At 40.3% G+C, this 72,089-nt stretch overlaps 3 protein-coding genes across 3 annotated transcripts; all 3 read left to right on the forward strand.

Moving 5' to 3' along the window:
* Positions 1-23,320: 23,320 nt before the first annotated feature.
* Positions 23,321-24,283, forward strand: LOC149266923 (uncharacterized). Its single transcript, XM_089409599.1, has one exon. The coding sequence runs from the start codon at positions 23,321-23,323 to the stop codon at positions 24,281-24,283; it is 963 nt and encodes a 320-aa protein (XP_089265725.1).
* A 17,824-nt stretch (positions 24,284-42,107) lies between these two features.
* Positions 42,108-42,578, forward strand: LOC149266924 (uncharacterized). Its single transcript, XM_089409601.1, has one exon. The coding sequence runs from the start codon at positions 42,108-42,110 to the stop codon at positions 42,576-42,578; it is 471 nt and encodes a 156-aa protein (XP_089265727.1).
* Positions 42,579-43,318: 740 nt separating this feature from the next.
* On the forward strand, positions 43,319-44,032 carry LOC149266925 (uncharacterized). Its single transcript, XM_089409603.1, has one exon. The coding sequence runs from the start codon at positions 43,319-43,321 to the stop codon at positions 44,030-44,032; it is 714 nt and encodes a 237-aa protein (XP_089265729.1).
* The last annotated feature ends 28,057 nt before the right edge of the window (positions 44,033-72,089 follow it).

Consider the following 72,089-nt stretch of genomic DNA (forward strand, 5'->3'; position numbering starts at 1 on the left):
AGCTAGTAAATCTAAAAGATGCCTAACCTAATCAAGTGCAAATAAAATGAGGTAATTTTTTTATGAGCTATAATTTTTTTTTGATCTAATGCAAGTGGAATCAATTCGATTGAAGCTCATTAGCATGCTCTAAAAAATAGCATAAATTTACTATTCTTTGCTAAAAATGAGGTCCAACAATCTAGATTTAGGAATAAGAAGACTAATCCAAGAAGCTCAATGATTACAATGAAATTAAAAAGCTTTTCCATGGATGAAATAATTCTTGTGATCTTGCAAAATAACTTACATCAACCATTTATCTCAATCCTACAACAATAAAGCATTAATAATAAATGAAGAAATAGAAAGAAATAAAAACAAGAGATGCATGTGAATAAGCAGTGAAAAGAAGGAAACAAATTGATGCAAAAGGGCTCTGAGGTTCCTGGGATGGCCAAGCCCAAGGAAACTCATAGACCTATGGAGGAGAACAATATTTAGAAGTTGAACATGACACCAATACTCATTGTTCCATCAATATGATTACATCCCTGCAAGAAAATACAATGGAGCTGCAGATATACGAGTTCTCTCCACAAGAACACTAATGCAAATCTATCTCTAGAGGCAAATTTAACTTGGTACTTATACAAAATGATTAATAATCATTCCCCATGAATGGAGGAAGCTTTCCCCACCAAAATCCCTTGATTGGTGGATCTGGTCCCTTGATTAGTGGAACACATTCCTAGATTTTCTCAATCATTGGAGTTCCACAATTTGTGCCATAATTCTATAATATCTTGTTGATTTAGAAACGGAACGGCAAAAATCAACATTTTGAAAAAAACAAGAAAAAAACATTGAGTTCAAACATATATACAAGAAGAGCTTAAAAAAAGAACTTATGTACAGACTGTAAAAAGAAAGGAGTGAATTCCTTAATGAATTACAGGTGAGGAAGATTTCTCTTCCTCCCCTAAAATCTCCATATCAGTGTCTCGACGTAGCTACTGGCAGAAGGACTCCCGAGTAAGTGGTTTGTGATAGAGATGAACTCGGTGGCCATTCACTTTGAAGGCGTATCCAGAACTGTCAATGGTGATTAACGTAATGGTCCCATTGTCATGCACCTTCTGGATTTGATATGGTCCCAACCAACGAGTCTGGAGTTTCCCAGGGAAGTCCTGAAATCGAGAGTCATATAATAGAGCCCAGTCTCCTTCATGAAGGACTTTATTCTTGATGAGCGCATCATGCCATTTAGCCCGCTGTTGTTGAATCAGTGTTGTATTTTGTAGTGCAGAGAGCCTAATTTTGTCCAATTCATTGATCTGCTGTAGTCGATTGATTTGTACCTCGCTTAGATCTAGGCCAACTTCCTGTGCGATTAGTAAGGTTTGGATTTCAAATTCTATGGGGAAAATAGGTTGTTCTCCAAACACTAATTGATAAGGTGAGTTACCAGTGGTGCTTCTCCATGTTGTTCTGTAAGCCCAAAGCGCTTCAGGTAGTCTAGCAGCCCAATCACGCCTATGTGATGCAACGGTTTTCGTTAGGATTGATTCTATTATCTTATTGCTGCTTTCTACCTGCCCATTCGCTTGTGGATGATATGGAGTAGTAGTTTTATGCTGGACGTGATAATTGTTGAGTGTTGCGGCTAATTTATTTCCAATAAATTGTGGTCCTCCATCTGTAATTACTTCCCTTGGAAGGCCATAACGTACAAATAGATGGAATAGGAAGTGTATTACAGAGTCCTTTGTGGCTCTTGGCAATGCTTCTGCTTCAACCCATTTGGTGACATATTCTGTTGCCACCAAGATATATGTTTTCTGATTTGATGATGGGTTGATGGGGCCAACGAAATCAAGAGCCCATCGCTCGAATGGTTCAATGACTAATTGTGGCTTCAGAGGCATCTCATCAGCTTGACAAAGTCGTCCTGCTCGCTTGCAGCTATCACAAGCTTGGACAAATTTCTTTGCATCTTTGAAAATCGTGGGCCAGTAGTATCCTGTCTGCAATACTTTATGTCCAGTTCTATGCTCAGCGAAGTGTCTGCCACACGGTCCATCATGACAGGCTTTTAGGATGTCAAAGATTTCATCTTCTCGAACATATCTCCTGATATGCATGTCTGCCCCTATATGAAACAAATAGCCCCCAATCCACGAAAATCGAGTACTCTTTTGAACAATCCGCTTACGCTCATTAGGGGTTAAGTGTTTTGGTAGCTTACCTACTGCAAGGTAATTGGCGACATCAACATACCGGGGTGTTTGAACAGCAACGGCAAACAGGTGCTCATCTGGAAATTGATCTTCAACTGTTATTGCATCGATTGGTTTTGGTATTATTGAGAGGAAATCGGCTACAGGGTTTTCTTTGCCAGGGCGATCCTTGATTGTGATATCGAATTCTTGCAATAAAATAAACCACCTAGTTACTCTGTGTTGTTGGGAAAAGTATCCAATACGGAATGACCCTATCCCACTCTAAGGGTGATAGTACCTCAGCAACAATCAAAGCAAAGCTATTCGAGATTACTTCTTTATGAGATGTAAGAGAGAGGAGGAAGAGATCCACTAACCGATGTCTTCCGTTAATGATTGATCCAATCTTCTCTCTTTGTTGCTTACTCCTAGCTCCTTGCTCTTTCACTGGCCCAGCTACACCAAGATCCTGCAAAATAACAAGAGAGGGAAACTACAAGAAGCATACATTCATAATCGATTCAAGGATTAGAATAAATCAAATACACAAGTATAACAACACATCATTGAGACACATGCATATAGAAGAACCTCAAATGCTTTATTAATGGAAGAAGTAAAGTTCAGGAAGTGATACAACCATAAAAGGCCCAATCCAGCATCACCTCCCAGTAGAAAGAAATCTCCTCTTCACCTCCTTCAAAGCAAATCACCCAATAGTTCTATACTCAAACCAACAGCACTTCCTTACATTCACAAGATTCCAGCCCCCATAGACCTCATGAGAGAGCTCTATATATAGGAGATTTGGAGAAAAGATGAGTCATCTTGTAGCTGGCATGAAGCTGACTAGTGTCCTCTCCCACTTCAGTTATTCTTCAGTTCTTGAGTCCACTTGGAGGTTCTTGCTTCCACTTGGAGATCTAGACCCTCTTACTCATCACTAGTCGAATTCTCTGATCCAAGTGTCATTTTGGAAGCTTCCTGGGCATTGACACCTTGAGGAATGACTGTGCCACATGTCCCAACTCGCCCAGCGCAGGTAGCCTTCTTTGCAATTGACATTCAGCGTAGGTAGACAGTGGAGCTCTTGACATTCAGCGCAAATGCTCAGTGGAGCAGTTGACATGATCCAGAATTAGCTTGTTTTTGAGTGTTTTCAGGTGGAGAACTGATATTCAGTGCTGTGGTTTGCTGACCTTGTTCCTCTAGGGGTAGGAACAACATGTTTAGGGACTTTGGATCCCTCAGATTATGGACATTTCATGCTTCATGCTGTAAGGCACAAAAATGTCTATAACAGTTGCCCCCTAAAGTATGAGGTCGTTTATCGGGTGAAATGCTTTATCAGGAGGATCCGAAGTTCATTCAATCGTTGAGAGGTGACCTGTAATAAAATACAATACAATACATTATTTTTCATTCTGCTTTCATGATCTAGCTGAGGCGGGCATTCCCATGCTCAGCTTTATAAATTCATTTTGGTACATAGAACAGATGATCGTCTGATGGTAGACTGATAATTCTCTGCTGAAATTATCATCCTTTGAGTAGGATGATCATCTGCTGCAATGATGTACATGTCAAATGTCTTTATATTTCCTGAATATATATCGCAGCCCGGATGGATGAAACTAGATCCGGGGTCTTCAAACTCGTTCGATCTTCACTCTAAGTACAAGTCGATCCATGTGAGAATTGCGCTGAAGTCGAACATGGAAAGACATCGCTTGATTACCGGTCAATAATGTAAACCGTTAACAAGCGCGAGAGGAATCACCAATAATGATAATGACCCTCAAGGTACTGCAGTACAATTCACGTGGTGTGAATAGAGGATTTGGCGTCGAACACCACGTAAAATCTTTTGGTCGAAGGTCATTGATGTATACCTGTCGCCGGAAGTGAGAAACTTGCCATTGAGGCATGCAAGCTTCAAAGTACTGAGGGGGGTGTTCCTAGATCAACTTCTTGGATAATGAGCTGAAGTCGACAAGAAGCGATCCGTCAAAGGAGGGCCTTAATGAATCCCACATCAGTGACACGGAACGGAGCTAATGATTTTAGTGGAGGTGAAAACAATCTGTGAAATATGATTCAGGGTGGCGATCATGGGTGGATGAAGGATAATGTATGGCAGTGGATGGGACACGGTTGACTCTTTCTGAACAACATCTCTTGAACATATAACGACACTGATGCGATGGATCGGTAGCATTACCCCAAATGTGGATGGTTTGGCAAGACCATGGTGATGAGACCGATGAATGAAACAACCCAACCCGATGTGATACGGAGGAAAAGTGTCATGTTCAAGAGCGACTTGCTACCATTAAAGCTTTGAGGTTCTCCCAATTTTTCCCCAGTCATTTCTGACCAGTACCTCTTTATTTTTGTCAAGCTTGAGGAGGATAACATATGCTTGTTCTATAACCTGCCCTTCGGGCAAGCCTATCGCTATGTTTTAACGAGCCTAGTGATAGGGAAACTCGTTCTCGTCTAAAGACAAGTTTGTCGCTATTTAATCATTTTAACGAGTCTAACGACAAGGAAAACTCGGTCCTTTTCATTTTTAGAGAGTCTGAAAAGGTACAGAAAGTTAACTCCAAAATTCCTTTTTCGTCATCTAATCCCTTAAGTCCGAAACAGTATAAAAAAATACAAAAGGGATGAGTTTTCGATAACTTTAACGAGCCGAATAAAACAAGCGCTCGACCTTTTTGTGCAATAATCCCTCAGGTCCAAAAAGATTAAAATTTAGAGGAGGGATAGCTCTTCCGGTCACTTTAACGAGCTGGAAGGCCAAAACTCGGCAAACTTTTCATATTTTACGAGTCAATTGAAAAGAGCTCAAAGAAGTCTCGTCTTTTGAGGAACGAGTGATAAACATGGATAGCAGCAGATTCCAGGTACAGGTTGGAATTTTCCAATCACGGCAGTGTCACAAGGATGGCTAGGTGAAATCACTCTTCGCAGCTGTTCCTCAAAATGGGTAAACAATCATATGGAGGTGAACGATTGGCCAAATGGAATGGAGGTGGCAGGTGCAAACACGACCAAGGCTTTTTATGGCTAATAAATTTACGATCACAGTGGTTATTTACCGGGATAGGTTCATTTTTTATTTAACGAGCTTGAATGCGCCCAAAACACTGCTCAATCTTATGTTTATTTTTTAACGAGCATGAACTAAGTGCTAAAACTGCTCGGATCTCGCTTTTCTATTTTTTAACGAGCATAAATTCCGCGGTAAAACTGCTCGATCATACCAGTCATAAGATAAGAATGTCTCCTGTAAGATCCCATTTTTTATAGAGCTCGCGCCTTACCAAAGCTATGCTCACTCATCCTTTCTTTATGCAAGTTCGGAAACGGCTAATCCCAAAAACAGATAAATAACCGCTCTTAGCTTGCACTCCAAAAGGTTTGCATGCCCCAAGTTATAAAGTATAATTTCAAGGCTGCCCCTACTTATCCGTTAAAACATTTGTTTTAAAGCGTGAGGCTTGCCTCTTTCTGGTTACCCAAAGATTGTTTCGTTAACACCTTCAAACTAAAACATTTCCTCGGCACTGTCTACCGAAGTAGACAATGGTGAATGACCTTTGTCAAACAAGTAACCTTGACAAAAGAATCCTATTCTAGAACAACCCCTCTTCCATCCACGGACGGGGTACGGACTAGTCATATTCTCTCGCGGAAATTCTACCTTATACCCAGGGTTTCCTCTGCCCGAAGCAGACCAGGATGCATGCCCCCTGGGTTCTAGTCCCATCCTTCTGAATCACTCGCACTCATCGGGAAGGAGGACTGGGGGTGGAGACATTTCTTGATTGAATAGACCATTCAGGGTTGGTATATGACTATTTTCGATGCGTGATCCCGGAAATGAAAGTTGGTCTACGAGCTTGACCATTCTTCCTTCGTGTGGAAAACACATTACTCTAACGAGTGAGGAGACTATAGCTCCCATGCAATATATATAGTCTCGTCCAAGGAGTAGGTAATCCAAGGGTCCTTGAACGACCATCACGTTCATTTGAACGGTCTTCCCTTTCAATGTAACAGGTACATTGGGGAGGATCCCTAATCGTCGACTGGTTCCTTTATCAAAACCTGAGAGATTTCTTATCTCAGGCAAAAGCGTCGGGGAACCCAGTGCTTTCCAAGAAACAGAGGAAAGGATACTCACAGACGCCCCTTCATCAATGATAGTGCCAGCCATTACCATTCTGTAAATTTGGACTATGATTCTGAATGGTATACTGGCTGGCAACCGGGGTCTGCCTAGTTGATTCCAATCAAAGGATACAACCAGGTTGCTTGGTGGTGGGACCGAATACACGGCCGGATATGACCCTGACGATGTTACTTCCTGCGATAAAGGAATGGGCGCATTGCCCTGATGCTCATCAGAGTCAATGTTGATGAAAAGAATTTGGATGGTGTCATCCTTATTCTCTTCAGTGAGGGTGTCATTTGAAGATGAATCTTCAGTGACGGTGTCATTTGAGGATGAAACCTCTGAAGGAAGAACCGGGTCAACTGTTGTTTCGACCTTTGGACTTTCGTCCGGTCTGGATTCAGTAGGTTCATTCTCAATGACTGACGCTTCATCTGACCACTTGAGCGGGCCAGCTGTATTTTCAACCAACGAAGGACTTGGCACGAGTTTTTTGTATCCAGGAGGAAGTCTCAACGGTGACACCGGACGATCTTCCAAAACTCTCTTCACTTTGTCTAAGAAGGGACAACGGTGGACAGCGTGATCGCCTTCACACAGTCTGCAGGGGGATCTTGCTCCCCCTCTTTGTCTTGAACCTTCACTTTCGCTGGTTAACGGTAAGCATTCAACATGACTATCAGAGGTTGATGCTCCCGAATTGTGCAACCGAGGGGACCAGTCCCTTAGTATCCGGGGAATACAGGGACAATCTCTATGGAAGTGGTCTCCTCTACATATGACACATGGCGATTTAGGCCCGGTCTGTGCTGTGTGTGGATTTTTGTCAGATGTCTTTTGCTTGCCCCCAGTCGCTTTAGGCTCCTTCTTCTTCTTCTCTCTCTTCTTCTTCTCCTTCTTCTCCATGGGAGCTTGGCTTTTGCCGGCTCTACCTTGCGAAGATGAAGGATTGGAGGAAGGGTTATAGGAAGTAGAAGGTTGGTTGGCAGCTCTAGACTCATCTAACTGTTGACTCGACTGTTCAGGAATCATGGTGTTCTGAACTACATTGGTTGAGAATAGCCAAATTGGTAGGCCAATTGTCAGTCCTGGAAGCGACAATGTGGCCATGTGGGGCGCACCAACTTCTCCCCAAGAGGAGAAAGGACTAGGATTTCCATCATGTGGAATTCCTTGGTTGGGGCGTTCCATGTTCTCAACCTACAGATCAATGCAGGAATAGGAGGTGATTATGTTCCGTTTAAAATAAATTTTATAACGACGCTTTAGACACAACTTGCTTTTTCACTTTTTAAGAGTCGAGAAAAAGCTAAAGATGACTCTAGTCTCCTTCGATGTTTTAACGAGCCCGAAGTGACAAATGCTCGGATGGAATTTTTCAGTTATAGAGTTTGAAAAAGGCCAAAAGAAACTGCTCTGGAGTTCTAGGCAGAGGGTGTGCCAAACTTTTCGCAAAACCACAGAATACGTTTTACGGTACGAGTGGTCGATCTTCGTGAATGTTGTGTTCACTGCATTGCGATCAGTAGGGCGGTCGACACGGCTTCCTATGGATAAAGGCTTTGTTCCTATAGGGGTCTCCCAATATATACGCGACGGTATGTGGGAGCACAAGTCCGTATTGATACTTATCGCTTCACTGTGGAGGAATCACCCAACCACTCAACGCTAAGATATCACGTTTAACGATGCCGGAACACGTCTCTAGCTTAAACCTCTATGTGTTTGCGTTATGTTTCAAAGCGTTGTTATGTAAATTCAATTTATTTTAAGGTTGATCTTGTTTAGCAGTTTGCCTTTATGGATCACTACGAGATGTATAGTAACACTCATAAATGCAGTCTAAGATGATAAGCAAGCTTTTCAATCTTTCAACTTTGAAAATCTTATCTACTGAGGGAAAAGAAAGACATCATCTTTTCACACAGATCATAGAGCACACACTAATGCACTTTTCCCTAAATCAACATACAAACTGTCATAATGCACATGCACAATGCAGGTATTTCTTTTCTCTTTCTTAATGTTGATGTAATACAAAAAGAAAGCTGTTGTATAACTTTGAATTCAATTTCAAGTGAAAGCAAACAAGCTTGTCCAAAATCAAAAGACACCTTAAGATTTACTTGTTTTGACACTAGAAATATATAAATTCAAACCATATGACGAAAGCAAAAGCTCAATCAGCTATGAACAGCAAACAAACTAACTCTTAAGATCAAAACGACACTTATCACAGGTCTAGATCTAAGAGGCCACAGCAAAACTAGTTCACTTTTCGTTATGGGAAACTGTAAATGATATAATAAATACACAAAGAACAAATACAGTTTCTTTATACAACCGAGGCGGAATAGTGGCAAGGAAAGTTGGTTTCAGATAGGTACATTGACTGATAACAGGCTGCAAAAACAAGGGTGAAAACAGGGCAATAAACAGCAGGTAACCCCAGTAGCACTAGGAAAAACTGGTTCAGCGCAGGTAGTACACTGGCAGTTTGACCTTCAGCGCAGGTAGCCCCTTCGGGAACTGCACTGAAATGCAGACTGCCTTCACAGTGCCTGCACTGAAGAGATAAACTTTCGTTTTTCTCAGTTTCCGGGTCACAGATTGCTCAAACATTCACAGTTTTTGGCCAAATCAGAAGCTATCAATCAAGTACACACTAAGGGATGAAAAGGAGGATGAAAAGCTATCACTAAGAGCTATTTAGAGTCCTTGTGGATCAGCTCTTCAAATCATAAACATGCCCAGAAACTGAGCTAGAGTAGCTGCCCTCTACTTTTCATTTGAAAGATTCAAATGCAGTTCAATTCGGTACTCCCTGTGTTTATGAAATGAATAGAAAAAACACAAACAACCAACAAGATACGATCCCCAGTGGAGTCGCCAATTTGTTGTTGGGAAAAGTATCCAATACGGAATGACCCTATCCCACTCTAAGGGTGATAGTACCTCAGCAACAATCAAAGCAAAGCTATTCGAGATTACTTCTTTATGAGATGTAAGAGAGAGGAGGAAGAGATCCACTAACCGATGTATTCCGTTAATGATTGATCCAATCTTCTCTCTTTGCTGCTTGCTCCCAACTCCTTGCTCTTTCACTGGCCCAGCTACACCAAGATCCTGCACAATAACAAGAGAGGGAAACTACAAGAAGCATACATTCATAATTGATTCAAGGATTATAATAAATCAAATACACAAGTATAACAACACATCATTGAGACACATGCATATAGAAGAACCTCAAATGCTTTATTAATGGAAGAAGTAAAGTTCAGGAAGTGATACAACCATAAAAGGCCCAATCCAGCATCACCTCCCAGCAGAAAGAAATCTCCTCTTCACCTCCTTCGAAGCAAATCACCCAATAGTTCTATACTCAAACCAACAGCACTTCCTTACATTCACAAGATTCCAGCCCCCATAGACCTCATGATAGAGCTCTATATATAGGAGATTTGGAGAAAAGATGAGTCAGCTTGTAGCTGGCATGAAGCTTACTAGTGTCCTCTCCCACTTCAGTTATTCTTCAGTTCTTGAGTCCACTTGGAGGTTCTTGCTTCCACTTGGAGATCTAGACCCTCTTACTCATCACTAGTCGAATTCTCTGATCCAAGTGTCATTTTGGAAGCTTCCTGGGCATTGACACCTTGAGGAATGACTGTGCCACATGTCCCAACTCGCCCAGTGCAGGTAGCCTTCTTTGCAGTTGACATTCAGCGCAGGTAGACAGTGGAGCTCTTGACATTCAGCGCAGATGCTCAGTGGAGCAGTTGACATGATCCAGAATTAGCTTGTTTTTGAGTGTTTTCAGGTGGAAAACTGATATTCAGTGCTGTGGTTTGCTGACCTTGTTCCTCTAGGGGTAGGAACAACATGTTTAGGGACTTTGGATCCCTCAGATTATGGACATTTCATGCTTCATGCTGTAAGGCACAAAAATGTCTATAACACTCTGGCATTTGTGATAGGATTATTTGCTAGATATTTAATGGCAAAATGATCTGTATATAAAATAACAGGATAGCCTGTAATATAATGTCTAAACTTATTGATGGCATTTATCACAGCTAGGAATTCTTTTTTAGTAACAGTGTAATTTAATTCAGCAGGGGATCAATTTTTGCTGATGTAATAGATAGCATATGGTTTTTTATCCTCTTCCTGCCCAAGGACTGCACCAATCGCTGTATCTGAGGCATCATATGATATCTGGAATGGTAAATCCCAGTTTGGACCTCGAAGGACTGGGGCTGTAGATAAGAGCTTCTTTAGATTCTCGAAAGCACGGTCACATTTTTTTGTCCAAAGAAAATCAACATTACCAGTTAGTGCGTATAAAGGTGCAGCAATGTGCGAATAATGTTCTATAAATCGTCTATAATAACCAGAAAATCCAAGAAAGCTACGTACCTCTGTTTGAGTAGTAGGGGTGGGAATAAGCAAAAGTATCTGAATTTTGGCTGGGTCTACCTGAATGTCGGCTGCTAAAACATAGTGTCCTAGGATAAGTCCTTCAGTCATCATCATGTAGCATTTTTCGTGGCTTAAGCAAAGCCTGGTAGCAATGCAGCACTGTAGGACTTTTTCTAGGGTGTCTAGTGCTGGATCAAAATCATCTCCATATGGTGTAAAATCATCCATACATACTTCTAGTCCATCATTTATTAAATCTGCAAAAATGCTAAGGATAGCCCGTTGGAATGTGGCAGGAGCATTACAGAGGCCAAAGGGTAGAACCCGATAGGCAAATGTTCCCCAAGGACAAGTAAAAGTAGTTTTGTCCTGGTCTTTAGGGGCAATCTAAATCTGATTTTATCCACTGAAGCCATCCAGGAAAGAAAAGAATTTCTTTCCTACTAAAGTATCTAATAATTGGTCTATGAATGGGAGAGGAAAATGAACTTTTTGTGTTGCTTTATTTAGTTCCCTGTAATCCACACAAATTCTCCATTTTCCATTCCTTTTTGGTACCACCACAAGCGAAGAGACCCATTTACTATCAGACATAGAATAGATAAAATTGACATCTAAAAGTTTCTAAAGTTCAGCTTTTACCACATCCTTTAGATGAGGATTAAGTCTTCTCTGCGGCTGACGAACAGGTCTGGCATCTTTTTCTATATAAATGTGATGTGTACATAATTGGGGATCAATTCCTTTCATATCAGGATAATCCCATGCAAATTCTTCTTGATATTTTGTTAACAGATGGATGAGCTTCGTTTCTTGTTCAGGTGTGAGATTGGCTTTGATGTTTAGAGTTTTTCCCGGTTCGATTTCCACAATTTTACTATTTGTAACAGAAGTAATGGGTATCGTTTGGTCATGTGTATCCTTCAGAGGATCTTCTTCTAATTCATTATCAAATGTTGCTTCTATCATGTGACATTGTGGGCGGGATCTAAACTCGATTTGACTAATGAAATTATTAATGGCATCATCTTCTGTTTGGTCTTTAAAATCAAGTGCCTCTTGTATAGTTAACGGAGATCTAATGTTATTAGTGAGGTATGATACAGGGTGTTTATTAGTTTTGATTATTGTGACGCTTGGCTATGCTGGAGGATATAAAACTAAATTTTTGATATTTGGTCCTCTGGTTATAGTCATATTTCCTTGCTAGCAGCCAATGTAAGCATCGGCAGTGGCGAGCCAAGGTCTGCCTAGAATTAGCGGGTGTCCATCAAGTCGGGTTTTTGGATTGATTATCAGGAAATCGGTTGGATATTCCCAGGAGTCTACAGAGACCATGACATCATGTAGAGTACCCTCTAGTCTCACCACAGATCGGTCAGCTAGTTCTAACAGGGTAGAAGTGGGTTCTACAGATGTAATGCCAAGATTTTGGCAAGTAGCCATTGTTAAAATATTAATTGCGGCTCCTAGATCAACTGAGGCATTAGACAGAGTCTGACCATAAATTTGAACAGTTACAATTGGATTTCTTGGGTCTTCATATTTGATGGGTGTTTCTTTCCCAGACAGTAAATCAGATAAAGTACCGACTACTTGGACCCTTGGATTAGTTGTTGTATTCCTCCTTGGTTTCTTGATGCACAATTCTTTGATAGTTTTTGCATATATAGGGATGTCTTGAATGGCTTGGAGGAATGGGATTTTTATGTACAGATTTTGTAATTCTCCTAGAATGTCAAAGTCGGGATATTGTATGGGTCGAGGAATGACCAATCGTTCTGGGAATGGAGGAGAGGATGTGGTTGCTTGGTTATAAGTTTGATGCTTGTTTACATCCTCTTGTTGTGACTGTTGTTCTCTAGGTAACTGATCTCCAATATGAACTGTCTTATCTCCCTCAGTTCCAATTATACGTCCAGATCTTAACTGAAGATCATTGCACTCCCTCAGATCGGATCCTATTTCTGGTGATTCGATGATTTGGAGAGATTGGACCGGTCTGTTATTTGGATTGGGATTGGGTTGAGCTGGAAGTTGCGGTCTCAAATTAGACTGGGGATTTTGTTGTAAGGCTGGCAGAGTAGGTTGAGGAAGCGGAATAGTTCCTGCTGGCTGGTGCATTGGTCTTTGCCAGTTTGTCTGCCAGGGTGAACTTTGTGAAGTAGGGGGAGTCCATTGCGGAGGATATGGGCCATTTTGCCAATATGGTGGAGTGTAAGGAAAATTTGGCCAACCAGATTGGCTTGTCTGATTCATCCATGGGTTTGAAGAAGGAAATGATTGTGGTGACCAGTTTGAAAATGGGGGTTGAGATTGATTTTGCCACATACCATATTGTTGAGCATTATACTGTGGAGGTTGAAAAGAAGAGGTTGGATCTGGAAACATACCAGATTGTCTCGGCTGCCACTGGCGACGTTGGTTGACTAAGTACACCGATTCAGGTTCTTCTTCTGCTTCCTTATATACCACTTTCAATCCAGGAAGTGAGGGGCAGCTCTCTGTAGGGTGATCTTTTGTATAGATGGCGCATGTTTGGACTGTATCCAACGGACATTCTCTGTGGCTATGTTTTTTTCTGCATCGCGGGCAGAAGATCGCCAAATTCTGTTCTGCCTCCATCTGCTTCTGTTTAGCCTGCACAATATCAAGTTGTGTAGTTAGTGTCCCCAGAATATCAGTTTTAAAATTTTCTAATAAATTTCCAATTTCTACTCGTGTTATTCCTTCTGTTGATACTTTGTTGTCTCTTGCAAACCGATCATATTCTGCCGGTTTTATTCTCGTGCTACCTCTCGAACTCCTGATACATAAGTCAATGATGTCAGCAAAATTCTCTTGATAAATATCCCCTTTTCCCATGATATTTAATGTTTCTATCCATTGTTCCTTCATGCCCCTTATCAATGCAGTTTTTAATACATTATCAGGTAAAGGTAGTGATGCATAAGGAGATCTTTGTAGATTGTACTGAAAGCGTTCCACATATTCCTCTAATGTCTCATTCGGTTTGGATGTCATTTGAAATATTTCATATTTTAATCTCTGGACCTACAATAATCCTGATATTTCTTTAGGAAGGATTCTTTCATTTGATCCCAATTGTTGATAACCCCACCACCTAATCCCATGAACCATCTTAAAGCAGCCCCTTTTAATGTAGAGGGAAATAGTTTCAATTTCTGGGGATCGGTGGTGTAATCATATCCCCTGCATAACAAATCGAATTCGAATAAAAATGCATCTGGATCTTCTGATGTGAGACCATGAAATGTAGGGATATGCTGAAGAGGGATAGCTTTCATGGGCACATTTGCTGCAGAATCCACTATAGGATATTGTAATGTAGAGGTTTAAGCATTCGGTTGGTTCTGAGCCATAGGATCGAATATATGCCAATAACCTTCTGGGATATCTAGGAGGGTATTCCTAGGTTGAGAGGGAACGGTTGGGGTGGTTTTAATAACACTTCCCTTATCAGGGATAATGAGAATACCTGTTGTCTGAGGAGATTGGATTCCTTCAACAATGATTTTTACAGCACTCCCCTTATCCGGGCTATTTAATGGCTGGTTTGTCCCAATAGGAGATTTTGGTTCCTCAGTCTCCCCTGTTTCTCCTTCTCCTTCACAAAAGTTACTAAAATTCCCTTCCTGCAATAGTTCTGGAGCAGAATTTTCAATTTCTTGAAAGTCTTGTTCTTCAGTTTGACTATGCACCTCAGCAAAGGCTACAGATGGTGATCCTGTGGCCTGAAGGGAAGTAGTAGGCTGTTTAGAAATGATTTTCCTAGGGCCTACTGATGGCTGAGATTCTGTTTTCTTATAGATTTCGTCTATGAAGGTCGTTCGGCCAAGGGTCACCGGCCCCTTAGCTTTTTCGGGCTTGGATGGAGGTTTGATATTCTTTTCTATTTTTTTCTGCTTAGTCATGCACTCAAATGAACTACTATTCAAACAAAGCAAGAACAAATCTGTTAGGAAAGCGGACAGTGGAGCAGGGCTTTTACATGCTCCGCACGCAGGTTCTTACCTTCCGTTTTTAAAATCCAACTCTTCCCTAGCAGGTTCGTACACTACTCTGAAAAAAACAAATGGCTACACTCTTTTCCCCGGCAACGGCGCCAAAAATGTAGAGCTATAAAAAGGGTCTCTTTCACCTCTAGTTATCCCACATTAGTATGTCAATCCGGGAGCGTTTGGTTTTTACAAAGAGTGACTCAATCCGAGGCTATTTGTCAGAGTAATGCTAGTAGTACAGTGTTCTAGAAAATACAAGAGTAAACGGATGCTTGCCTATAACTAAATTAATTCAAATGACTAAAGCACACACTCTTAAAACTAGGAAACTGGTCAGTCAAGGGTTTGGTGACGAGAACCTATCCCTTTGGAAACTGACTGAAAGGAAATAAACGCAAGGAAAATCACACATTCAGGAAACTATGCAACTCACCAGTCAAGGGTTCGGCAGCAATAGCCCATCCCTTTGGAAACTGATGGAAAGGAAATTAGAGCATGGATCATAGGTCTGGGAGCAAAGCAGTGAATGTCGAGGCTCTCTACAGCCTTGGATCGTCTCTCACACCAAAATAACAAATGCAAGTAAATGGAACAGCAAGTACAGAATTAATCAGCAAATCTGAAATGGAACAGCAATTAAACAACTAAGTCTCGCGAGTCATAACCAGACTTAATCTACTAACCCAAATGCACTCTTCTCAATCAAATCTCAATCTCTCACTCTTAAGGAAATTCAAGCAAGACTCACTAATGGAACAGCACTAACTATCGATAAGTTATGGAACAACGCCAATAGATCATACGTACATAACACTCTGAAACAGTAATCTGATCAATCCTAATTTAACAGCATCATTTCTGAATACAACTCGTAAATGTTCAGTACAAGAGCTCTATAACGAAACAGTAATAATATTCGGCCAGGACTAATAATCATTCAATCAACTCTTGAAAGGATCAGTAATATGGTGTAGAGTAAATACACAATTCTATCCGTAGAAACCTTAATGAATTAATCTTAACAGAGCATGTAATGGCGATTCATAAAGCATATCAGATTACCAGATAACAACAATAAGCAAACCACGTAGAAATTCAGATCGTAGTGGTACAGAAGCAAGTGTCCTCTGGGGCCGGGCCCTTAGCCTCAAGGGTACACCGCTTTGAGTTAATCTAGATGCAGAGGTACGATAATCACCAAGTTTTATATTAACACATACGACGAAAGTACAACGAACCAGTTCTCAACAAGACTCAATGATCAAAGTTGATCTTTTTCGGAAAATTACATAAAAACGTATATATAGGTTAACAGTGTTGTCCCTTTATATAAAGGTGACGGCGGAGATGTCTAAGTAACAAGATAAATAAAGCAGCGATCCCTTAGGATCAAAGATCCTGAGGGATTCGCCATACTATCAGTCCTTAATCTTTTCTTTTCTTTTCCACCAAGCTGGTATCTTCTCCTCTTTTTCCAGGCTGATTTGCTTCGATCTGCTTAGCCTTGTTTGCATTTGGATTCCCTTCAAAGGGACAGCAGTTATCTCATCTTTATCTTTTCCTTTGGAACGACAACTCTTCGTTTTCACCCTTTCCTGCACAGAAGGATAACAATTATCATTGATTAAGTCTTTGTATATTAATTCACATGTTTTGTTATGGTTCTTTATTGTTTTCCGGATTCATGATGCAAAAAGGTTTACAAATTCCACTAAAAAGCTATTGAAATGATCATCAAAAGCATACCTTTTTGGTACTCCACAACCCTTAGGTGCCCTTGTGTGGCTTCTTGGAGGTTTTCCCTCAATTTGGCCTCAAAACAGACCACTACAGGAAAACCTATAGGATACAGCCGAGAGCAAAAGGATGGATGTTGAAGGTGATGGAAAGCTTAGGGAAGGTGGTTGGTAGATGGAATGAGGCAAGGGAGTGCCTAGGACCACTTTAGAACTCAAAACCAAAGTTGGGAGATGGTTGGATCTGTTCAAAACTCTTGGAGAATTTTCCTTCTGAATTGATGAAATTAGTGAGGTTTTAGTGAAAGAAAGTGAGGACCATGGGTGGATGATGCTGGGATGAGGTTGCTAACTATGAAATCTCTCTGTACTCCTAAAACACCTGCACTGCATCAAACATTGAAATTTACCCAAAAATCATGCAAACAAGAAGTATTTCAATTATCTAAAGGAAACAAAATCTAATGAGCTAGTTGTCTACTTCATGCATGAGGAAAAACTTCCAAAATGATATAAAACATTGACGAGATCTAATGTAAGACTGAAGATAGAAAAAATGGAAATCAAATCCTACTCTTGAAAACTAGCAAAATGCTGACCTAAGTGTGGAGAAAGAGGGTTAAAATGGTCTTGATGGCATGGAGGTCAAGTAGAGGCCTAATCCCAGCTTCAATGATGATTTTTCTCAATTCAGGCTCAAAACAGGCTTTCCTATAGGATGCTACAATGATTTACTACAGGATGTACAAATTTACTATAATTCATCAGATAACCAAGAAAATAAAATCCAAATTGGATGTGAAATTTTTTTATTAACTAGGATGTCTTAGGTCCCCATTCCAAGTGGAATCACTCAAAAGTACCTCTATTAACCCATGCTAAAAAATAGAAAAACATTACTAGTTGAAAATCTAGAAATTCGAGAACTAGTGAGCTAGTAAATCTAAAAGATGCATAACCTAATCAAGTGCAAATAAAATGAGGTAATTTTTTTATGAGCTATAATTTTTTTGTGATCTAATGCAAGTGGAATCAATTCGATTGAAGCTCATTAGCATGCTCTAAAAAATAGCATAAATTTACTATTCTTTGCTAAAAATGAGGTCCAGCAATCTAGATTTACGAATAAGAAGACTAATCCAAGAAGCTCAATGATTACAATGAAATTACAAAGCTTTTCCATGGATGAAATAATTCTTGTGATCTTGCAAAATAACTTACATCAACCATTTATCTCAATCCTACAACAATAAAGCATTAATAATAAATGAAGAAATAGAAAGAAATAAAAACAAGAGATGCATGTGAATAAGCAGTGAAAAGAAGGAAACAAATTGATACAAAAGGGCTCTGAGGTTCCTGGGATGGACAAGCCCAAGGAAACTCATAGACCTATGGAGGAGAACAATATTTAGAAGTTTAACATGACACCAATATTCATTGTTCCATCAATATGATTACATCCCTGCAAGAAAATACAATGGAGCTACAGAAATACGAGTTCTCTCCACAAGAACACTAATGCAAATCTATCTCTAGAGGCAAATTTGACTTGGTACTTATACAAAATGATTAATAATCATTCCCCATGAATGGAGGAAGCTTTCCCCACCAAAATCCCTTGATTGGTGGATTTGGTCCCTTGATTAGTGGAACACATTCCTAGATTTTCTCAATCATTGGAGTTCCACAATTTGTGCCATAATTCTATAATATCTTGTTGATTTATTATTTATTATTGATCCTCTAGTAGTAGGGAAAAAGCCCCTAAATTATCTCCTCTTCCAACTCTTCATAATCTGTCCAATATTCTCATAATATTCCACGAAAATCAATAATATTAGGCACACATATTCAATTATTCATAAACCTTCCTAATGAATATATTAAAGTTAAAAATAAGTTATCTAATGCAAAAAGAGAGGTTTAATGTGTTGAAGGATGGTCATATGCCTTAATTTATGTTTTAATTTAGAGGCATGGGTTAATTTATGTTTTAATTTAGAGGCATGGGCCTTAATTTATGTCTAATTTAAAGGCCCATCAAAGCACTTGCCTAGAAATATAAGCAAACCTCATTTGTAACAATACCATATCTATCAAAGTTATTTTTTGCACGCGCTTTGCTCCTCTGCGAGCTCCCGTCTAGGTCAGATTGCAGCCAGGACTGCCCGCCGCCATGGGTGCACCAGGGGGTGCGGAGCCCTCTCCCACCCCTCCATTATCAACAGCAGAGGCCTTCCGCAGCCTGCTATCGCAGAAGGGGAAAAAACGACCACAGCCCGATGTCCCGAAGTTCATTAAAAAGCTTGATGAAATTCCAGAAATTGCTTTGCCGGAAGATCAAACGATCAAAATTGCCCTTGCCTTGGCTAACAGAGGTTTAGTGGGGCAATTTATGGGTCGTTGGCCAACATAAAAATCGACGGATGAATGGGTTCAATGAAACTGGAGGCCCCTGCTGCCCAATAACGTGATTTGTTATCTGGTCGGAAGAGGTTTTTTCATCTTCGAATTCACTACCAAGGAAGACCGAGATCTGGTGTTTAGAAACGGTCCATATTTCATGGGAAACCAAGGTCTCTTTCTGAACAAATGGACTCCCGATTTCGACCCTTCAGTCGATGTCCCAAAGGAGGTCCCGGTTTGGGTCCGGCTACCCAACCTACCAATTCACTGCTGGAGCTTCCAATCTCTGCAAAAGATAGGAAACGGACTGGGCAGATTCATCGACAAAGCTGATAATAAGGGCCAATACACCTGCGCCAGAATCTGCGTGGAAGTTGACTTGGAAGCTGGTCTGCCGGAAGCCATTAAACTTACAGTTGGAGATTGGCATCACTTCCAGAAGCTGGACTACGAGCAACTGCCTTTTAAATGTAGAATCTGCCATGAGCACGGTCACTTTCAACGAAACTGCCCTAAAGCACCATCAGGGGACAAAGTGGAAGAAGAAGGATGGAAAGAAATAAAAAAGGGTAAGGTAGTCTCAAAGCCAAACGAGCAGAAGAAATCAGGACCAAGGGGAAATCTCCATTCAAAAGACAAGACCAAACCAGTTCCAAATGAAGGCCCCTCCTCAGGGTAAAAGGTGGATGACTCAGAGAACCATGAAGAAACTGAAGATCAATCGAAGAAAGGGAAAGAAATCGAAGAAGAAACAAATGTACCCCTAACAGAGGCAGATCAAGGGGGAAACGCAGGCAACGACGAGCACATTAGTCCTGCATCTGACTCAGGGGAAGAATCAGAAGAAAGAGACTCCAAATCAGACAGCTCACAAATAACTCCTATCAAATCGACCAGGGGATGGAAATCCAAGAAGAAACAAAGAGAGGAGAAAACTTATCTGGATGTTCTTCAAGGCTCCCAGAAAACTCTCAAAGGAATGATGAACACCAGATCCGGGCGCAAGCACAACAGGGCTCCAAAAGGAGCCACTCCTTCCCAACCTAGTAAATAATGAAATACGTCTCCTGGAATTGCAGAGGATTAGGTAGCAAGTTGAAAGAAGATGCCTTGAAAGACATTGTGAGGTTGCATTCGCCTGAAATCCTTCTCATCCAGGAGACAAAGCTGGAGGACACTCTCCTTCTCCACTCTAGCAAAACATTCTGGCGCAAAGGCCCTGGTAGAGCTGTCAGTGCTAGAGGCGCCTCTGGTGGGATTGCCTCCTTCTGGGACAGCGCCAAATATGACTTGATTCAAGAAGAAAGTTGCCAACACTGGATCTTCACTCAGCTCCTCCACAAAGACTCTGGTCAACAAGTAAGTATGTTCAACCTTTATGCTCCGATCTCTCCAACGGAGAAAAAAATTTGCTGGGACTCGCTTCAGTTTTTTCTATTATTGCACAATCCAGAAAACATCATTATTGCAGGGGATCTGAACGTTACTCTAGCCGCTGAAGAGAAAAAAGGTGGTTCTCCTGTAAGGGACCCAGCTAGAGAATGGGTAGAAGATATAATGATTGGTTGGGATCTGGAGGATATCAAACCTTCAACTGGGAAATACACTTGGTCTAACAAAATATTAGGTCCCAACCATATAGCTGCTCGTTTGGACAGATTCCTCGTCCAAGCCTCCTTCCTTACCAGTGGTCTAATGGCCTCATCCGAAATTCTTCCTAACTACACCTCCGATCATAAACCCATCAGTCTTGAGATTTCCATGGATGGTTTTCTTGGCCCCATTCCATTTAGATTTAGCCCTTTGTGGATTCAGCAAGAGGGTTTCCATGAGGTGGTTTCTGAAGTTTGGAACCGGAAAATCCAGGGATCACCTTTCTTTGTGTGGGAAGAAAAGTTGCGGGCTCTTAAGAGAAGGCTCAAGGAGTGGGCTAAAACTCTGAAAACTCCAGTTGCCAAGAGAAAAGAGTCTTTAGAAAACCTTGCTGCCCTCCAATCATCAATGGAGGATTCTGCTGTCACCGAAAGTCTGCTCCAAAAAGAAGTTGAGTTGAAAAAATCCCTCCATAAAGCTAGTAGGGACGAAGAGGAGTATTGGAGAAAAAAATCTAGAAAGTTATGGTTACAGGCCGGCGACAAAAACACTAGTTTTTTCCACAAGCAAGCCGAAGCTCGCAAGCAATTCAAAAATATATCAGAAATCCGCTCCCAAGATGCAGTAGTTAAATATTTTGAAGGCATCAAGAGAGAAGCCTTCACCTTTTTCAAAGAGCTCTATTCAGCGCCTGTTGACCCTCCTATAGATCCTCATGCCTATCCGTATAATCTAATCCCCTCCTGTGTTCAAGACTCTGTCAATACTATGCTGACTGCACCGATCTGCATGGATGAGCTCAAGAAAGCCTTGGATAGCATGGAACCGGATAAGGTGCCAGGGCCTGATGTGTTCACTGCTAGGTTCCTTCAGTCTTGCTGGTCAACTATCAATAAAGACCTTCTGAGAATGGTTAGGAAGTCCCAATCTTGCTCAAAGATAGGAGGCAATACCAATTCAGCCTTCCTTGCATTGCTACCAAAAGAGAAAGGAGCTTCAGATTTTAGTAGATTCCGTCCCATTTCGCTATGTAATACTAGCTACAAACTGATTACCAAAATAATATCCATTCGACTCAAGAATATTCTGCCAGACATCATACCGAAGAATCAAGGAGGCTTCATCAAAGGGAGAAAGATACTGGATAATATTGTGCTGGTTCAAGAGGCGGTTCATTCAAGTGGCCAAAGAAAAGAAAAAGGAATGGTAATAAAACTCGATTTGGCAAATGCCTTTGACAGGGTGAGGCATGACTTTCTATTCACTGTTATGACAGAAATTGGATTCTCAATAACCTTCATAAATTGGGTGAAAGCCTGCATTGCCTCTCCTTGGATTGCACCACTGGTAAATGGCCGTTCTACTGAATTTTTTAATGCATCTAGGGGATTAAGACAAGGTTTCCCGCTATGCCCTCTACTCTATGCTATCCAAGCCTCAGTGCTTAGTTTCCAGCTAGAATTTTGTCAACAAGTCCAAACTCTGCCAAGCCTCAGAATGGTGCACAATGTTAAAGACATAAACCATGCCCAATTTGCCGATGATACTTTGCTCCTTGAAGGAGCGAGCATTAATTCGGCCAGATCTTTTAAGAAGGAATTGGACACTTATAAGGAGGCCTCTGGCAACAAGATAAACTATTCAAAAAGCACAATCTATGGTTTGAACTGCTCGGTCAAAGATCTGGCTGACATTGCCAGGCTCCTGGAGATGAAAGTCTGTCAAACCTAGGAGTCCTTTAAATATCTTGGGATACCAATATTCAAGTCCACTCCTAAAGTCGCCCACTGGATGCCCCTCTTAGACAAACTTAAGCACAGAATTCAAGCCTGGGGAGCTTCCTGGTTGAACACTGCTCGGAAAATAATTCTTATAAAATATGTTCTAATAAGCATGCCTCTGTTTCAGCACTCCATTCTTCTTGCTCCCAAAACCTTTCTCAGTAAAATGGATGGTATGCTGAGGAGATTCCTATGGGAAGGGGGGGGAAATAATGAAAGAAGACTTCATTTAGTTAATTGGGATACCATTAAGAGGCCAATCCTGGAAGGAGGTCTTCAAATGAGAGATTTGGCTGCTCAAAATCTAGCTCTAGGCTCTAAAATCCTTTGGAATATAGTGGCTGTGAAAATAAGCTGGAGCAAGAAAGTCCTGTGGAAGAAATATTTTCAAGGTCAGCGGTTGAGATGTTTGGATCATCTGCCAAAAACCACCAAAGGGTCCCCAATTTTCAAGCTATGTATAGCTTCTCTGGAGCATTTCAGTCCCAATCTATACTGGATCCCAGGAAATGGGAAAAAAATCAGAATTTGGGAAGACCAAATTCTAGGAGATCATTCATTAAACCATATAGAAGGCCTGGAAAATATTAAAAGTTGGCTTCAGTCCAACAATATGGAAACCCTTTGGGACATATCCACCTAGACGGAGGACTCTGGTAGACGGTGGGATAGCTGGAATCTGGGAGAGGTTCCACATCGATTGCAAACTGAAGCTTCGGTACTGTTAGACAATATTCAAGGAAAATCTCCCATCTCAGCAACAGCCAAGGACAAAAGAGGATGGGGCTCCCATTCTGGTTCTTTCTCGGTAGCTGAAGGTTACAAAATTTTGCTTGTTGTTCCTAATGTCCCTCCTGATCCAACACAATGGAAGTTTATTTGGGCCTTCCCTTCGCTCCCAAAAGTAGACTTCTTCTGTTGGACGTTAGCCCACAACAGTATCCTCACATGAGATAACCTGAGAAAACGTGGAATGGAAGGGCCAACCAGATGCCTTTTTTGTATGTTAGAGGAAGAAACAGCTGATCACCTGTTACTGTTGTGCCCTTTTGCCAAAGCAGTTTGGAAGGGGGTCCTGAGATCAAGGGCTGACAAGGTGGAGCTGCCAAGAAATATGCCAAATCTGATTCACGAGTGGGGCAAGCTATCTTCGTCCTGCCTCAATAAAAAAAACCTGCTTAAGACTGCTTGGATGTGGATCCCTAAATTCACCTATTGGAAGTTATGGTTGGAAAGGAACAACAAATTGTTTAGGGGTGAAACTTGCACTTCAAACAACGTTATCTCCAAAATTAAAGCCCTATTGGGAGAGACCTTGGATGCTAATCCGGCTTTAAGGAATGAAGCGATTCTGGACAGTGAGGAGGAACTTTGGCTAAAAGATATTGTTTCAAATAATCAAACCAATGCTATTTCTCCGGCCTCATGTCATGCTATGTGGGAAATTCACCTGGAAGAACAAGAGTTTAAAAAGTGGCATTCTGCTCTGGATGACCACTGTCTCTTCTTCGACGGGGCCTCTAAAGGCAACCCTGGGGCCGCGGGTGGGGGTGGAGTTCTTCTGAATCCCGATGGCTCTACTCTGCTCAGGTTTCATTGGGGTCTGGGAATCGAATCAAATAACAGAGCTGAGGCTCTGGCTTTGTGGCAGGGGCTTTCTCTGGCTCTTAATCGGAACATTCATTCTCTAACGGTCTTCGGAGACTCCAGGCTTATCATTCAAGCGCTGAACTCACTGTCGAATCCGTCGCAGATCCATTTAGTCCACATTCTCAGGAAAATTAGATCCATTCTGGCCAAGTTTCAGAAAATATCCTTCTATCATATTCTGAGGCATCTGAATTCACAAGCAGATCTGGAAGCCAATCTTGGCTCTGCCTGTAGCCAAAGAACTCTTTCAGTCAATAACGAAGAATCTCTCTGTATCATCCCTTAATCTTCTTAAGGCCTTCATGCTCAGAAAACCGGTTCACTCTGCTGCACTAGGGAACTAAATCAGTACTAATATCAATGGGATCAGCATCAGGCTATTCCCAAGCATCCTCCATTCCCTGATCAACTGTTTCTGAATCAGTATGCCTTCATTCGCACTAGGATCCATTGGCAGGAAATCAATACAGAAAAGATTGATGCTCTGGATGCTCAGTTGCACGAGAGTCCTCAATAGTTGCATATGCCAGAGTGTGAATATCTGAAGACAAGTAGACATCAAGTCCAGGTTCTAGGCACAGTGGGCTTTGCTGAAGTATTAGCTCTAAATCGCATCCCCAAACAGATGCGCAGAAACATTTATGCTTATATTTAGATCAACCAGAAGGCGGTTGGTATGTCATATGGCCATGGATTAGTGGAAGGAAGAGGAGCAGGCATAGGTCCTAAACGTTTGAACAGAGCAGCACAATGAACAGAGTAAATTCTATTCCGGCATTCTGGTTATATCTCCGACATCAAAAGGCGGTCCAATCAAAGTCTGCAGTTTCAAAGTACCTCCAATCATGGATTCAGAGATACAAATCCTTCAATGGGCGGTTCAGTCATTTCCGCACCTGCAAAGCATCTCCAAGGACCAGCTATTTCAAAGAGCGAAAACCTTTCTGTGTAATAAGAAAAACTGTGTGACAAGAAATAGTGTGTAATATCTGAATTCTGTGTAACAAGTACACGGCAGCTGGTTTGCCGCCTTTCAAAACAAATAACCGTTAAAGTCAAAAAAAAAAAATACCATATCTATCTGATTGCTCCTGTATAAAATCTTCAAGCAAAAGGAGAGGAGCGATGGGGTTAAGGTTATTTCGTTGTTATCATCTGCAAGTTTCAGGGTTTGCAGTACGCATTTACCGACCACCCCCGTAACCGCTATTCCCCTGCTGCTTCCCATTTACCTTCTTACCTCAACTGTTAACAGGAAATACCTACGGTTAGGCGTTTTTCTTGGGCGGTTTGGTCCTTCCCACTGACACCCCCCATTTTCCTGGTTTGCATCGAACCTGCAGGCCACTATCAGCCGGTGGTTTCAATAATTATAGAAGAACTCTTAGGCTATTTTGCGGAACCTTTGGAAGATGTGCCCATTTGGACGCATCCCAGGACCACACTGAAGGGTTTTTTTCACCTTTTACAATGAACTCTTTGATGAAGTAGAAGCCCTTCTCTTCATTTCAAGCTCTCACATTCCATCTATCTCGCTACCTAAAGATGCCCAGCGATCCCTAATTACATCTCTCAGCCGCTCTCACCGAATTCCCTGGCATTTGCTGAGCCTCCGAATTTCCCAAGTGAGCAAACCCTGAGGGTGGTTCCTGGTTTGAATTCCTCTCCGTCTAGAATTTTCAAACCCTCGGCAATCCACCATTTGGCTTCTGCTTCACAGGTGCCTGTCTCATCTACCCCTTTGTCCTTGGTGACTCCTCCACTAGGTAATTTCACAGGTATTGGCTCCATTCTGGGCTTTTTCACCTCCATTCTGTCATCTACAGCTAGGGTATCACCTTCTTTGGCGACTGCACATCCATTCGAGGTACCTGAAGTTTCGACCACCAGATTCAGTGGTGGTTCTAAGAGAAAATGGTGTCTAAAGCTCTGGAACTACAAGGTATTCCTCAAACTCTCAGAGGACACACAATTATTGGATTCAATGGACTCTGCGGAGAAAGTTCTTGTTGGCCAAGTCCGCAGCTGGCATTTTAGTGTGGAGTAGCTTCAGAAATGGACAGTGGAGGTTTGGGGCCATCATCTAAAGGACCCCCTAGGGTTCAAACCTTTCTTAAAGGTTCGTTTGCACTACGGTTCAGTTGTTTGTCTCACACCAACTGGGTACTTTCTAGAGTATGGCACATCGACCAAGGTCCTATTCTACTTAGGAGGTGGACACCGATGTTCGACCCTAAGCTTAAAAGAGTAGATGTTAGACCTATTTGGGTTCATCTCCTGGGGCTTCCCTATCATTTTTGGATGGAGGATGTCTTCAAGCGAATATGGAATGCAATTGGAACCTACCTCACCTTTGATGCCTCCTTTCAAACTATGGGGCATATGGCCTATGCCAGGATTCTAGTTCACTTGGATCTCATTGATGGCCTTCTGGAACATATAAACATCTAATGGAGGAATGCATCAAGGCGACAGATTTTGGACTATGAGGGTGTCTCATTCAGATGCAGGAGATGCCACAAGGTGGGGCATCTTTTCAAAGATTGCCCCCTTAATGGTGGGACATTCAGAAAGACTCTGAGACAGGAGCCATTAACACTGGAGGAACTTGTACAAGAGTAACTGCCTCAAAATTCTAAGGAATAGCCTCAAAATGCAGCATCCCCAATAAGGAAGACTGATGCATAGTCAGTCCCAAAGGAATTGGCTTCGGCTCCTATATAGTCTACCCTGAAGAAGCGTGGCAGGCCTCCCCACCGACCTCCTCCCCCGCCACCTGAGCATGCCATGACGGCCTCTGGAGACTCCAATACCTTGGGTAAGAGCATCCCTCTCACTTTTTCCTCTCTTTGCTGCACAAATATTCATGATATCTTATCATCTGGTCTTTCTTTGGGTATGGGTTCGGCTACTTCCTCTACTACCTCTGCTCAGATTATTTGCGACTTTGCTCCCTCACATCCTATCATTTCACCCACACCTCCCTCTCTGTCGATTCCCCCCTCTCCTCCACCTACATCCTCCCTACTTGCCCCTCCAGCACCTAGGTATCTGACCCACTCAAAAGCCAAGAGACAGGCTTTGGACCATGTCGGCCTCGACATCATCCCTTCCCCCCCCCCCCCACATAAACTCCATCGAGGTCGACCCTCCTCTCTCACTATTGCACAATCTCATGCAATAAATCACATCGGGTAAACAGTCCACAATTCCTGGGGTCCTTAGAGCTAGAGAAACCCCCTCTGAACCCCCGCCATGAAGTTTTTCTCCTTCAATTGTCGAGGGCTTGCTAGGCCTGATAAAAAACTAGCACTCCGATGGTTAGTCAATACCGACTCGCTTGACCTCATCTTTTTACAAGAGACTGTTGAACTAGGTTGTCATTGATGTCAATATGGAAATATTCTGGATACTAGAGGATGACATGAAGCCAAGGGGATGCAGAGAAGATTCATGAAGAGATAGGAGCAAAGGCCATCAGGATAGCCGAGCCATATATATATATATATATATATATATATATATATATATATATATATATATATATATATATATATATATATATATATATATCATATATATATGCGGAAACAGACATATATGCAAGGAGGTGGTCTTTGAAAGACACTGCCGAGCCAAGAGGAGAAATATATATAGAGCCATCGGTATATGCCAAAGAGGAGGTGCACACAGAGCCATCGGAGGAGCTACAGGAGCAAGAGGAGCCATATATATATTACAAACAAATAGGGCTATCGGAGTCATGTGATTGAAGCCTTGGGAGTCATTTTACAAGTGCTATATCGAATATCTCTGTTTACACAAAGAATTCAAAATATTTCCCCTTAGGTGGGACAGTGGCGGAGTTGAAAGAATATTAATTTTGGTCCAGACCCATATCGGGTCCGGAAACCAAATATCGCATCGGAGGAGAGGCCTTGGAACCGCCGAAGTGTATGCTCCGAAATCTCGAAGCCGAAGTATTATGAAGTGCAGTGGATAAGGATTTCAGGTTCGAAATCAATATCGCATCGGAGGAGTGGAACCTTTCGCAATCACGGAAGTGTATGCTCCGACAGACCGGAGCCAAACCATTATAAAGGGGAGCATAAAGTAATATCGGGTCCGGAAAGGCCTTTGGGATAGTTAAGTGTAAGCTCCGACTATCTGGAGCCGAAATATTATAAAACAGAGGCTAAAGGAGCATCAGGTCCACAGACCCATTACATTGCAAATCTACCGATAGGGAACTGCTGATAGGCCGGACCCGAAATCTCTTTAGAAGGGAGCTTAAAGGAGTATCGGGTCCGCAGACCCATTACATTGCAAATCTGCCGATAGGGAACTACCGATAGGCCGGACCCGAAATCTCTTTAGAAGGGAGCTTAAAGGAGTGTCAGGTCCGCAGACCCTTTGTATTACAAAGTCGCCGAGGTGAACTCGCCGAATTGACGGAGCCGAAATTTGAATAGCCTGGATCATAAAAGGGTGTCGGGTCCGTCGCATCGGAAGAGACTGTTCTATTGTTTACAGCGAACGCCGATGTTCATCGGACCCAAAACAATATTAAAGGGAGTCTAAAGCCATATCGGGTCCACACCTCATCGGAGGTCAGACCTTAAGAGTTTTGTTATGGTTGTGAAATCCGGACCCGCCGAATTTATGAAATCTCTTTAGAAGGGAGCTTAAAGGAGTATCGGGTCCGCAGACCCATTACATTGCAAATCTGCTGATAGGGAACTGCCGATAGGCCGGACCCGAAATCTCTTTAGAAGGGAGCTTAAAGGAGTGTCGGGTCCGCAGACCCTTTGTATTACAAAGTCGCCGAGGTGAACTCGCCGAATTGACGGAGCCAAAATTTGAATAGGCTAGATCATAAAAGGGTGTCGGGTCCGTCGCATCGGAAGAGGCTGTTCTATTGTTTACAGCGAACGCCGATGTTCATCGGACCCGAAACAATATTAAAGGGAGTCTAAAGCCATATCGGGTCCGCACCTCATCGGAGGTCAGGCCTTAAGAGTTTTGTTATGGTTGCGAAATCCGGACCCGCCGAATTTATGAAAGCAGCCATATAATCCTTGAGATCCGCGTACATTGAGTCAAGCGGTTTTTATGCTAGTTCTGTGTATTGATATTATATGGTTACATATGGCCATGAGGGGTTTTATGGTAATTCCATATATGTCTATAAGTGTGGCGGGTTGATTAAAGCGCTCAGTGATGGTTGATTAAAGGCTCGGTTGGTGGCTTCCGATGGTTGATTATAAAGCGCCGATAAAAAGGTGGCTCTGATTCTAAGTAAGTCCAAGGTTTATAGAAGGCACATAGCCTAAGGAAAGCTTTCGATAGACATAAAAGCGGTGATAAAAGGGTGGCTTTGATTCTTAAGTGTGGAGGCGAAAATACTGTGAGGAACAGTCCCGATAGTGCGGGAGACCAAATCATGGTGACTATGATTGTGATAAGGACGTGGATGTCCGTTAAAAAATGCCATCCCTGTGTATGCCCACAATCATTGGCAAAGCAGCGTTGTTACAAGTTTTTGAACTTGTGTTCTCTACGGATGACTCGATCCTTTCTCATTGATTCAACGTGTCCTATGAAAACGAATGTACAGAGGAAGCTAAAGCGACAAACAAGCCAACAAGTGAGGAAGCTGAAGCAGGCGAGAAGGAAGCCGAAGAGCCAGCAAGAAAGAGGAAACGAATGGACAAAGACAGGTATGCATAAAACAGTAAACAGAGGACTGCATGTTAGTGATGGTTGTTGCAAACAAACCAGAATATGAGGTAGCAGAAGCAGCAGAGGTGGTAGAGCATTGTTTGAATTTGCTAGTGAACACTGTTGCGGCTGTTGAACATTGTTGGAGCTGTTGTGGGGGTGAAGAACCAGAGTGTGAGGTAGTAAAAGCAACAGAGGTTGTAGAGGCTGCAGAAGCAGCGGAGGTTATAGAGGCAACAGCAGCAGAAAAGGCTATTGGAGACTATGCGTGGGCAGTGTGCAGAGCTGTGAAGACTCATCCATAAGAAGACATGGTTGTCATTGATATTGTAGTTTGGAGACTACAGTGAAGTTGTAAATAGACAGAACTCAACAGAGAAGAGTTCTGAGAGCAGAAGGATTGGATTCCTTGGGGTTGGAGCCTTAAAAGTGAGAAGGATGGGAGTCCTTGAGGCTGGTGCCTCAGAAGTGAGATTGGATTGGAGTCCTTGGGGTTAGCGCCTCAAAAGCAGGAAGAATTGAAGTCCTTTGGAGTTGGTTCTCTTAAGTCCAAGATTGGTGTCTTGGGAAAATAGAGTTGGTGCTCTAGAGGTTGGAGCCTCACCAAAGTCCAAGTTGGAGCTTGGCAACCGATTGTGACCATCTATATATTGTATTTATTTTACTGCACAGTTATATTAATAAAAGCATTTATTCTTGTTTTTCATATTGTGTTCTGAATATATATATGTTTTAACTGGTAAAACAATAGTGGGAAAAAGAAATACTGATTCACCCCCCCTCTCAGTATTTCCAACAGAGACACTCAGCCCTGCTGCAGACATTACACTGTCCCTTGAGCATATGTTACCTGGGTGGAAATTTACTGGTCTGGATGCACATGGGAGATCTGGGGGTATAGCCTTGGGATACAACTCCCGTTCTATCAAATTGCTCAATTGTTGGGGAGGGGCCAGACATATTGGAGCCGATATTCATTCTGCGGACCTGGGCATGATATTTAGAATTTACAACATATATGGGTCGTGTCAAAACAGACCCGATTTTTGGGAATATCTCCTGGGTTCGGATTTATTTTCTGTTGATCATCTGATACTTGGAGGGGATCTAAATTTCTCCATTGGCCACTCAGAGTCCTGGGGCCATCGAGCACAGAGAGATTCTCTCTCGGACTACTTCTCTGCCATTCTGGATTATCATCATCTGATTGACATCCCTTCAGCCAAGATTCAAGCCACCTGGAGAAATAATCAGACTGGGGAGAATGGTCTAGCGCGCAGACTGGACCGATTCTTAGTTAAAGAGAATGTACTTGATTTGGGGTTCTGCATCAGACAATGGGTCGGATCAGGGGGGATCTCTGACCACCTCCCTATCTACATGGAAATCGAAGGAGGCAGAGCAAAGCCCAAGGGACCATATAAATTCTGCTCAGCCTGGCTCAGGGAAGCCTCTTATGTCAACATGGTTATAGATTACTGGAAAGAAAATCCACCTGGGGCAGGGGGAAATTTCACTAATGGCTTTATACACAACCTTACAATGTTGAAGAAAATGTCCAAGCAATGGGCACACAACAAGAGGACTCAGGATGATCTCTCTCTGAGACAAATTGAATCCGAGTTGTCTGAATTTGAAAATGTATAGGGTGGATTGTACAGTACATCTGAACATAAGGAGAGGATTACATCCCTATACACTGCTAGAGGGAAAATCCTTAAAGACCGTGAAGAAGTCTGGAGGCTGAGAAGTAGGGCGATTTGGATGCAGGATGGGGATGCTAATACCAAATTCTATCATAAGTTCGCCAATGGTAGGAAGGCGATAAATACTATTTGGCAGCTACAGAATGAAGAGGGACAAGTTGCAAACACTTTTCCACAACTAGCCTCTCTAGCTACCTCTCATTTCAAAAGAGCATACAGTGCCCCTCGGGAAGCAAATTTGGCTGACATCATTAGAGTTTCTCAACAATTCCCACGGTTTGTGGAGCAAGAAGAGGGAAGAGAACTGATAAAAGAGGTTACTCTGGAAGAGCTAGAGGCCACATTAAAATGGTTTAAAAAAGACAAAAGCCCTGGACCTGATGGTTGTGTTCGAGCCTAGATTGACCTCAGGCTTAAGGGAGGCAATCCTAGGATAAACACAAGCCAAGCATGTCGAGAGAGGGCTCTCTCCTTGTCAATATCAGTTAGATGACTACATTAAATTTATTTTTTTTAGGCTAGGTATAGTAGCTCTAGGTTTCTTGGTTGATTTTGATGAGTTTGTTGTTGGATCAAATGGAGCGGGCAGCTTTGGGTCCAGGAAATCAAATCAGAATTGCAGGTGTTCTGTGAGGTGAGGTAGGTAGGTATTTTTTCACTTGGAATTGAGTGAAATGGTAGGTCTAAGACTGGTGAGGAGCTAAGGAGGGCATGTGAAGATCATGAGTCCTCTTCAAACAACTGAAAACATCAAAAACTAAATGTATTCCCAAGGCAGAGCATTGTTACCAATGTATTCTACCTATCTATATTGATTTCATTTAGTTAAGAAGAATGAAATATATTTTGGCATTTATAACACATGAGAAAAACTAATGACAAAAGGAGAAACAATGAAAAAACACATTACCACAATAATCCCACAAAAATAGCTGCAAATCCTGGTTTATTTCCTTGCCAAACTGCTATAGAGATGTACAATGTAGCTCAAAGCATCCACAAGAGTCCAACCTTTACTAATGAAGAAGAAAATACATAATAAAAAAATGAAAACCACCTATGCTAGCCATAAGGGGTCGAATCCAAGAGATAAGGGACTGTTTCAACCATATTTAAACTAGAAACAAGAATATAGGCAGTGAAACAGCTTGCCTCTAAAACCATGGAAACTGATTCATTCACCACCAAACCACTTCAAAATGATGAATCTACCCTCTAAGGTCATTTTAAGATTACCTTTACATAGCATAGCATTATTTACAATCATAAATTCATCCGAAATGAGAGAAAAATTCAACTTGTAGAAAAACTAGGCAAAATTTGGATTTTTGAGCAAACTAGTTCTATGCATAGCGCCATTTCTCAGCTGGTTTTGGAGGACTTCCCCTTAGCCAAATTGAGCCCATGATAGCTCATTGGAAAGGTCTTCCTGTCTAGTTTCTGGAACGTATTGAATCTTTTCATTTGGAGGTAATTTTCCCCCTCAAGAGAGGAATCTCCCAAAGCTGCTTGTGTGTGTCCAAAAAGAGGCAGAGAGGTCATTTTTTGATAGTTGTTTGACTTTTTGGTGACCAAGTTTTGCTCCAAAATTGCTGATATTTTCTGGGTTTGATGCTCTCATCACTCTGAATCCAAATATGCAAACCATTTCTCCAAAAATTCCTCCATTCAAAAACATAGAGCCACCTAATGCAATTTTATGTGTTGGAAAATTTCAAATTTTCAAAATGACAAAAACTCACCAAAACTTGCCCAGATTTGGCACAAGGCATTCTCGTTAATTGCTTTGATGGGCTAGTGAGGCCTCAGCCAAGATTTTTTAGCTTTTCATGCTCCTTTTTTCTCCTCAAGGCCTTCCTCAACCTTGTCTTAAGCTTCCTCATCCTTATATTGCATATTTTATTCCGAGTCATATATTGATAGGCCATATGGCGAAGCATTTTCTTGTCTCTATGGGCCTTCTCAAGCAACTTTTCAAGGTGTATGTTGACCCTTTCAAGCCAAGTTTCTTGGTCATTCTCAATCTCTTGTTCAATAGAGGTCATCTTGACCTTTGCCTTCTTTGCCTTTTGTCGGTTCTCCTTGATCATTTGCAACTCCATGAGGACTTGCTTGTCGGTCAATTGTTTGTTTTATTGCTCTATATAATTGATGACCCATTTAACCCTCTCTAAATTGACTAAAAAGTCTCATATCTCAGCCTCTTGTTCCTTAATGATCATGTCTTTGACAGTCCTTAGATTTTGAGCAGTCAAGTTAATGACATCCACTCCTTGTGCCTCCTCATGATCAACAAGGACAAAATCTCTCTCTTTCCCATCACTAGGATCCTTCTCATGCATGTTTTTATTGCATTTACGTTTACCCTTGTGTTGCTACCCAACCTGTACCTATTTAGCTGAAGAAGAAGACAAAGCCCCTTCCACTCCTTGTGGAGATAGCATTTGCTTGTAGCCTCTGAAATGAAAACTGGTGACAAAGTGAATGTAACTATAGCAATGTTTACCTCATTGTTGTCCAAATGTGTCAAAAACAACCTTACTAATTCATAATGAGATTTAACCCTTTCCACCATTTCACAGAAACTGAAACATGACTGATGTCTAAAACAAGAAATGGCAAATGGGCAGGCTTGCAACTCCCTCAAACTGGTGGGCTCCTCTCTGATATGTTTTCCTCCATTATGAGGCTTTATTCCCTCTGTGTCTCTCCCTGGAACTGTCACTATGGGTTTCATCTTCCAATTCATACTCAATATCCCTCTCCATTGTTTTACAGTTGTTTCTCTTGTGGTGAATGAAGTCTGGCGAATGAAGAGATAGGGTGAATGGATATAAGATGAGTATGAAGAGATTTTAATAGGAAGATAGGTGAGGGTGAACAGGAGTGGGAATGGGATTTAGGTAGTGAGTAGGGTTAGTGAATAGTGTAGGGTTTTGGGAATAGTGTAGGGTTTGGTAATTGGGGAGAATGTATGAGGAAATGATGTTTTGGGAATAATATATAAGGGGATGGGGTTTAGAGAACCACAAATAAATGATATAGGACAGCAGTAATGAGTGATTTTTTAAAACATATGGGACCATTAGTGGAAATTATGGTTTGATTTTTTGAGAGACAAGACCACCCAAGACTGATGCAACAATCTCTTTTCAACAAGAATGATGTTGTTACTTACTTGCAAAAAGGAAATGGAGAAGTTTTGAGTTGAATTGATGCAATTTGCAATGATCTAAAGCCTAACTTCCAGGTGCATAACGCATTCACCTAGGTGTTTAGTGCCGGTTTGGTGCGTAGTTCCGGTTTGGTGTGTAGCGCCAATTCAAAATTACACTGTAGTAAAAACCCAGATGCATAGTGCCACTTCTATGTGCAACACCGAACTTTGGTACATAGCGTTGTTTTGTAGACCACTTTTGGAGGCCTTCTCGATGTCCAAATTGGGTGTATGATAGCTCGTTGGAAATCTTATCGAGTCTACTTTCCAGAACATCTTGAATTTTCCAATTTTGAGTTCATTTTCCCCATCAAAAGTCAAATCTACCAAGACTGGTCAAAATGTGCAGAATGAGGCTGCCCAAATGCAAAGTGTTGTTGTAGTCAACTTTTGAAGGTCTTCCTCAACTCCAAATTGAGCTCATGATAGCTCATTGGAAATATATTTGTGTCTAGTTATCATTTGACTCATCAAGAATGTCATTTGGCCAACCATACTAGGATAAATCTTGATTTTCCCAATGTCCCTCTAGAGGTGCATTAACTCTCCTGAGGCAACTTGTACTTTTGACATTTCTCTAAAACCATGACACTTGTGTAAAAAGTGAAGGATGTTTTTCTTCCATGGCTTATTGTGGACAAAAACCTCTCTCACTTTTTCCAAATTCATTTTTTCTTGCTCAGAAACAAAAACCCTAGGAGAGAGAAATAAGCCTTACCTGAGCACAACTAAAGCACAAACAAGGTGCAAAATGACCCATTGGAACATGAAATAATGATGACAACTATTTTAATGATGGTACACTCATTCGAATGGTGACATGGACCGACACCTAGAAAACTTTGGAAGGAGTGAAAACAAATCCTAGACCTAATACCTAGTGACCAAATTTTACTTGAAGACTCACTGAAATGACAAAATTTGACTTTCACACCCTAAGACCTCTTTGTAATAGCATGTTTGATCAGTGGTGGAAGGCTTCAAATACTGACACTAACATTGCCTCCATTAGGAATTTTAGCTCCTTGGAGGTGCCAAAAACACTATAGACCAAGTAGCCTTATCCCTTGGGCATGGAGTTAAAAAAAAACACTCAAACTAACGACTTCACAACACAAAGTGACTTTGAAGTTGTCTTGAAAATGACTGAAAAAATGACTCAAGACTTACTAAACTAAAACAAGTACTTACAAAGCTTTTTAATGGTCGCAGACCATCGAGATTTGAGGGCTTCAAATCATGATGACAACCACCTTCCTACTGATGAAATATATACAATCATGTGAAGTGGGCCTTCCAATGTAACCAATCCAATAGATGGCTACTTACTGAAATCCTAATCTCACTTTTCTCGAGCAGGTAGAACGATGTACATGTAGGAAACTCACAATAATAACTAAAACCAAGGCTTATGCTAACAAACCAAGCAACATTCATCTTTGCTAATGCTTGCAAAAGAATGTCGAAGGGATCTTGAAAATCCTGAAGCACTAGCTTGTCTTGAGATCCAACAGCAAAAATACAAGTACTCCCTTCATTCTGATCTAAAAGAACAGTTGGTTGTTGATTGATAGGAAGGAATAGAGCAATATAAGCTTCTGCTATCTGAGTGTTGGTTGTAAATTCCTTGACCATGAGAAATTCTGACTCAAATTCTGGCATACTATCTCTCTCGGGCTCAATTTCATAGTCTAAGCCTTTCTTAAACAAAAAACATTCTTCAAGATGATCAAACATGACAACGCTATCATCCTCATGAAAGAAAATAATATCTGGTAATCTAATTTAAAGACTGTTATCATTTTCAAAAGTGGAAGAAGCTTCACTAACACCTTCTTCACTATGTGAACATTGTAAACCTGCATTAGCTTGGGCTATAACATGACCTTTCAGGAGTTGATCTATCTCATCTTCAGATAGAGGAGAGAGTACTTTTTGTTTTCCTTTGCTAAAACAGTGATTGTCTTCTTTCCCTCCTAAAGATTCACAAGGTTGTTGAATATCTTCATTAATTTCAAGCGAAGGAGTATACAAATTTTCCTCATACTGTTGATTCATTTTATATGATTCCTGTTGAGTATCAAGATGAAAAATTCCTTCATCTTCAAGCAAAGAAGAAGCTACTATATGTTGATTATGATCTTTTGTAACAAAGTGACTGGTTCCAATGATTTCTTTATCATCACGATTTGAATCTTCTTCTTTATCACGATCTGAATATAGATTTGGAATATCCAACTTGACTTTATCACAATCTGAAATTGGATCTTGATTTTCCTGCATACTGTCTTCTGCTATGATCAAATCTGAAATAAGACCTTGTCCTCCATCATTTTCAATTTTACTAAGATCTTGAACCTGCTGCAAATTTTCCTGAGCATCTTGAAAAGTATCCTCTAAGCTCTCTTTATGCTGCTGAAATGGATTTTCATACAAGACTTCCATGATCTCATCATCCATGAAGTCATCATCTTCATAAACTTTCTCAATATTTTCAATAAAACTATAAGAATGTCTACAACAGTTCTGAACTAATATTAAGGATGGATAAGATTATTTATAGCTTTCAAGGAACATGGTATGAAAGTCATTCAACAGTAAATACTAGCAGGCGGCAAACTTTCATACCAAGATCGGGCTTCACCTTCCAGAGAGGCCATGAATATCTTCATCAAGCAGTCTTCAGGAAAATCAACCTTCAACTTGCGAATATGCATGTAAAATCTAACTAGATGTAAAGAAGCATCATTCATGTCATCATCTTTAAACATAGGCAAATTCCTTTGCCAATCTACCTTAGGAATTTTATTTGGGAAACCTGGAATGTGATCTCGGCTCATGGGAGCATACCTTCGATCCAACGAATCCATTTTGATAATGATGAATTCACCCTCGAAATTCTTCAGGCTACTAGTTCTTAAAGAGTAGAGTTTCCATAAAAATTATGAACCTTGGGATTCTTCGACACTGGAGTGGCCAGGTAAATGATTTCAACCTTCCGGTGTCTAATCGTTGTCCACCATCAACAATCATATCTAAACTTGATACATTTTGTTGAGGAACATAAAACTATGTTCCCTAGTATGGTCGCCACGATGTTAGAGCCTAGATTGGCCTCAGGCTGAAGGGAGGCAATCCTAGGATAACGACAAACCAAGTTTAACCTGGTAGCTAGCCCTACCAAGTAGGGAGAGGGCTCTCTCCTTGTCAATATCAGTTGAGATCACTAAATTAAATATGAATTTTAGGCTAAGTATAGTAGCTCTAGGGTTTTTTGGTTGATTTTGATGAGTTTGTTGTTGGATCAAATGGAGCAGGCAGCTTTGTGTCTAGGAAATCAAATCAAAATTGCAGGTGTTCTGTGGGGCAAGGTAGGTAGGTGTTTTGGCACTTGGAATTGAGTGAGATTGTAGGTCTAAGACTTGTGAGGAGCTGAGGAGGGCATGCAAAGATCATGAGTCCTCTTCAAACAGTTAAAAACATCAAAAACTAAATGTATTCCCAAGGCAGAGCATTGTTACCAATGTATTCTACCTATCTATCTTGATTTCATTTAGTTAAGAAGAATGAAAGAATTTTGGCACATATAACACATGAGAAAAACTAATGACAGAAGGAGAAATAATGCAAAAACACATTACCACAAGAATCCCACAAAAATAGCTGCAAATCTTGGTTTATTTCCTTGCCAAACTGCTGTAGAGATGTACAATGTAGCTCAAAGCATCCGCAAGAGTCCAACCCTTACTAATGAGGAAGAAAATACATAATATAGACATGAAAACCACCTATGCTAGCAATCAGGGGTCGAATCCGAGAGATAATGGAATGTTTCAACCATATCTAAACTAGGAACAGGAATATAGGCAGTGGAACAGCTTGCCTCTAAAACCATGGAAACTGATTCATTCACCCCCAAACCACTTCAAAATGATGAATCTACCATCTAGGGAAATTTTAAAATTACATTTACATAGCATAGCATCATTTACAATCATAAATTCATCCAAGATGAGATAAAAAGTCAACTTGTAGAAAAACTAGGCAACATTTGGATTTTTGAGCAAACTAGTTTTATGCGTAGTGCCACCTGCTAGGTGCGTAGCGCCAATTATCAGCTGATTTTGGAGGCCTTGCTTTTAGCCAAATTAAGCCCAGTATAGCTCAATGGAAATCTCTTCCTGTCTAGTTTCTGGAACGTCTTGAATTCTTTCATTTGAATGTCATTTTCCCCCTCAAAAGTGGAATCTCCCAAGGCTACTTCTGTGTGTCCAAAAAGAGGCAGAGAGGTCATTTTTTGATGGTTTTTTTACCTTTTGGTGACCAAGTTTTGCTCCAAAATTGCTAAGATTTTCTAGGTTTGATGATCTCATCATGCTGAATCCAAATATTCAAACCATTTCTCCAAAAATTCCTCTAGTAAAAAGTGTAGAGCCGGTGGCGCTACGCAACTAATGCAATTTTCTGTGTTGGAAAATTTCAAAATGACAAAAACTTACCCAGATTTGGCACAAGGCATTCTCATTAATTGCTTTGATGGGCTAGTGAGGCCTCATCCAAGATTTTTAGCTTTTCATGCTCCTCTTTGCTCCTCAAGGCCTTCCTCAACCTTGTCTTAAGCTTCCTCATCCTTATATTACATATTTTGTTCTGGGTCATATAGTGATAGGCCATGTGGCGAAGCATCTTCTTGTCTCTATGGGTCTTCTCAAGTAGCTTTTCAAGGGGTATGTTGACCCTTTCAAGCCAAGTTTCTCGGTCATTCTCAATCTCTTGTTCAATATAGGTCATCTTGACCTTTACCTTCTTTGCCTTTTGCCAGTTCTCCTTGATCATTTGCAACTCCATGAGGACTTGCTTGTCGGTCAATTGTTTGTTTTCTTGCTCTAGATAATTGATGACCCATTTAGCCCTCTCTAAATTGACTGACAAGTCTCGTATCTCAGCCTCTTGTTCCTTAATGATCATGTCTTTGACAGTCCTTGGATTTTGAGCATCCAAGTCAATGACATCCACTCCTTGTGCCTCCTCATGATCAACAAGGACAAAATCTCTCTCTTGCCCATCACTAGGATCCTTCTCATGCATATTTTTCTTGTCTTTACCTTTACCCTTGTTTTGCTGCCCAACCTGTACCTGTTCAGCTGAAGAAGAAGGCAAAGCCCCTTCCACTCCTTGTGGAGATAGCATTTGCCTATAGCCTCTGAAATGATAGCTGGTGAAAAAGTGAATGTAACTCCAGCAAGGTTTACCTCATTGTTGTCTGAATGTGTCACAAACAACCTTGCTAATTCATGATGAGATTTAACCCTTTCCACCATTTCACAGAAACTGAAACATGACTTATGTCTAAAACAAGAAATGGAAAATGGATAGGCTTGCAGCTCCCTCAAACTGGTGGGCTCCTCTCTGATATGTTTTCCTCCCTTATGAGGCTTTATGCCCTCTGTGTCTCTCTCCCTGGAACTGTCACTAAGGGTTTCATCTTCCAATTCATACTCAATGTCCCTCTCCATTATTTTACAGTTGTTTCTCTTGTGGTGAATGAAGAGATAGGGTGAATGGATATAAGATGAGTATGAAGATATTTTAATAGGAATATAGGTGACGGTGAACAGGAGTGGGAATAGGATTTAGGGAGTGAGTAGGGTTAGTGAATAGTGTATGGTTTTGGGAATAGTGTAGGGTTTGGGAATTGGGGAGAATATATGAGGAAATGATGTTTTGGGAATAATCTATAAGGGGATGGGTTTAGGGAACCACAAATAAATGATATAGGATAGCAGTAATGAGTGATTTTTTAAAATATATGGGACGATTAGTGAAAATTAGGGTTTGATTTTTTTAGAGACAAAATCACCCAAGATTGATGCAACAATCTCTTTTTAATAAGAATGATGTTGTTACTTACTTGCAAAAATGAAATGGAGAAGTTTTGCATTGAATTGATGCAATTTGAATGATATAAAGCCTAACTTCTAGGTGCATAGCACACTCACCTAGGTACGTAGCGCTGGTTTGGTGCGTAGCGCCAATTCAAAATTACACTGCAGGAAAAACCCAGCTACGTAGCGCCAAACTTTGGTGCATAGCGCCATTGTGAAAACCACTTTTGGAGGCCTTCCAGTGTCCAAATTGGGTATGTGATAGCTCGTTGGAAAGAATATCAAGTATAGTTTCCAGAACATCTTGAATTTTCCAATTTGGAGTTCATTTGCCCTATCAAAAGTCAAATCTCCTAAGACTGGTCAAAATATGCAGAATGAGGCTACCCAAATGCAGAGTGTTGTTGCAGCCAACGTTTGAAGGTCTTCCTCAACTCCGAAGATCATGATAGCTCATTGGAAAGCTCTTTGCATCTAGTTAGCATTTGACTCATCAAGCAAGTCATTTGGCCAACCAAGCTAGGAGAATTATTGATTTTCCCAAGGTCACTCTAGAGGTGCATTAACTCTCCTAAGGCAACTTGTATTTTTGAGTAAAAAGTGAAGGAGTTTTTTCTTTCGTGGCCTATTGTGGACAAAAACCTCTCTCACTTTTTCCAAATTCATTTTTTCTTGCTCAGAAACAAAAACCCTAGGAGAGAGAAATGAGCCTTACCTGAGCACAACTAAAGCACAAACAAGGTGTAAAATGACCCATTGGAACATGAAATAATGATGACAGCTCTTTTAATGATGGTACACTCATTCGAATGGTGACATGGACCGACACTTGGAAAACTTTGGAAGGAGTGAAAGAAAATCCTAGACCTAATACCTAGTGACCAAATTTTACTTGAAGACTCATTGAAATGAAAAAATTTGACTTTGACACCCTAAGACCACTTTGTAAGAGCATGTTTGATTGCTAGTGGAAGGCTTCAAAGACTGACACTAACAGGTTGGACTATTGAGTTCTACCTAGCCTTTTTTGACATCATTGGTGCAGATCTGCTGCATGTTATTGAGGACTCCAGAATCAGTGGACATATTGCGGCATCCATCACCTCTACCTTCATCGCACTTATTCCTAAATCTAATAATCCGACCTCCTTTGATGAGTATCACCCTATCTCTCTATGCAACTGCATATACAAGATTATTGCTAAAATCATTGCCAATCGGATGCGGCCCATTCTTTCCAATCACATCTCTCCAGAACAATTTGCCTTCCTCCAAGACAGACAAATTCATGAGGCTGTTGGCACTGCTCAGGAAGTGTTACACACTCTACACACCAGGAAATGCAAAGGTATGATCCTGAAAGTAGATTTATCTAAGGCTTTTGACAGAGTAAATTGGTTATACATTAGAATGCTTTTAACCCATCTGGGGTTTCCCTTCATTTACATCAAATGGATCATGAGTTGTATCACTAACATTCCATTCAGCATCCTGGTCAATGGAAGTGCATCCCCTTTTTTTCTCTCGGAAAGAGGATTAAGGCAGGGTTGTCCACTTTCACCATTACTTTTCCTCCTTGTCATGGAGGGGCTCAGTAGGACTATAAAGGATGAACACAGAAGAGGCAGGCTACAAGGTATCAAGATAACAGATGATTGCATGCTCACACATCTACTTTTTGTGGATGATGTCCTGATATTTCTCAATGGAAGCATTGGTGATCTGACCAATATCAGAGCCACATTTTCCTTATTTCTGACGGCTACTGGTATGCTGATAAATGATAATAAATCAACGCTGACAGTAGCAGCATGCACTCAGCATGAAATACAATTTGCACTTCATCGCTTCTGGTTCACACAGTTGGGTCTTGTAGAAGGCTTGAAATATCTGGGGTATAAGTTAAAGCCCTTGGGCTACAAGATAGCAGACTGGACCTGGCTTATAGCTAAGATGGAGAAAAGACTCAACATCTGGTACCTCAAATATCTTTCTCGTGCTGGCCGTCTCACTCTCATTAAGAGTGTATTGGAAGCCACACCTATTTACTAGATGTCCCTGGCTTGGATTCCTAGAGGTATTCTTACCAGGATACAAGCCCTTTGCTGCAGATTTTTATGGAAGGGAAGCCAGCCGGGCAAGATATTTGCATGGGTCAAATGGGACGCCCTCAATCTACCTAAAAAGTGGGGGGGATGGGGGTTAAAAAAACTTGATGATTTCTCCTCCATGCTGGCTGCAAAGCTCGGGTGGCATCTGATCACAGCTGATAGCCTTTGGTTGAGAGTGACAAAATCAAAATACATCACCCCATTGCAGATCTTGGATTGGATCAGGAGACCTATTAGAAGCACTACTAGGATTTCGACTATTTGGAAGGCAGTAATCAAGGCATTGGATCCTATCAGGGCAGGACTCACTTGGAGAATCCACTCGGGACACAGGGTGCGAGTTGGAATTGACCCATGGATCGGGTGCGGAAACACTCACAGACTGCCATTAGATCTCCTACAGCATCTACAGGAACATAATGTTACACACATAGCTCATATAGCTGATGGAGAAAACTCCACATTTCTACATCAGGCCTGGAAAACTGCTCTTCAATTAAACATACCTCCTCAATGGAACCAACTCTGGGAGGACTATACTCAGGCACTTTCTGAAGCTCATATCCACATAACTGATGGAGAAGACGAGATCATTTGGGCCCTCTCAAAATCAGGCAGATTTTCCCCTAAAGATGGATATTTGGTGTTGTCTGATGCGAGGAAACCACAGACCATAGAAGCATGGTGGAAACATCTCTAGAAGCTGAAGGCACCCCTAGGACTAGGCTGCTCATGTGGTGTATCCTGAAAAATAAGATCCCTACTGGTGATAATCTCCTCAAGCGCGCACATTATGGACCACACTGGTGCTACCTTTGCAAATGCGAAAATGAATCTGTTAATCACCTGTTCCTCGATTGCGCAGAAGCCCGTAGGCTGTGGGTATTGGTTATTTCTGCTGTCTCCCCCCCTTGCAACTGGACTGCTGTATCTATCATTGAGGCCTGGAATATCTGGTATACCTCCGTCTCCTCCCCCAAGCTGCGTAATCTTCCCTTACTGATTTGTTGGGCCATCTGGATCGCCCGCAATAACCTTATATTCCTGAACTCACCTCCTCGCTGGCCTATCATTGTGGCCAAGGTGTTGGCCGATTTTTCTCTTATCCCAGACGACCCTCCTCCCCCGAGGCCCAGAAGTATCATTCCTGAACATATTGACCACAGCATGCCTTGGGCGTATTTCGACGGGGCCGCACAAGAGAATGGCTGTGGGGGTAGGGGGGGCATTTTACATATCTCTCCTCATCATTCATACAACATGCTCTTGGGATTCAGAAGAGGCACAAATAATTTCACAGAGTTATCAACAGCAAAATACCTTATTCAATTTGCTTTGGAGAAAAATTGTAGAGACTTACAATTATTTGGGGATTCCAAAATTGTTTGTGACTAGTTGAATAGAACCACTAGATGCTCTACTTACTCATTGAGTCACATTCTAGATGAGACTCTAATATTGATTTCTTATCTTGAATATTTTACTTGCAAACACATTTACAGGGAGCGGAATGCAGTTGCTGACTTCCTTTCCAAAGAAGTTGCGCTCTGGGAGCCGGGCATCTAGATGATCCAGGAGCTACTTGATGGAGCACATTATCAGTACTACCATCGGCCTTTTATGGACATCATTGCATAAATTTACAGGGCTTATGGTTTTTTACTTTTGTATATATTTATCGCTTGTTTGACAGTTTAGTTCTTATATATTTTGTGATTATCTCTCAGTATATATTGGATATTGTTACCTCCCTACGTGGATCAAGGTAACAATATTTTTTGAACTCTAGTTCTTTTTATGATGACAGTCATGTCATAGATACGATCCGAATATGCATATGCATCTACAAAATGTAATTTCTCTTCATTAATGAAATTATGATTTTTCCTGGGGAAAAAAAATCATATCTATGTACATTTAACAATTATTATATAATATATTACTTATCCTACAATGGATACTTACTTGTACCAGATATTCTGAGTATTTTGTTGTGTATATGAACTTTGTTTGTTACATTTTGTTAGAGGGGAGTTGGGAGATTGGGAAGAAACAAAGAAGGATATGTGGAAAGAACTCGAAAATGATCAACCCAATTTGAATGTCGTGAACCATTCATAGTCCATTTTCAAAATAGAAGTGAATTTCGATATTAAATCGTATCAAAGTGAGATTGATGCTTTAAAGCTAAACCATTGGCTGCAATAATTAGAAGTTTATTTAAATTTTCATCATCTAGAGGAAAAACAAAAGATTTTAGTTACATGGTTGAAATTTAGAGGGCCATAACTTGACCTAGTGGGAAATCCGCAAAAGGACATTGAGGTTGGAGGGAGATCCTCTAGTGATTAGGTTGGATGACTTTAAAACCCTCATAAAGTCACAATTTTACCCAATTGGGTATGTAGAGAATTGGTGGATCTAGTGACACTACTTCATGCAGAATCAAGGGGTGAATTATACAAGAGTGCACCATGGAATTTACAAATATGGCCATAATGTTGGTTATCTCCCCAAAGAAACCAGATGTACTCCTCAAGTATCTTTGGGGTCTACATAAGCATATGTGGAAGCAAGTGATGATGTTCAAGCTCATATCACCATACGATGCTTGTGTATAGGCACAATATCTTAAGAACATAGGCCTGAAGAAAGGGAAATCAAGTGGATTGAAGAAGAAGGAGAACCGAGATGCTTCTAAGGAGGGGAAGAAAAAGTGGAAAAGGAGAAAAGATCAAAAGATGCAACCATAACACACTAGTGAAAATATCCTAAAAACCAATATAAAATTGACAGTCATACTAAGGAGAAGTGTTGGAAGTTGCATCCAAAGCTTAACCCAAAGAACAAAAAGAAAGATAATATGAAGAATAATATCATAGCCACTTATTCAAGCAACTAGGTTGAACTTAGGTTAGGCATGGATGAGAAGACTATATGAACATTAGTGTTGAAGGAGGTGAATCTGAGTAGGCTTCAACAAAATGAAGAGAATGAAAAGACCAGACTCTTCCATATAAATATACAAGTTAAAAAGACAAATATTGATGCTATGTTTGACTCATGACCACAGGTGAATCTCATTGCAATAGAGCTAGTCAACAAATTGGGATTGCAATTTTGTGATCATCCAAGGTCATATTCATTGGGATGAGTAAATAAGGATGCAAAGTTAAAGGTAACAGGAAAATGTAAAATTAGATTTGCTATCAATGTTGATTTTATTAATGAAATAGAACTAGATGTAGTTCCCCTTGATGTATGTGGAGTGGTGTTTGAATCCCATATATGTATATGAGGGATGCAATCTTCATGTGGAGAGACAACTAATTTTTCCTTGTCATGGATGGAAAATAATTCACCATCAATGTGAAAGTTGAAAATTTCGTTGGTAAGTTCTAACCAAGCCAAGAAACTAATTAGTTTTGGCAAGAAGTATGTTTTACTATTTTCAAGAGAAAATAAGTCTAGAGAAGAGTCAGTGAGAGTGAAGGCATCCCTAGAGGGATGTAATAAGAAACAAAAACAATTGGAGGAGTTTTTATAGGCATAAATGGATGTGTTCTAGGAGCCTAAAGGGATAATAGAGGGATACTAGCTAAGAGGGAAGTAGAGCATGAGATCCAACTATTATTGGACTGCCCATTACCAAAAAATGAGTTGTATTGGTAGATTGTTATAGAAGTAAGTAAGGTGAAGAAACAATTGCAGTAGCTACTAGAATAGGGTGTCATTTAACCGAGTACATCACCATGTAGATCACCCATCATCATTTTTCCAAAGAAGGATGGAACTTGGTGAATGTGTATAGATTAGAGATGTTGAAAAAAATTACTCTCAACAACATGTACCCACTACCCAAAATAGATGATCTTTTGGATCAACTCCAGTAACAAAAATACTTTACACAACTAGACTTAAAGTTTGAATATCACTAGGTTTGAGTTAGAGAAGAAGATATCTAGAAGACCACCTTCAAAATGAGGCAAGGTTTGTATGTGGTTAATCCTACCATTCGACCTATGCAATGGACCTACTACATTTATGAGGTTAATGAATGATATACCATTCGCTTTTATAGATTCAATTTTTTTCTATTTGCATGATATATTGGTAAATAATGCCACCTCAAAGGAGCACATATCACATTTGACGTTGATGCTAGAGATATTCAAGGAGCACCAATTGCTAGAAAATATCAATAAGTACTATGAGTTTGCATGTTAGTGTTTGGAGTATGTAGGGTATGTGATAGGGGGAGGAGAGTTGCAAATGGATCCTACCAGGATGGAGGGAATTGTGAAAATGGACGGTGCCTACTAATGTTTTTGAGGTCAAGAGTTTCGTTAGGGTAGCACAATACCGAAGGAAATTCATAGCCTCATTTTCAATAGTATCAACACCACTCCATGCCATAATAGAGGGTGACAAGAGCTTTCAGTGGGGAAAGAGTCAACAAAGCGACTTTCAAGAGCTAAAGAAGAAGATTCATCAAGCACCAGTTTTGGCATTACTAAACTCGCAAAATACCTTCAAAGGGGAGACAAATGTGAGTGGGTATGTTATGGGAGTAGTCTTGATGTAGGGAGGAAGTTTTGTATGTTATCATTCTAAATTATTTCATGGGAGAGTTCTTAGCTAGCCTACCTATGACAAGGAGCTCTATGCCCAGGTGAAATCAATGAAGAAGTGGAAACACTATCTAATGAGAATGGAGACAGTAAGCCACACAAATCACCAGCTAATATAGTACTTGTAAGCTACAACAAACCAAGAATTACAAGTGGATGGGGTTTTTGTAGCAGTTCCATTTAGTGATCAAGTATAATAAGGGAAGTACAAATAAGTTGGACACATGCTTTTAAGGCCACCCACATCAAATATCATATCTTCAAGAACTCCAATGTACTTGGATCCATTCATCTGTGTTATATAGAGGGGGAATATTCATAATGAATATTTCAAAGAGATGTTTCAGTAGTTGTAGAGCCAAAGTCATGTGGATGATGGTGATAGTACCATTAACTAATATCTTTGGGATGGGTTACTCTACTAGCTAGATAAGTTATGTGTTCCTAAAGGTGAGTAGTTGCAGTTGAATAGAGAGGTTCAAACCTCCAAGGTTGTAGGGTGCTTTGTTTAGGGAAGACAATAGCCAACTTATAGAGGTATGTGTATTGGCCCAAGATGCAAGAGTTAGTAGCTAGGTTGATAAGACGATGCATATTTTCTTATACCAACTATATTAGTAACAAGAAATAGGGTATATATCATCCCTTACCTGTACCCACTTGTTGTGTGATCCAGGTGCCTCCAGAAAGGCTAAAAAAATAAAAGCTTTGGAATTCATTAAAACTAGGACCAAAACATAGAGCTCAGTGTCCTAATTCCAACAACACAAACGACGCTAAAATCCGACTTCGTATGCTCAAGATATTCACAGTCAAAGTTTTGGTCAACTCAAACTCACTGCTAAATTTAGCACAATGCTAACTAAATTTGGAGGTCTGCCTAAATTTGGTGGATATTAAGAAAGAAAAAATTTGGCACTGCATGGTGGTAGAAACTGGCGAATTTGTTTCCTCTTTAATTTTTGTTCTGACCCCAAAAATTCAGTCAATTGGTTTTGACCAATTTGTTTTAAAATATAAAGAAAAATATTAAAAAAAGATGGGTGGCAAGCCACCACCCCTCCCATCTGTCACACTATATATGTATTATATATATATATATATATATATATATATATATATATATATATAGATATCTATATATATATATATATATATATATATATATATATATATATATATATATATATATATAGAGAGATATAGATATATATATATATATATATATATATAGATAATAGGCCCAATAGCCATATAATAGCCAACCATGTGGGGGCTGGCTGGGATTGAACTTGCCCGACTGGTTAGGCCAACCTGCCCCACGGATAACCCCACTTATCGAACCACCAAAAATAATACCAACCATGACTCCAATGTTTGAATCTTATTGCAAACACCATGGTGACTCCACTGTCTATATCCTTATTTTGTCATCCTAGCTTTCAAGAGGCTTCATACTCACTCTAATGCTAAACAGAAAAATAATTCCCCTACATTTGAACTTGAGATTTAGTCACCTAAAGGAATTTTCAAAATCTCCATTCCTGCATTCTTGGCCCATCTTGTCCCTTCATTTCATGAATCGTATACATATTTACCTAGATTCAGTCGAAACATAGATAGAAGTTCAAACCAACACCTCAAGGATTTTCATGAATGCATGGAACAACAGGGTATTGTTTTTGAAGATGTGAAATTGAAATTATTCATGCATTCTTTAGATGAAGATGCTAGAGTTTGGTACAGAACAATACCTCATGGTGGCATATCTCTTTTAAAGAGATTTCACATAGCATTTAATCTTTTTTGCAAAAAGATTATATCCACTAGATGCTATGTTTGAATATTGTTGTGCACATTTTAATGTTGAAAATATTTCTAAGGTTAATGATCATGTTGAATATATTTGTGGGGCTCCACTCTAAGAAGATATATACTTGCATCAAGAAGAATCACCCAACAAACAAGAAATGCAAGAAGGATACATCAAGTTGTAAAGAAACCTTCAGACATCTTATTCTGCCAAATTTGATGATTCTCCTTCTTATGATTTGTATGACTCTGATGGGATTTTGAGCAATGAAGGACTACAATAGTCCCAGTCATGGGAAGATGCACAAAAAGAGGAGGCCCACAAGGAGGTTAACAAAGAGGCTACAGTATACGACTCACATCCTTCAAATGGAGAACAAGTCCAAGAAACTAGTATTCAAGTTAATATATATTCCCCAATCTATGATTCAGATGATCCAGAGGAGGTTGAGGCTATTGCATATGTTCAAAGGAAATTGCTTACCAACAAGTGCGGAGAAAGATTCCAACAACAAAAAAAAATTCAAGGAGAGCCAAAAGTTGAAGGACCAAGAAGTGTCTTTGGCTGCCTTTTGGAGAAATATTCATTCTTGGAAATCGTTCAAGGAAGGGAGACAGTTTTACATTTTTCTCATCAGTTCTATGATCCAGTAGATGACTATATGGAATATTTCTTTGGCCAACAACTGACCTAAATTATGGGGTATGTAATAAATGTTTTACCTCGCGATTTCAAATGGTACATGCCTTTTTTAGTGGTTGAATTTCTAGAGAACGATGGCATAAGGTCTAGTACTCAAATGTTGACGGTTGGTATCATTAGAAGGTTGACTTCACTTAGGTGAATTGAGCCTTGTACATAAGTAGGATTTGTACATAAAGAAGCTCACCATGTGAGGATTTAAATTTTTGTTTCTAGAAGTGATAGTTCTGCATTTCAGTATTGTAAGGAAAGGACTCCCAGCAAATAAATTTCCATGGAAATTTTCTAGTTTTATAAGTTCAATATATTTTTTGACTCCATGCCCAATGGTGAACACTACTAGTCTACAGGTTCTTAACACCTTTCCAGCAATCCACTCTCCCCAATTGGAGCCAATGTTGTCACTTACTGCAAAATGTGTTTTCAGTTGTGAAAAGAGTAAATGAGCACAAAATTTTGTAGTCATCTTCCAAGCCACAAATGGACTAAAAACCTACATCAGACCCTCTCCATTGGAAATTCATCTGAACAATCTTTCCAACGATATGTGGAAGTCCAAAAATGCAATCCTCAATCAAAAGATATGGTATGTTGAAGTTCAAGGATTAAAACCTTAGGAGGGAATATCAAAGGTTCGATATATTGGAGATCGCATATCGGAGGTCCAGCAACATCAGAGATTAGCAATCACACATCGAAGCATCAAGCATATCGACAATAGCATATTGGAGGTCCTGGCATATGATGATCGCATATCAGAGGTCCCGCATGTTGGAGGTCCAATAAATTGGAGCAGGCAATATCGGAGCTCGGAGGAGATCAGCGCATCGCAATATCGCAACATCGGAACATCGGAAATCAGAGAATCAGAACTTCTGAAAGTGAAAACCTTTAAAAAATTTCTGATATTATTAAAAATTCTAATATCATTAAAAACCAATGTGGAATGTCGATATGGATTCACAAAGGATTTCATCGCAAAACTAAAGGTGGATGGGCCATTTTCTCTCTCCTCTAGCAGGGCACGTGGAAGCATATGATTGGTTTCGATAAGCTACACGTGGTAGCATATGATTGGTTTCAATAAGTGATCTGAAAATGGGGCACTTAGGCTTCTTATCTAACTTACAAGCACCACTCCCACTTCCAATGCTCAAATATTCCTAAGTCTTTATGATTAACCAATGCAGAATTAAATATGTGCTTGAAAATAAGGTGTATGCTTGTGTTTGTTTTTAAATTGTTTATGTGTTTTAAGCTTATTTTCTTGAACTGATATAAAACATATACAAAAAATAAAATAGCAGATACAATGCAGCAATAAAACACACACAGAACAGTAATATTAATTTGGAGTTCACCCAAAACTCTTGGGCTACATCTCCTTGAGCTCTAGTCAACTTAACTAGGCTCTCTGGGATTATGGCAACAGTCCTTTTACAAGCTCCATGCTCAATGTAGGAATTTACAGGGTAAGTTCCTCAGAAAGAACACCAAAAGGACACCGCTCACAACCGGATCACAGATCAATACACCAGTATTTTTGACGTGGTTAAAACCCTCAAAGAGGGAAACAGTCCACGGCCTGCGCCAACGTGGCTACTACAGGAAATTTATTAATCAAAGAATGAAAATTTACATAAGATTCTCTCATGCACGGATTACCCGAACAATGACCCTCCATGCGCTTTAAATAGAACTCATGGACCAATCGGGTGTCAAGCCACGGATCAAGTGTCGGTAATACCGAGGAGAGAATGAACCGTCGGATCACTACATATCGTGACCGTCGGATTGTTTACAAAATGTACAACGGTAAAGAAACACACTTTACCTAACTCTATACCTAACTCTAAACTAGACCAAGTTGTACTTAACTATTTCCTATGTGTCGGAATATCCTAACATCCCCCCTTAAGAACAACTTGGGATAGGATTAAAGGATTTACAAATATGACACAATAGGAGAAGGAAGGAGGCACTAGAGCCTATCCCCCCTTAGTGACAACTTCCTGAACTCCAAGCATATATCGAAGTTTAGTGAACTTCGCCTCTGTGAGAGCCTTTGTGAAGATGTCTGCAATCTGATCATCTGTTGAACAATATTGCACTTCAAGGACATGGTCATGAATGAGCTTTCTGATGAAGTGCATGTGTAGTTCAATGTGTTTGATGCGCTGATGCTGGACTGGATCTTTGCATAGTTGAATGGCACTTTGATTATCACACCAAAGTGTGGTTGGATGCTGCTGCTCAAAGCCAAACTCTGATAGGATCTGACGAAGCCACAAGGCTTCCTTACTAGCTTCCACGGCACCACGATACTCTGCTTCTGCTGACGAAAGAGAAATGGCAGCCTGTTTCTTACAAGCCCATGTAATAGGTCCTGAACCAAGAGTGAAGACATAACCGGCAGTAGACTTCCGATCATCAGGGTCACCAGCCCAATCAGAATCAGTGAAACCAACTAATAGAGGAGCTGCTTTGGCACTGTAATGAATCCCAAACTGTATTGTACCTCGAACATAACGAAGTATTCTTTTAGCTGCTTTCCAATGACTTTCACGGGGGGTTTGCATAAAACGAGCAACAAGGCCAACAGCAAAGGAAAGGTCAGGACGAGTATGGGTTAAATACAAGAGTTTTCCTACAAGTTGATGGTATAAGGTAGCATCAACTTCATGAGAAGTACAAGAGACTGAAAGTTTGACTCCAGACTGAAAGGGAGAAGGGGCTGGCTTACAGTCTTCCATGTGAAAATGACGAAGAATATCACAAGCATACTTGGACTGGGAAAGGAAAATACCCTCCTTGGATTGCAAGACTTGAAGACCGAGAAAATAGTGTAAGTGTCCTAAGTCTGTCATTTCAAATTTCTTTTTAAGGCTGGACTTCACATGGTTTATAAGGTTGGGATCACTACCAGTAAGAATAAGATCATCAACATAAAGAACAAGGATGATAAGAGAGTTGCCCACTTTCTTGGTGTAGACAGTATTGTCAGAATAACACCTAGAAAAGCCAGATTCTAAAAGAAAGCTATCCATTTTGGCATACCAAGCCCGAGGAGCTTGCTTGAGACCATAAAGGGATTTCTTAAGTCGACAAACAAGGCTGGAGTCTGTTTGTATGAAGCCAATGGGTTGTTCCATATAGATTTCTTCCTGCAAGTCCCCATGCAAGAAGGCAGATTTAACATCCATCTGATGGACTTCCCATTTTAAAGAGGCAGCAAGGGAAAGAACAAGGCGGATAGAGTTCATTTTGGCAACAGGGGAGAAGGTTTCAGTGTAGTCAATGCCTTCAACCTGTGAAAAGCCCTTAGCAACAAGACGAGCTTTATGTTTATCAACTTTCCCATCTGGTCCATACTTGGTTCTGTAAACCCATTTACATCTAACAAGTTTGCGTCCCTTTGGTAGAGGAACAAGATCCCATGTATCATTTGCCAACAATGAATGATATTCTTCATTCATAGCTACTTCCCAATGTGGATGGCCTGAAGCTTCTGTAAAAGTGTCAGGATCATGATTTACTAGAGCTTGAGCCAGTAAAGAAGAGGCTCTTTCAAACTGAGAACGTGTACGTCGTTGATCTGTAGGATCACCGGCAAGATCACCTGCTGCATCCCGAGTAGCACGGACCCATCTTGGAAGTTGAGGATCCTGAGAAGGTGGGGGAGGATTATCATCCTCACTTTCATCATCTGAAGAAGAAATGTTTTCAAAAGTAGAAGAGATAGGAAGAGGTGGCACATCCGCCGGACTAGGCTCGCAGGCCGATTTATTTTCATCAAATTTTACATCTCTTCTAATGATAACATTTTTGGACTTAAATGGAATAAGTCTATAACCTTTTACATCTTTAGAATATCCAACAAAAGTACATTTCTCACTCTTAGGTTCTAAAGCTTTATGCTTTTCATCTGGAATATGGGCCCATGCTTCACTTCCAAAAACACGAAAGTGACTTACATCTGGTTTAATGGAACTCCAAGCGTCTTCTGGAGTGATATTATCTAGAACCTTAGTAGGAGTGTGATTGATTATATAATTTGCACAATTAATTGCTTCGGCCCAAAAACTAAGACTGAGTCCTTTAGATTGCAGCATACAATTAGCCATTTCCTTTAAGGTGCGATTTTTCCTTTCAGCTACACCATTTTGTTGTGGAGTGTATGGAACAGTATGTTGCATTTGAATTCCATTTTCGGTGCAAAAGTTGATGAATGTGTTTTTAACATATTCTCCACCATTATCAGTTCTTAGCTTAAGAATTTGATGTCCAGATTGTTTTTCAACAAAGGCTTTGAAGGCGAAAAATGTGTTAAATACTTCGCTCTTGAGTTTTAAGAAGTATACCCAAGTGCGTCTGGAGAAATCATCAATGAAAGTTAAGAAATACTTGCAGCCAGAGAATGAAGCAACAGGAAGTGGACCACATAAATCATTGTGCACAAGCTGTAAAGGGGCTGAGGCGTGCCAAGAGGCACGTTTGTCAAAACTGTCCCGATGATGTTTTCCGAGTACACATCCGGAACAAACACCATCTCTGCAAGATACCATAGGAAGCCCTGTCACCATATTTTCTTTACATAGATGCTGAAGGGAGCGATAGTTTAAGTGACCAAATCGCTCATGCCAAATTTTGCTCACTTCATCATTATGAGCAACAAATACTGAGGGAAGATTTGATGACCCAAAGTTGTGAAACTTATACAACCTTGTGGAATCATCAGCAATACCAGTAGCTAGAATCTGTTTAGGATCTCTTAGATCCTTGATTACAACATCATGAGGTGAAAATTCAACAATTTTACCTTCACCTGAATGAGTTATCTGATATACAGATAAAAGGTTGCAGGATAAGGTTGGAACACATAATACATCATTAAACTGACCATTGTCTAGATGAACAATTCCAGTCCCGACAACATTAAGAGATCTATCATCACCAACATATATATTTTTGGTGTTACAATCATTTAAAGAAGAAAACATGGCTTGGTTTTTGGCCATGTGATAAGAGGCTCCAGAATCAATGAGCCACTCATGAGAAGGAGAGGAAGAAGATACATTTAATGCATAACCAGACTGAGATGATTGACAACGACATGCAAAAGGTGTCATTCCAGAAATTGAAGTTGAAGTATGCTCCACATGGATGTTATGTTTCTTCATTGCGGCTTCCAAGGCTTCCATCTTCTTAAAGCATTTAGATTCTAAGTGGCCATCTCGATTACAAAAGTTACAATGTCTATCAGTCTTCTTCCATTTTTTTTTATTGGTCTTATCATTTTGCTGAAATGATCTTTCATTTTGAGGCTGAGTTGGTTTAGGACCATTCTTTTGAGGATATGACTTCTTAGTATTCTTTGAATTTGGTTGCTACTGGGCGGCTAACGCTTTCGTGGAAGAGTTTCCAAGATTAAGAAGACCAAGGTGTAAGAGTTTTTCTTGTTCTCTTATTAAGGAATCACAAAAGGAGTCAAAGGAAGGGGCCTTGTAGTCTTTTCCTTGACAAATGAAAGCTTCCCTTGTAGAATGGAAAGTGGAAACAAATACAGAGTAGGCTGGTCCCAACTTAGTAAGGATGGAATAAATAAGGTTACCATCTTCTTTCTTAACCTTAACACCTTCCAAGAGATATCTAAGGGTCTTGAATTTGGACAAGAAATCTTCAATGCAAGAAAAATTATTAGGATCCAAAGTAAGCAACTCATTTTCAAGTTGATGGGCTCTAATTTCATTTTTAATCCCAAAAACTTTAGCGATTTTTTCCAATGCTTCATGAGGAGTCTCAAGTTCTGCAATATGGAATCTAAGATCAGGAGAAATAGACATCCCTATCAAACCACGTGCTTGATCTTGTCTATTTTCCCATTTTGCAGCCTTGTCTTCATCTTTTGGTTTCTTCTCTTGGTCTGTGGCTATTCTGTAGAGACCTTTACTTCTAAGTAAATCTTCCATGTAGGCTATCCATTGGAAGTAGTTAGTGCTGTCAAGAATGACTTGGCATGGACTTTCCATTTTTTTTTTTAAAAAAATGAAGCTGAAGATGCTGAAAATAAGTGTTCCAATGGATAGATCTCGAAAAATTAGGCTGTTTTAAAAAAAACGGCTCTGAAAAAGGCTTCCGGATGAAGAAGTTATGGCTTTTTGAAAAAAAATTGTTGAAGTTGCCTGCAAAGTGCGCGAATGTGCGGGAATGAAAAATTACGCCCCCACAAAATGGAGACTTGAACCCAAGACCTCTACTCTCTTAAAATAGCTTTGAACCAATTGATCTATACAAAAAATTTGAGAGAGAGAGAGAGAGAGGGGGGGGCCTTGGTTTGCGTGCTTGCCTTGAGAAAGCTCTTTTTCCCTACAAAACACAAAACACAAAACCCAACACGAATATGCAAAGTAAAACGAACCTTGCGGCTCGAAGTTAGCTTTAGCCAAAAAACTAGATATTTTTTAAAAAAAAATCTCCAAGTTAGCTTTAGCCGAAAAACTAAATATTTTTCTCAATGTTTCTGATTTTCCGAGATCACACTAAGGTGCAGGGAAAAGAGCATACACATGAGAAAAATCCCTCCTTTATGTTTCTGATTTGCCCAGATCACACAGAGTCGCAGGGCAAAGAGCATACGCAGAAATGAAAGGTATAGATGCGGTTAAAAAAAAGGGCTAAATAAACCGAAACCGAAATAAGCAGAGAGAAAATAACAGTAAACTGCAAAAACACTGTATACCTCCCGATCTGAAAAATGACGCAGCTAGGGCTACCGGAAACCTTTTCGCGTGAAACGAAAGGGGTTCCTCACTGGAACAGATGCTCTGAACGCAACAGAGCAGTCCTCTCGGCCCGAAAGCAGTCAGAAACAACAGATCTAGGAAACGACAGCCACATGCAGTTCTACCGGCTTCAGATTTGGATCACCAACGGACGCGGCCCTCAAATAGCTCTGATACCATGTAGGAATTTACAGGGTAAGTTCCTCAGAAAGAACACCAAAAGGACATCGCTCACAACCAGATCACAGATCAATACACCAGTATTTTTGACGTGGTTAAAACCCTCAAAGAGGGAAACAGTCCACGGCCTGCGCCAACGTGGCTACTACAGGCAATTTATTAATAAAAGAATGAAAATTTACATAAGCTTCTCTCATGCACGGATTACCCGAACAATGACCCTCCATGCGCTTTAAATAGAACTCATGGACCAATCGGGTGTCAAGCCATGGATCAAGTGTCGGTAATACCGAGGAGAGAATGAACCGTCAGATCACTACATATCGTGACCGTCGGATTGTAAGTTACAAAATGTACAACGGTAAAGAAACACACTTTACCTAACTCTAAACTAGACCAAGTTGTACTTAACTATTTCCTATGTGTCAGAATATCCTAACACTCAACTCCATTGGTTTACATAAAACAAAATAGGTTTAAACACCATCTTATCCCTGGCTCTGAAACTCTCGTCTTTCTGGCTCTACGCTCTCACTCTAGCTTCTCTGAGTTCTTTCTTGGCCTCTACATCCATCAATGGTTCACTTGACCTCCAAGAAACTCCCTCAGCTGCTCTACGCATTAGCTTTTGCCCTCTCTACTCTCTTTCTTCTGCCTCCTCTGAATTGAGCTCTCTGCCTCCTTTGATGTACTTTTCTGGCTTTTCGGCTACCCCAGCCGCTTCTCTGTGTATCATCTTCTCTCTGCACCTCTGCGGCTTCCCTGCTCCTTGTCAATTCGACTGGCCATCTGGCTTTGCGGCTCTGTGGCTTCAAAATGCACCATTGCCTATAAAAACATTCGCTTGCAATGTGGCATGAGGATCTAGAGTGGTTATAGAGGTTTCGAGGCCTTCTCTTAGGCAAAAACCCAAAAATGGAGAAAATTTCATTACACAGGGATTTCTGGAAAATACACTACCGGACGTGAAATTCCATTCAATCTCCCCTAAAAACCCTATCGGGTCTGCCATTTGGCGTCATATCGCATCGCATAAGCGTTTTGGGTAAAATCCCAAATACACGAGAAATACGTGAAAAACCCGACAAAATCCTTTTTATCGAACTTCAAATTATATCGAAATCGCCCTAATATCGCATCGAGTCCGCCTTGGGTCGCTTTCACAAGCTCCATCGTCAATCTGGGTGATCTCCGATCCAATGGTCAACATGTGGTTTCGGGCGGCTTAAGGGTGCGGAGGTTACCTACCCGAAAAGGCGGTTTCTCTGCTCCTCCGCCAAGCCATGCGTCGTTCATTGTATGCGATTGGGTGGAGCTGGCCCAATACCACTTACCGCTTGAGGTCCACCCAAAATCTCGCTTTATCAGAACTCAAATAACATGGCGCCATGTTTATAATTCCCTTTTGGGTCTACTTTATCGCTTTGGGAAATTTTCTTTGTATTTTGGTTTTTACACCGAAACATGCTTATACACAAGAAAGTCCCTTTTACCAGAACTCCCAACTTATTGAACCGCGCCTATAAATTCCATCGAGTCTAGCATTATCATCCCTTTTACATCACTGCGAGGTGAAGTTGTGATGCGATATTGCAATCACAAGTCGTGTTGGCCTGGGGGTTCGTCCTTTGCCTCGTGGTATCGCTAACGTCGATCCGCCGATATCAGCGATCGCAATATCGTATCGGCCTGGGGTCCTTGCCTTAGGTTATATGCACAAGCCTGCCTCTGACCCGATATGTTGGGGATCAACAATCGGGGTTTTCTCCCCTTTATGCTTAAGTCTGCCTTTTGGACCTCCTCCGATGCAATTTCCCTTTATAAGGGTTTTTTGCCCATTTTAGGGGATTTTGCCTATTTTTATAAAGAAAAAAGGGAATCTTATTTCTGTGATAACTTCTGCATTTTAAGTCAATGTTTTCCCATTCAAGCTGCAGTAGATTCAGAATGAAAAGATCTCTACCATGGGGCTATTTCCAAGAAATTCCTTGGACTTCCATTTTCCTCTATGAGGAACACTTAGACTTAGGAGTCTATCCAAAATCCATTTTGGATCATGCCTTCCCACTAAAAGAACTTTTTGTCACCAAAAGACTAATATACTGATCTAAACAGTAAATGATAGTAATAGCACCCTCTTGTTTCATCCTCCACACACTTGCCTTTACATAGTGCCTCTGAACCAAAGTCTCTGACCACTTTCCTTCCTAAATGTGCTGGTCCTCCTAGGAAGAACTGCCTTCCTCCTTGCCTTCCTGTAGTACTCTTTTTGAAATGGTCACAGAAGGTAGTTTGAACTTTTCTGCCTTGATCATTGATCCAAGGTGGCTCAAACAAATGTGAAGTAAACCTGCACCACAAAATTCTCATTTGTACCTGTTTGAAAAGCTGTCAACAACAACTATTAACAACAGCAGAAACACAGACAACAACTGGATCGACTAAACTCCTGCTTCACAAAAGAAACAGATTTCACATCTTGTGAACACCTCCATGCCTCACATCTGCATACCAATGATGGACTAGAAAACAAGTCCACAAAACCCGCCTTTAAAACAAATGACCCTTCAAGTCAAGCATGTAGAAAAGACCATTACAACTCTTTTTCAAAAGATGAAACACTTCATCATTATCTCCATCTTGGAGACCAAATCAACTTTTCCCAAGTCAATATTGCATGCATGTTACAATAAAGCAATCAACCTTTCAAGTTAATCACACACACATGTTCAAAAACAAGGAAATCATCAACATCCATGTGTTGTATCTCATGCTCATGCATGCATTTCATCCTTCAACTTTCGCTTAAGCACATTGTACTTTCGAAGCTAAAATGAAATATAATGTTGCAGAAATAAAGTGAGCCTCCTACTAAACTTCTCCATTCACCTTCTTGGTAAAATCCTGCAACTTGCATCTCATCAACAAAGAAATGCAAATAGATGCCTCAATAGACATGCAATCTTAATTGGATAAGAACTCTATCCATTTCTTACCAATACATTTCGAAGGTGCTACCCTTGTATGCGCATCAGCGTCAACATGTGAACCATGTTGAAACACATCATCCATGGAATCTTCCTTTCCATTTTTGCCATTTTCTCTTTCCACCTTCTTTAGCTTTTGTGGAAGCATTACTGGATTCAAAGTTCAACACTTTTCAATAGGATGTCCTTGCTTATGGCAGTAAGTGCAACACATGTGCATCCTCTTGACAACATGATTTGCCTTGTCCAATGGACCTTTGGCTTCTTGCTTCTTTTCCTTCAAAAGTTTCCTGTATGTGGCCATTCTCTTCCAACATCTAGAAACATGATGGTTATCCAAACTACAAAAGGAACGTGCAATTCTTTTCCCATATCTATGTGGAAATTTATCATGATTTACATAATCAAAAGGAATATGTTTAGAACCAGATTTATACCTTTCTCTTTCACCTTTATTGCCTTCACGAGGAGGTGAAGCAAATGAAGAAGTGGCTCCCTTTGGAACACCATCAATATCTTCAATGCTGTCAGAGTTTCCACAACTCTCTGGTTCAAGTGTGTGCTTCTGAACACCTACATCCTGCAAATGATGCTTCAAGCTATTGCATTCCTCTTGAATACAATCTTCACACTCTTGAGGTAGAAGACCTACAATGCAACTCCTTCTTGGAGCTATTTCAATGGCCTTCATGGTAGCTTTGGAACTTTCTCCATAAGACTCTCCATAACCACGACCCAAATACTTAGCCTTTTCCTCAACTATTATTGGCTCAACAATACCTTGTGCATGTTTACCCAAGCCCTTTCCTTCATAGCCCATCTTGGACATTAACTTGGAACCTATGCCTCTAGTATTTTTTTCAAAAGAACCAATATAAGCATTCTTAGAAGAATTTGAAGACAAACTGGAATGGTTTACCTCTTCTTCAAGTTGATACTTGACTAAGGCTTCTTTAGCAACAAAGAGTTGTGACTCCAACTCATGCATCCTTTCTAGGTTCATACTTGCAATATGAAGTTGCCTCTCCATTTCTTGCAATTTGTTAGAAAGCATCTGCATCTCTTCCTCCACAGAATTCAACTGCTCTCTAAGTATGTTGCTCTTCCTTCCATCCTCATACATTTCTCTCACCTTGTCCATCATGATTAACAAGTCTTGCTTTATGTCTCCATAAAAGAATCTTGTGATGAAGGAGGAATTTGAGGACACACTTGTAGAAGTTTTCATTATGCAAATGAACAAAATAACTTCAAACAAGATCAATAAAGGGCTTATTTTAGCAACATTTTGCAGCAAATCTCTTGTGCTTCAAGGATTGCTTTGATTCCTTTGGGATAAGAAGAATGCCTCATCCCTTCTTCCTCTCTTTTTTTCCTTCCTGGACTGAGCTATCAATAGCTTTCCCTTCACCTATGTAAACTCAAACAATAGTCAGTCTGCAAACAAGCATAAAGTCAATCAGATAATCAATCCTTGACTGCCAAAACACCTTTCAGACGAGCAACCTCTGCTCTATCAATCAAGCATTCTGACATAACCTTGTTTGAAGGTGGGGTTAATCAATCTCAGGCTCTTATACCACCTAATCTGAAAAATGGGGCACTTAGGCTTCTTGTCTAACTTACAAGCACCTCTCCCACTTCCAAAGCTTAAATATTCCCAAGTCTTTATGATTAACCAATGTGGAATTAAATATGTGCTTGAAAATAAGGTGTATGTTGGTGTTTGTTTTTAAACTATTTATGTGTTTTAAGCTTATTTTCTTGAACTGATATAAAACATATACAGCAAATAAAATAGTAGATACAATGCAGCAATAAAACACACACAGAATAGCAATATTAATTTGGAGTTCACCCAAAACTCTTAGGCTACGTCTCCTTGAGCTCTAGTCAACTTAACTAGGCTCTCGGGGATTATAGAAACAGTTTTCTTACAAGATCCATGCTCAAATCCATTGGTTTACATAGAACACAATAGGTTTAGACACCATCTTATCCTTGGCTCTGAAGCTCTCGGATTTCTAGCTCTGCACTCTCGCTCTAGCTTCTTTGAGCTCTTTCTCGGCCTCTGCATGCATCAATGGTTCGCTTGACCTCCAAGCGACTCCCTCAGCTACTTTGTGCATTAGCTTTCACCCTCTCTACTCTCTTTCTTCTACCTCCTCTCAATTGAGCTCCCTGCCTCCTTTGAGGTACTTTTCCAGCTTTTCGGCTACCCCAGTCGTTTCTCTACGTATCATCATCTCTTTGCGCCTATGTGACTTCCCTGATCCTTGTCAGTTCGATTGGCCATCTGGCTTTGCATCTCTGTGGATTCAAAATGCATCATTGCCTATAAAAACGCTCACCTGCAGCATGGCATGAGGATCTGGAGCGGTTACAGAGGTTTCAGGGCCTTCTCTTAGGCAAAAACCTGAAAATGGAGAAAATTTCATTACACAGGGATTTCTAGAAAATACACTACCGGACGTGAAATTCCATTCAATCACCCCTAAAAACCCTATCGTGTCCACCATTAGGCGTCATATCGCATCTCATAAGTGTTTTGGGTAAAATCCCAAATACACAGGAAATACGTAAAAAACCTGACAAAATCCTTTTTATCGGACTTCAAATTATATCGAAATCACCGTAATATTGCATCGGGTCCACCTTGGGTCTCTTTCACAAGCTCCACCATCAATCTGGGTGATCTTCGATCCAACGGTCAACATGCGGTTTCGGGTGGCTTAAGCCCAATACCCGAAAATGCAGTTTCTCTGCTCCTCCGCCAAGCCACACGTCGTTTATTGTATGGGATCGAGCGAAGCTAGCCCAATACCACTTACCACCTGAGGCCCACCCGAAATCTCGCATTATCAGAACTCAAATAATATGGCACCGTGTTTATAATTCCCTTTCGGGTCTGTTTTATCGCTTCGAGTAATTTCCTTTGTATTTCGGTTTTTATACCAAAATGCCCTTATACACAGGAAAGTCCCTTTTACCGGAACGCCAAACTTATTGAACCGTGCCTATAAAGTCCATCGGGTCCGATGTTATCACCCCTTTTACATCACTGTGAGGCGATGTTGCGATGTGATATATCACAATCACAAGCTGTGTTGGCCTGGGGTTCTGTCCTTTGCCTCATGGCATCGCCGACACCGATCCGTTGATATCGGTGATTGCAATATCGCATTGGCTCGGGGTCCTTGCCTTAGGTTATATGCACAAGCCTGCCTCCGACCCGATATGTTAGGGATCGGCAATTGGAGGTTTCTCCCCTTTCTTCTTAAGTCCGCCTTTTGGACCTCCTCCGATGTGATTTCCCTTTATAAGGGTTTTTTGCCCATTTTAGGGGATTTTTCCTCTTTTTCCAAAGAACAAAGGGCATCTTCTTTCTGCGATAACTTCTGCATCCTAAGTCCATTTTTTCCCATTCAAGTTGCAGTAGATTTAGAATGAAAATATCTCTGCCATGGGGCTATTTCTAGGAACTTCCTTGGACTTTCATTTTCCTCTGTGAGGAACACTTAGACTTAGGAGTCTATCCAAAATCCATTTTGGATCAATAAGATACACATGGCAGCATATGATTGTCTTTGATAAAGATGTGAGGCAACATATGATTGGTTCTGATAAAGCTACAGTGGAATTTGACATTAGCATGACGTGGCGGTATGGCAAGACACGTGGTAGACAGTTTTGGCATTTTTAGGGGCCTAAGGGGGAAAATATAGGTGGCACGTGTCACCACTCAAGAAGTGCCACGTGGAGTGATGTGGAGTGATGACATCATATCAGAGGTCCGCATATCGGAGGTTGAGAATGTTGGCACTTTATAACAGTTGGAAATTGAAAAGGCCTATAAGGGGGCTCTGATATTAGGGTTGGAACATGGTAAAGAAGAACTTATAGAACAAAGCGTGCTAAGCTCTTAAGAAATGAAAAATGGCCCCTAGGAAGGAACAAAATTCCCTTCCGCCTTAAGGCTAAGCCTTCGGTCACCACGCCCAGTCCCATGGAGGAAAATAGAAAGGGGCCAGGGACATCAGAACTCTGTTTTCATAGTGTCTTTAAGAATAACAGTCTCGATGAGTAAAATCTCTGATATAACATTATTGCAATAATACAGGACATATTGGGCTCTGATAGAGTAAAACAAAGAGTTATGAGATGGATGATTCGAAAGTTGTGATTCCGCGACACCACGAAGGGCACCACGAGTCATTGCTCCCAGCTCTAGAAAGTAGGAAATTCAAGTTGTTAAGGGGAAAGTGATAGGCGAACTGGCCAAATAACTAAACAGGAAAATTATGGTAGAGACATGACCTGATCAGAGGCCATCACACGAATGGCGGGGAGATATTTTCCTCAACCATCATTCAGTTTTCCTTATTTATTTTTTTCTGTAATTTCTGCATTTTAAAGAAAGGAATAAAATACTTTGTAATGATTTTGGAAGCAGACCTTTGCATGCCAAGATAGCCAATCAATCAGATAGTTGGAGCTCATCTGAGATATTTTGTAACTTCTTTCAAATCTCACCCTCTCCTTATAAAAGGAGGGAAGAAACACTTAACAAGGGTTCTAGAATTCTGTACCCAAGAGGCATGAATTTTTTGGTTCCACTTTCATTCAATTTGTTTGTTCATGAGGTCCTTGGGCTGAAACAATTGATAAATGTAATGGACTAGTGATTTGGACTCCATCTTCAAGGATTACTGAAACTGTTTTGTTGATTCCAATTAGAGAAATGTGCAATATGTTTCTCCTTTGTTTATCACTTCATGTATGTCTTTCCTCCTCTGAAATAATGTAATGAAGTTGTTGGCATCACTCTCCTTATGGTTGTATTTTTTATACTAAGTAGTAAAAAGTACCTGTGTTAACTACAAATTTACTTGTGTTATTTAATAGCCTATAATACTTATATGTGCACAGATTTATTTATTGTTGTTTGTTGACAAATGTATTCATGAGGCATAGAGTTTAAGACCTTAATTCATGCTCCACTCTTTCTGCATTTTCATCTCCTCACTCTTCCATATTTTTTCTACGTATTGTTGCTTAGGATTTTGTGTTCTGTCCAGACCTCTACATCAATTCCCCTCCTTTCCTTCCTCTTGTTCATCTATACTACAACAACAATGTTAAGCTGCCTATTGTTGTGTGTCAGCCACCAGAACCAAGACATTTATCTTTGATATTAGCCATATCTATCAGTATCTATTTTCTTGAGTTTACCTTAGCAAAGGGCGATTGAACCAAACTCTAAATTATCCCTTTCCAAATTACATGACATACGGAGTGGAGAAGAAATTATTTATATAGTCTTCAAAAGCACTCCTCTCGAATGCCTTAGGAACTAGTCTCCTATCAACCCAAAGGTTGTCTCTAGGAGACTTCTATATCTTCTAAAGCACTTGTGTCACAAGATATAGAAAAATGCACAACATCTTTCTGGCATCATTTCTAAGGAACGAATCATAATATTTTTCCCTAGGTACGACAATTTTTACATTTCCTCTATCGGGTGAGCAAGGGAAGCGTGGGTTGAAGATCTCTCACCTTAGTGACTCCACTATTTGAATCTTATTGTAAACACAATGGTGATCCCACTTTCTATATCCTTATTTTTTCATCCTGGCTTTCAAGAGGCCTCATACTCGCTCTGATGCTAAACAGCAAAAAACTTCCCCTACATTTGAACTTGAGATCACTCACCTAAAGGGGTTTTCAAAATGGCCATTCTTGCTTTCTTGGCCAACAAATTTTCCCCACTGTATTTTTCTTCTCTTGATGGTTATGCCCATCATGTCCTTTCAATCCATGAATGATATACCTATTTGCCTAGATTCAATGGAAACACAAATAGAAGGTCGGACCATCACCTCAAGGATTTTCATGAATGCATGGAACAACTAGGTATTATTTTTGAAGATGTGAAAATGAAATTGTTCATGTATTCTTTAGATGAAGATTTTATATTTTGGTACATAATAATGCATCGTGGCAACATATCCTCCTTAAAGAGATTTCACATAGAATTTAATCTTTTTTGCAAAAGATTATATCCACCAGATGCTCTGTTTGAAGATTGTTGTGCACATTTTAATGTTGAAAATATTTCTGAGGTTAATGGTCCTATTGAAGATCTTTGTGGTGCTCCACTCCAAGAAGATATATACTTGCATCAAGAATCATTACCCAACAATCAAGAAAGGGAAGAAGGAGACATCATCAAGCTGCAAATAAACCTTCAGAGATCTTATTCTGCCGAATTTGATGATTCTCCTTCTTATTATTCATATGAATCTGATGGGATGTTGAGAAATGTAGGACTACAATAGTCCTAGTCATGGGAAGCTGCACAGAAAGGGGAGGCCCGCCAGGAGATTAACAAAGAAGCTCAAGTTTACGACTCACATCCTTCAAATGGAGAACAATTCCAAGAAATTAGTATTCAAGATAATAAAGATTCTCCAATCTATTATTCACATGATTCAGAGGAGGATGAGACTGTTGCAGATGTTCAAAGGGATTTTCTTACTAGAAAGTGTGGAGAAGGATTCCAACAATAATTTTTTCAAGAAGATCCAAAAGTTGAAGGACCAAGCCATGTCTATGGCTACCTTTTGCAGAAAGATCCATTCCTGGAAACCATTCAAGAAAGCGATACAACTGTAAATTTCTCTCATCATTTCTATGACCTAATAGATGACTATATGGCATCTTTCTTTGGTCAACAGCTGACCTTGATTATGGGGTATGTATTAAATGTTTTACCTCAAGATCTCAAATTGTACATCCTTGTTTTAGTGGTTGAATTTCTAGAGAATGATGGCATAAGGTTTAGTAATGCGATCGCATATCGGAGGTCCTAGAATATCAGCGATCACATATCAGAGGTCCTACATGTCGGAGGTCCAATACATCAGAGCAGATAGTATCAGAGCTCGAAGGAGATCGGTGCATCGCAATATCACAACATCAAAACATCAAGGATCAAAGAATCAGAACTTCTGAAAGTGGGAACCTTTAAAAAGTTAAGATATTGTTAAAAGTTTTGATAGCGTTAAAAACCATCGGGGAGCACCAATAAGGATTAACAAAGGATTTCATCACAAAACCAAAGGTGGACGGGCCCTTTTCTCTCTCCTCTAGCAGGACACGTGGCAACATATGATTGGTTTTGATAAGCTACACATGGGAGCATATGATTGGTTCCGATAAGCTACACGTGGTAGCATATGACTAGTTCTGATAAAGATGTGTGGTAGCATATGATTGGTTCTGATAAAGCTACAATGGCATTTGACGTCATCATGACGTGGTGGTAGAGTAGGACACGTGGCAGGTAATTTTGCATTTTGAGGGGCATAAGGGGGAAAATTTGGCTGACACGTGTCACCACTTAGGAAGTTCCACGTGGAGTGATGACATCATATTAGAGGTCGACATATCGTAGGTTGAGGATGTCGACACTTTATAACAATTGGAAATTGAAAAAGTGTCGATAAGGGGGCTCTGATATTAGGGTTGGCACATGGTCAAGAAGAACTTATATAACCAAGGGCGCTAAGCTCTTAATAAAGGAAAAATGGCCCTTGCACAAGAACAAAAAAAATACCCTAGCGCCTTAAGGCTTAGCCTCTGGTTGCCGCACTCAATCCCATGAAGGAAAACGGGGCCAAGGATATCGGAACTTTGTTTTCGTAATATCTTTAAGAATAAAAGTCTCAATGAGTAAAAGCTCTTATATAACACTATTGTAATAATACAAGACATATTGAGCTCCAATAATGTGATACAAATAGTTATGATATGGATGAGTCGGAAGCTGTGATTCAATGACACCACTAAGGCCACCACAATTGATCGTTCTCAACTCTAAAAAGTGGGAAATGAAAGTTGTTAATGGGATAGCGACAGGCGAACCAGCCAAATAACTTAAGAGGAACATTGTGGCAGAGGCATGGCCTGATCAAAGGCCATTAGAGGAATGGTTGGGACATATGTTCCTCAACCATGATTTAGTTTTCCTTATTTCTTTTGTTCTGTAATTTTTGCATTTTAAAGAAAGGAATCAAATCCTTTGTAATGATTTGGGTAGCAAACCTTCGCATGCCGAGACAACTAGTCGATCAGACAGCTGGAGCTCAATTGAGATATTTTGTAACTATTTTCAAAGCTCCCCCTCTCCTTATAAAAAGAGGGAAGAAACGCTTAACAAGGGTTCCATAATTTTTTACCCAAGAGGCCCAAATTTTGTGGTTCCACTTTGGTTCAATTTGCTTGTTCATGAGGTCCTTGGGCTAATACAATTGTTAAATGTAATGGGCTAGTGATTTGGACTCCATCTTCAAGGATTAATGAAATTGTTTTGTTGATTCCAATTAGAGCAATGTGCAGTATGTTTCCCCTTTTTTCATCACTTCATCTATGTATTTCCTCCTCTGAAATAGTGTAATGAAGCTACTAGTATCACTCTCCTTATGGTTGTATGTTTGTTGTTAAGTAGCAAAAAGTACATGTGTTAACTACAGATTTACTTGTGTTATTTAATAGCCTACAGTCCTCTATGTGCACATATCTACTTATTGTTGTTTGGTGATAAATGTATTCATGAGGCATAGAGTTTGAGACCTTAATTTGCGCTCCACTATTTCTGCATTTTCATCTACTCACTCTTCCATATTTCTACTGGATATTGTTGCTTAGGATTCTACGTTCTGTCCAAACCTCTACAACAATTCCCCTCCTTTCCTTCCTCTTGTTCATCTATACTAAAACAACAATGTTAAGCTACCTATTGTTGTGTGCCGGCCACCACAACCAAGACATTTCTCTTTGAGGTTAGCCATATATACCAGTGTGTATTTGCTTGAGTTTACCTTGGTGAAGGGCTTTTGAAGCAAGCTCTGAAGTGTCCCTTTCAAAATTACGTGACATATCAAGTGCAGTAGAAAACATTTAGATAATATTCAAAAGCACTCCTCTTAGATGCCCTAGGCATTGGTCTCCTATCAACCCAAAGGTTGTCTCTAGGAGGCTTCTATATCTTCTGAAGCACTTGGGTGGAAAGAGATAGAAAAAGCCACAACATCTTTCTAGCACTATTGTCGAGGAACGAATCAGAATATTTTTCCCTGGGTACAACAATTTTTACATTCCCTCTATCGGATGAGCAAGGGAAGTGTGGGTTGAAGGTATCTCACTTTGGTGGCTATACTGTTTGAATCTTATTGTAAATACCATGCTGACTCCACTCTCTATATCCTTATTTGTTCATCTTGACTTTCAAGAGGCCTCATACTCACTCTTATGCTAAACAGCATAAAACTTCCCCTACATTTGAACTTGAGACCACTCGCCTAAAGGGGTTTTCAAAATGGCCATTCCTTCATTATTGGCCAAAAAAAAATTGCCCCACTTGATTTTTCTTCTGTTACTGGTTATCCCCATCATGTCACTTTAGTTCATGAGTGGTATACCTATTTTCCTAGATTCAATGGAAACTCAGATAGAAGTTCGGACCAGCAACTCAAGGATTTTCATGAATTCATGGAACAACTAGGTATTTTTTTTGAAGATGTGAAAATGAAATTGTTCATGCATTCTTTAGATGAATATGCTAGAGTTTGGTACAGAACAATACCTCGTGGCGGCATAACTGCATTAAAGATATTTCACATAGCATTTAATCTTTTTGCAAAATATTATATCCACCGAATGCTCTGTTTGAAGATTTTTGTGCACATTTTAATGTTGAAAATATTTCTGAGGTTAATGATCATGCTGAAGATATTTATGGGGCTCCACTCCAAGAAGATATATACTTGCATCAAGGATCATCACCCAACAATCAAGAAATGGAAGAAAGAGACATCATCAAGCTGCAAAAAAACCTTCAGAGATCTTATTCTGTCAAATATGATGATTCTCCTTCTTATGATTCATATGACTCTGATGAGATGTTGAGCAATGCAAGACTACAACAATCACAGACATGGGAAGATGAAAAAAAAGAGGAGGCCCACCAGAAGTTAACAAAGAGGCTCCAGTTTACGACTCACATCCTTCAAATGGAGAACAAGTCCAAGAAACTAGTATTCAAGTTAATAGAGATTATCCAATATATGATTAAGATGATTCATAGGAGGATGAGACTGTTACAGATGTTCAAAGGGAATTGCTTACCAGCAAGTGTCGAGAAGGCTTCCAACAACAAATTTTTCAAGAACAACCCAAATTTTAAGGACCAAGTAGTGTCTGTGGCTGCCTTTTGCAAAAAGATTCATCTTGGAAACCATTCAAGAAAGGAATACAATTGTAAATTTCTCTCATCGGCTTGGTGATCCAATAGATCAATATATGGTATCTTTTTTTAGTGAGAATTCGATCTCAATTATGGGGTATGTATTAAATGTTTTACCTCAAGATTTCAAATGGTACATGCTTTTTTTAGTGATTGAATTTCTAGAGAATGATGGCATAAGTTCTAGTACTTATATGTTGGGTTGGTATCATTCGAAGGTTGACCTCACTTGGGTGAATTGGGCCTTGTACATAAGTAGGATTTGTACATAAATAATCTCACCAGGTGAGCATTTAAATTTCTATTTCTAGAAGTGATAGTTTTTCATTTTAATATTGTGAGGAAAGGACTCCGAAAATATAAAGTTCCATGGAGATTTTAGGGTTTTATAGCTTCTATATATTTTTTGACTCCATGCCCAATGGTGAAGGCTACTAGTCTGCAGGTTCTCATCACCTTACCAGCAAGGCACTGTCCCTAATTAGAGCCAATGTTGTCACTTACTGCAAAATGATTTTTCACCTGTCTGAAGAGTAAATGAGAAGAGATTTTTCAGTCATCTTCCAAGCTGTAAAAAGACTCAAAGCCTATATCTAACCCTCTCCATTGTAAACTTTTCTGAACAAGCTTTCTAACGATATGTAGAAGTCCAAAAATGGACTCTTGGATCAAAATATATGGTCTGTTAAAGTTCAAGGATTGAAGCCTTATGAGGGAATACTAGAGATCACATATCGGAGGTCTAGCGACATCGAAGATAAAAAATCACACATCGAAGCATCATGCATATCTGTGATCACATATCGAGGGTCCTGGCATATCAATGATCACATATCAGAGGTCCCGCATGTTGAAGGTCCAATACGTTGGAGCAAGCAGTATCAGAGCTGAGAGGAAATCAGTGCATTGAAATATTACAACATCAAAACATTGGAAATTGGAGAATCGGAACTTCTAAAAGTGCAAATCTTTAAAAGGTTGCGATATTGTTAAAAGATCTAATAGCATTAAAAACTATCGGGGAGTGCCAATAAGGATTTCATCGCAATACCAAAGGTGGATGGGCCCTTTTCTCTCTCCTCTAACAAGACACATGGCAACATATGATTGGTTTCGATAGGCTACATGTTGCAACATATGATTGGTTCCGACAACCTACATGTGGGAGCATATGATTGGCTCCGATAAAGACGTGTGGTAGCACATGATTGGTTCTGATAAAGCTACAGTGGCATCATACGTTAGCATGATGTGGCGGTACGACAGGACACGTGGCAGGCAGTTTTGGCATTTTGAGGGACCTAAGAGGGAAAATCTAGGTGACACATGTAACCACTCAGGAAGTTCCATGTGGTGTAATGACATCATATCAGAGGTCCACATATCGGAGGTTTAGGATGTCAACACTTTATAACTACTGGCAATTGAAAAAGTGTTGATAAGGGGGCTCTGGTATTATGGTTGGCACATGGTCGAGAAGAACTTATAGAACCAAGGGCACTAAGCTCTTAACAAAGGAAAAATGGCCCCTGGGCAGGAACAAAATGCCCTAGCACCTTAAGGCTAAGCCTTTGGTCACCGCACCCAGTCCCATGGAAGAAAATAGAAAGGGGCTAAACAAAATGGACAAGGACATTGAAACCATTTTTTTCATAATGTCTTTAAGAATAAAGGTATTGATGAGTAAAAGGTCTTATATAACACTATTGCAATAATACATGATATATTAGGCTCCGATAGTGTAATACAGAGAGTTATGAGATGGATGAATTGGCAACTATGATTCTGCAACACCACTAAGGCCACCACAATTGATCACTCCTAGATCTAGAAAGTCAGAAATTTAAGTTGTTAAGGGGAAAGTGACTGATGAACTGACCAAATCACTAAAGAGGAACATTATGGCAGAGACGTGGCCTAATCAGAGGCCATCACAAGAATTTCAAGGAAATATTTTCCTCAACCATCATTCAATTTTCCTTATTTATTTTATTTTATAATTTTTGCATTTTAAAGAAATGAATCAAATCCTTTGTAATGATTTGGGCAGT

Source organism: Pinus tabuliformis, chromosome 6, assembly GCF_031772625.1.
Source record: "Pinus tabuliformis cultivar Carrire ecotype Pingquan chromosome 6, CPIR1, whole genome shotgun sequence".
Lineage (NCBI taxonomy): Eukaryota > Viridiplantae > Streptophyta > Pinopsida > Pinales > Pinaceae > Pinus > Pinus tabuliformis.

Bases quoted from the DNA above. Each gene is read 5' to 3' on its own strand.
- LOC149266923 (XM_089409599.1), top strand. From the start codon at position 23,321: ATGGAAGGGCCAACCAGATGCCTTTTTTGTATGTTAGAGGAAGAAACA.
- LOC149266924 (XM_089409601.1), top strand. From the start codon at position 42,108: ATGGAGGGGCTCAGTAGGACTATAAAGGATGAACACAGAAGAGGCAGG.
- LOC149266925 (XM_089409603.1), top strand. From the start codon at position 43,319: ATGGTGGAAACATCTCTAGAAGCTGAAGGCACCCCTAGGACTAGGCTG.